Genomic DNA, 72,089 nt, shown 5'->3' with positions numbered 1-72,089 from the left:
GGGGTTGGGGGGGGGTTTGGCAGCCTAGTTTTAAAGGGAATTTTTGGGGCACTTTCAGTCATTGCAATGTTGCAAGCACCATGAATGTGAACTCCAATAACTATGAAGTTGTAAGTCTGGTTTATGAAATAATACATACTGAGCAGGGTGCCAGGCACTATCATCTTCTTCTTTTTTTAGATACAAGGGATAAGTTCTTATGATGTCTGGAGGATTATCTGGAATATCTGGAGGATTAATGGAATAAAAACATATTTGATCAACTAAAAGAATATGCCTGATTAATTTAACGAAGATGTGGTTAAAAAAGAAGATTGTATGTTTCAGAACACTGCCATCCTAAGAGTGAAAGGAACAATGGGGGTGGATTGGAAAATGCCTCTTGTGTCCATGAGAGATTGTGAAAATGCCTCTGGAACTGAGCCAATAACACGTGTACAACTAATCTAAAACCTGTGACTATGCTTTTTCTTTACGGGCAAATGTATCCAGATTTAAGAAACAATTACACACACACATGCACAGACTCCTGCAGTCAATGAAAAAAATTTCAGTCAGGTGTCAACTCTAGTTTTTCACCAAGATAAGCTTAATTTAATCATTTAAAACATGCAAATCAAGCAAAACTGCATCCTTTCTTTCTTCTTGCAAAATTTACTCCACCTCTGCTATTTTAAGGTGCATGGAAGAAGCACTGAAGATGGTAATAAGTAGGACATCCCATTTATAAACATTTCTTGCCTTTCAGAGATTTCACTGGGCAGTGCCCTTACATTTTCAAGAACATTTTCACGTCCAATGTATATGAAAGTCATGTATCTTTTTTTAAAAGTCAACAGAAACTGCCTTCAGTGGTGTAAGCCACCTTGGTTAACAATGGGAGAAACACCAGGTATAAACCTAATAACTAACTAACCAACCAACTAACTAACTACATTTATCCTATACATTTTCCACTCATGTGTAGAACTGTGGAAAACACATAACTCTGGTAACTGAATTCTATAATTGTTTATTGTAAAACGACAATGACAAAAATTTGGCTTCAAAATGTTAGGTCCAAAGGGGCTCCTCAGATTCAGAAGGTAACTTTATCAGTGGTTGTAACTACTAGGACTAATAGTAGAGTTCTGCAATGTAGGTTATTGTCTTTAAAGACTCAAACTTGCATTCTCTAGCCTGGTATTCTCCAGATATCATAGAACCATAGAGTTGGAAGGGACCACAAGGGCCATCCAGTCCAACCCCCTGCCATGAAAGAATTTACAATTAAAGCACTCTTTGCCTGGAGGTCTGCTGACTGTAATAAAGGCTTTGATTGATTGAATTAAAGCACTCCCAACAGATAGCCATCCAGCCTCTGTTTAAATACCTCCAAAGACGAACTACAACTTCCAGTATTTTGGAGAGTTATAACCCAACACATCAGAGTGAAGAAAGAGCATCTCCAACTGTCACCTAACTCATAGCCATTCTATCTGGCAACCAGAACTGTTTCTAACTCAGCTGGCTGTGATAGGAACTATAAATCCCAAAAGCAGGTGCCTGTGATTGCATTGCTGCTTCTCCTTCCCAAGAACCTATTCCCTGGGTGTCATGTCTTTAAGATTGTGAGCTCAAGGTTGGTGACTGCCATACTACTGAAGTTTGAAAACCCTCTGGGGCCTTTTTGAGTGGGGTAAAATGCTATGAATTTATAAATAAAGCTTATTGCTTTGAATCAAAGGAAGAACCTTCTGTTAGTCAAGTGCTTCATTGAGAAACAATGTAAACTTTATGAATTTCAGTAGGTGGCAACATTGCACTAGGCTCGCATTCCACACCTAGCAAGGCATTGTGTTAATTTTCAGCAGCTTTTGCAACGGTGATCCTTTCCTCTTGGAAAATAGCAATAAAATTAAGCAGAGCACAATTAAAGGTTTTGAGGCATGAGAACAGCATTTGTATTTTAGAGGTTATTGAGCTAGATTTGCAGTGACCTGTAGTAATTAGCTCCCAGCCCTATTATGCTGGTGTGTAGAGAGAGCTGAAAGATCTGAAGGGCAGAGTGTTTCACAATATGCTATGCAATGCAGAAGGGGCATATTTTATGAACAAGTGCATGAGTTGTGTTTTATGCCATGTTTACCTTTTAATAATGTAACCTTTTTAACTGTTTAACTGTTTTTTTAAACTTGTATTTTGTATGTTTTATAGTGTTTTAACTTGGACTGTTTTAGATTTGTAAGCTGCCTTGAGTCTCTGTACGGGGAGGAAGGTGGAACATAAATAAACATAATGATAATTATAATAATTCAGTCTAGTGTGCACACACATACATGTTCAGTATCACATGTTTCAGTATCTGATAATGATTCCCTTATGTAATAAATGAATGTGAGGGTCCAAAATAAGGAGTCAAAAATGGAGACAAATTGGACAAAGAGAAGATATATTATACAAGACTGGAATCTGAAGAGATAAGTAAGGCTGAAGTTTTCCTGTTTACTGAAAATAATCAGCCCAAACCTGGGTTGCAAGCTCTAATAACTGGCCTCCTGTGGTTCAGTTACATAAGCTAGATATGTTGTTGTTCTTGCTGTGTGTCTTCAAGCCATTTATGGCTTTTTCTTGGCAAGTGTTGTTCAGAGGAGGTTTGCCTTCTTCTGAGGCTGAGAATGTGTGACATGCCCAAGGTCATCCAATGGGTTTCCATGGCTGAGCAAGGATTTGAACTCCAGAGTCATAGTCCAACATCCAAACTGGCTCTACAAGCTAGATTTGCACATTCATAAATGTTTGGTATTCATGTTTATAACTGTGGCACTAATGTTACAATTGCAAATGTTGCCACCCTTCTTAACAGCCAGTAATAGCACCAAGTGAGGGAGATCTGTCCTGGTGGCAATCAGAGCACTTCAAGATGACCTTTTCACCACCAGTGATCTGTGATGTGACAATCAGAAGCAGGACCCATGTCACAATTTCTTGTTGCACTACAGATCACTACTCTGCCAAATTGCAAGCAGAACATCAACTGCTTGATGTGGCTGGTTGTTAAGGTAGATCTGGAAAGTTAGGTCTGAGAATGATACATAGGCCCAGTACAGACCACCGGTTTGCAGTGGCCTGGGGCCAATTCTAGGATTCCGGAGCATGCAGCATTCGTACTCTCCAGAACTCTAGCACGTGATGGTGGCACTATCTTTATGCACTACTGTCCACATGACGTGTGTGTCAGTGACATCACATGCATGCCATGTGCAAACAGCGCAGCACATGTTGCAACACTCCAGGGCACAAATGGTGTCTTGGTGGTGTTGTCGGAAGGAGCTCCATTGGGGAGGATCGTTGCCGCAGCCATGCAGTTGCCACAGCAACAATTCAGTGGATCCTCTCGCAGCTCCTTTCTTCCAATCTGTACCGGGACAAAGTTAGACATTCATAAGGTCTTGGCTAATATTTCCTGTATTCTAATTTATTAATTAGTTATGGTTATATTCTTCCTTGTCTCCAAAGAACTCAAAATACCATGCCTAGTTCTTCCTCCCAGATTCTTCCTCACAGTAAACTTCCCCAATGATACCAAGTTTCATACCTAAGGAAGGATCTGCACTTGGATTGACCAAATCCCAATCCAACACAATCCAGTTCTCATTTTTTTTAACACAGTTGTATCATCTATTTTGATGTTATTCTTGCATGTATGAATGCCATCTTCATTGGCTGACCTTCTCTTTTCTTGTTTCCTAACTTTTCCACAGGTTGAGATTAGAACTGAATCCTCTTCTTCAATAAGCAAGTTGAAAATCTATGTTGGAGTTCTGAGTGTTTTTAGAGACTGAAATAATCCTTCCCTCCCCACAGTCATGACACTGAAAGATCAAGTACATTTGGGAAGTGGAAAAAGAATGAGTGGAAAGTCTAGTTACTATAAGAGGTACACAATATTGTAGATCCTTGAAATCAATGCAATTAAAATATACGCAGACAGAAAATCAATATGAACCACTCAATCTGATAATGTCAGAGTAGCTATTGATAAAAAAAATTGGCTGCCTCCATATAAAAATGGGGAGACCTATTTCCGTAGCACTCAGTCACTGTGTATACGGTATTCTAAGTAGAAGTGTCATTTAATACATCAGTCTGAAATTAAGAGCGAGATGGAGAGCAGCAGCATGTCACAGTGAAGGAAGAGAGAAACATTCACACTCGGAAACACCACTATTGAGTGAATTCAGTCTTTTAATGAAACCCATCCACTGGTTTAGGTTTATGCCTTAATTTTTTCAAAGTTATATCAGGCCCTGCCACATACCTCATTAACCTCATCACAGGATGCAACCAGAATACTTACTTTGGATAGGGAAAAGAAAATGTACTATGCTAAGCATAGATTTGAAGTGTATAAATAGACTTTATTCAATATTGATGGGTAAATAGCAGAATGTTAAATCTCATGCATGGATGGAAATGTATGGCTCTTGCAATGTTGCTGGATTTCGACCACCATTAACTGTAGCCAGCCTAGGCAATAGTGAGGAATTAGGGAAGTTATAGACCAACAACATCTGCTGGGCAACAATATCCCTATCCCTGGTATAGAAATGCATGTTTCTTACAGGGGAATTTTTACATTAAAGTTAATGGAACTCACTTCTGTAAACATAGGTAGGATTGTATCATGAAGGGAAAGGAACTGGGGTCCACATCCATAAGCTAAATTCTTAACCATTTTTAAGCTTAAAGGAATGGTAAGTCAATGGTAAAACAGTCAACATAGGCTACCCCACATTTTTCAATTTACTTCCAAATGGATTAAGTGTCAGTTTGTTCACTTCCATTGTCTGTTACTGATATCAGACACAGGTTTAGAACTTTAGCAGCTTCCTTCAAGTTAGATGGAAAGCAGAGATTGCTTGCCATCAGCAAACCCCATGATATCTGCCTATCGCATGTGGGTGATTTCCTTCTGATTTGAACAAGTGATGGCCTTCATACTTGAGCATCAGAAACAAGGACGAAGGGTCTTCCACATGTGCGTTGATATCCTGGACACTATTGTACACGTGTTGAAAATGTTAAGCTGCTTGTGTGACACAATGGGATCCTGGTACTAGTGTATGAATATATATAATAAGGAAGGTCAGTCACATCTCCCTAAAAGGAACATTCCACAGAGAGTACATTTCACCTAATTTTATCAGAAGGTATACAAAAAGGAATCACATTGCTATTTGCTATCAAGCCAATCTCGAATTATGGTTACCCTGTGAATAAGAGTCCTCCAAGACCCCTGTCATCAGTTGTTCTGCTTAGGTCTTGCAGAACTGTGGCTTCTTTCGTTGAATCAATTCGCCTGTAATGTGAATTTCATCTTTTCCTTCCACCTTATTGAACATTATTGTCTTTTCCAGTGTGCCACATCATCTCATATTGTGATTTCAATATAATCGCTCTTTTTATAAATAAAATGCATGCAGTCATATGTGGTTGAAGAAAGGGCTTCAGGAAAAGTCTTGGATGCCAGTTTTAATGGGTAATGAAGATACATCCTTAGGGGCTGCTTGGCATTGCCATCTGACTACAGCCCCCATGATGTATTGCCTGGATGTGTGCAAGATGTTGGATGTCTGCAAGATGTAGAAGGTCATATAGCCTCTGCCTTTTGATTCTGTCCAAATGCTAGAACTTAATAGGAAGGAAAAGCTTTTCTTGACTTTTCTTAATTCCATAGGTTGATGATCCAGATACCTTGTTATATTATTGATTCCAATACTTTATAGCCCATCTCTTCACAAGTAAGGAGTAGTTACAGAATAAATCTAGGTAACTGTTCTGTCTTCATGACTGCTACTTAGTCATGATTGTGATACTATTGCCACAAATCACAACTCCCTGTTCATACCCCACCTTCTTTACTGGGTATCAGCTGCATGCAGAGAAAGAGGTCCATTCTGATGGTCAATGGCATTTCCAACAGGCTTTTTTTTTCGGGGCGGGGGGAGTCAGACCAGGCGAGGTTACGTAAGCCTGTTACAGACAGCCAAAATAAAGCTGCTTTGAGTCACAGTGGAGGTATGGTGTTTCAATGATGCATGCGTCCTAAGAGTCCAAAAGCCACGCTCCAGTCCTTAGGGCTGGAGTGTGGCTTTGGTGTGACTTCTGGACTCTTAGGACGCATGCATCATTGAAACACCATGTCTCCATTATGACTCGAAGCAGCTTTATTTTGGCTGTCTGTAACAGGCCTTAGTTAACTATACTAAACCAACTAGCTGGTAGAGAATACTACCCTACAAGTTCTACCTGCACAAATAATATCATACCTGGTGAGAAGCATTTACCTTAAGAGCTATTAACAATAGCTTTGGGAACTGGAAGAATTTATATCAAGGAAACAGCATGACCAAAAGGTTAATAAACACTCTAAACATTGATCATTCTGTTTTTTTCTTTTTAAAAAAACCTGCTAGTGATTTTTAAAAAAATCTTTAAATTGCTGCTGATTTCTTGATTTCTCCTTTGGCTCTATTCTGTTTATATGTTGCATCTTCTAGGTATTTATCTTGTTTAATTATATTTTTTATTCTACATATTTTTTCCTTTTGTTTCATAATCCAATTAGAGACCTTTGGCTTTTAGGGCATACAGAAATGTAAGAAAATGAAGTAAATGCTGCTGTCCTGATCCAACCCATCTCTACTACATCTCCTTAAAACTTAAAAATGGTTAGGAAGTTAGCTTAAGGATCCCTGCCTTGATCCATCTTCCTTTATAATACCATCTGATCAATGCCTATAGGACAGCATTCCACCAACACCAAAGGAATATTCTTCCAGACCAATGTGGCTAACAGCATCATTTGTCCCTTCGTTTGATCCAGAATTCAGGCCAGTTTTATATGCTGCCTTCTCTTTTATTCTCACCCACTGAAATATCAGTAATCATTTTCTCTGGCATCTTCCACTTATTTACAAATAGCTGCTTGCCTGGAAAGTGGTTCTTAAATCAGGGACTGAGTAACTGAAACCTCCTAAAATCTAATTGTTGTACTTTAGCTTTCCATCAGACTGGATGTATTTATTCCCAGCTGTATCCTGTCTTCTCGACAGACAGTCAAAACTCCAAAATCAGGGGGGCTGCATTATGGCTTCCACAGTGTAGGCAACAAACTGTGATGCCTATTTGCCGCTTCTGTGGGATTCACAGATGTTTGATATACAGGAAAGATTTTCAATAATCGCTAAAAGCTCCTGTAGGTGTAGAGATGGCTTTTATCACAGCCGTAGAGCAACGTCTGCTGCTTTGGTAAAAGGTTTTTAAGGTTTTTAAGTACTCCTTAAAAACCAATAAATCACTTCCTTTCATTATTACACTTTTCAAGATGGCACGCCAATTTGCATAAACACTTTTGCCAAATTTGCCTTATTTAGTCATTGACACGGTAAATAAGATTCCCAAGCCTTTTGCGTTTGATCTCCTCTGCAGTTTTTACACCCCCTTCTAGCATCTGAAATGTGAGGTTCAGTTTAAGCCAGTCTATCAGAGCTAAATCAGAAGAGAATCATTCACCTGTTTCTGATGTTCAAGCACTAGTGCCTTTGTCTGTTCAAATCAGAAGGAAACCACCCATGTACAAGAGGCAGAAATCATGGGGTGCAACTCTATTTCTGCTTCCCATCAAACTTCAAGGAAGCTGTCAAAGTTCTAAAACTGTGTCTGACATCAGTAATGGACTTGATGAGGGCGAGGAAACTGACACTTAATGCAGACAAGACATTGAGGTCTTCTTGGTCATTTGGAAGGTAGATTAGAAAATATGGGTCAACATATATTGGTTGTTTGGATATTGAATTATCACTCTGTTTTTCTTCTTAAAATGGTTCGGAATATGGCTTACGAATCCCTGCCCTGATTCATTCCCCTTCATGATACAATCTTACTTAAGAAGAGCCAGTATGCAAGCATCAATTAGATGCACTCCCTGGCAAAAAATATGTGCTTCTGTACCAGGGATGAACTTTCACCATTAGCCCAAGTGAATAAACTGAGACCATTGTACTTTGGACAAGATAATTGGAAAAGACAGTAAGATCTGGCAAATTTGAAGACAGTAGGAAAAGAAGAAGACCACGGTACTGCTGGATTCATTCAATAAAGAAAGCCACAGGGCTGAGTTTAGAAGTTCTCAGTAGGACTGTTGATAATTGGGTTCTAGGAGGTCTCTCATTCATACGTTGAAGCTGACTTGATGGCACATAACAAGAATAAGAACAAGAACTGTGTCTTGATGAGGGATGGGACTCATGTGGCCCTGTAGATGTTTTTGGATTGCAACTTGCAATGGCTTTAGTCAATATAGCCAATATCAAAAACAGAAATTTTTGACATTTTGGGGAGCTGTATGTTTCCATCTCTTCTGTCCACTGACTGACTGGTATTTGCCCAGTTGGGTGATATATAAATGCAACAATATGAAATTATTGTTGTTGTTTGCTATCAAGTTGGCTCTGAGTTATGAATAAGAACCCTCCGTGAGCCAAGCTGCACTGAATGAATTGAATCAATTTGTAATGTAGCCTTCCTCTTTTCCTACTGCTTTCAGCTTTACTGAGCATTTATGAAGCATTGTTGTTGTTGGCTGAATACCTTCTAACCTGGGAGTCTCATTTTCCGGCACTATTTCTTACTTTACTTTGAATTGTCATAGGGTTTTTGAAGTAAAAATAATTAAGACATTTCTTATCATTGCTTTCTATCCAGTATGGATAAGAATTTGCTAAAGTGCCAATGTCTGTCCTGTAGAAATCCTCCACTAGTGCCATCCCTCACTACTGCTGCTGCCTAGTAGCTGTTTGGTACAGGTAGTATGAATGCTTAGAAAATGCCTGTTTGATTTGGGATAATCTATCAGTAGCAATTCTACCGTCAGCATAGAAACTTACTTCAAGGGAGTATATAGTCCCATCACTGTGGAAAGGTAGTGACCATTTGGGTCAATAATAATAATAATAATAATAATAATAAATGACCTGGCTTTCACTGCTTAATGTTTGCCAAAATTATGGGCACTATGATACATCTCTATGGCTGGTAAGTGTGAAAAATAATAAACTTCATAGCCTGCTGGGTTAGTCCCAATTAGAAAATACCCATGGAATCAATTGTAAATAAATCATATTGATACAGTGGGTCTACTTTAGTTAAAATTAACAGGAACATTCAGGCCCATGTGTGTTGATCTAAACAAACTGAGGGATGGTTAGTCCATGGCCTTTCAGCCCAGCTCACAAGCATCACCTTTCACATGTATCTGTTGCTGAGCTGGGAAAAGGTTTTGGTGATTTTTGGGATTCAGACCAAAATTATTCCTTTTGAACTTCTTGAGATTCATTGTGAGACAAAATGCACTTTTGTCACAGAAATGCATACATTTGTAAGACATGTTGGATCCTTCAGAGAAATAACATGCCCATAAACCAGCATATGTTTTTCCCAAACCATATGTATGTCTGAATATGTGTACAGTTCAAAAATGTACAATAGTTTGGTCAATGGAAGAAATGAGTATGTTAGGAAAAATACATAAATTAATCAGGACATGATAGACAAAATGTAGAGAAAATGGTATGACTATCCACAAGGGAAGAGCAAAAATATATATTGTGCCAAGGAATTTGGGTGGTATAGCTAGTTCTTTCCCCATGAATCCTCACAATGGCCCTGCAAGGCAGATTAGGCTGAGGAAGAGCACCCATGTAGTTTACAGCTGAGTGAAGGGTTAAACTCTAACTTCCCAGTTCTAATATAATACTCTAAGTTCCACATTGCCTCTTCTGTTTTAGGAAAATTTCACCCCCTAATTTTGTGGATGGGAGGGCATGAATATGTAGGAGTTTTGCAAATGATTTCATCAGCAACTTCTCAAAAGGAGCATCATTATAAGAGGCGAAACTTTTTTTTAGTCTACTATGCTGAATTTTGTCCTCCAAGTTTCAAACTTGCATTATGCAGCACAGTCTGCTGACAACTGGTGGCTTTGTATTAACCACGGCCTCCTGGGTGGCCAAGATGAAATGAGCAAACCAAAAGGAAACTGTTTCTGTAGGGAAAGTTTAAATGGCGGGCGGGGTATGTGGTTAAAAGGAAAATTTAAGATTAAAAGGATTTGGAAGCAGAGCACATGTGAAGCTTTATGATGAATGGCCTGTTAGTTAATATTTGGTGGGGTGGGGTGGAGAGAACAGTTTGACAACAGGGGTTTTTTTTTTTGTGGGTGTAGGGGGAGTGGTGGTAGATTTCAAAGCTTGTCGATGATATATCTTTGTCTTGGTTGCCAACATCAGTGCCTGAGACAAGGAGTCCCTTGGTGGGATCCCTCTCCGGTTGTGTTAATTAACTCTGCAGCTTAGGTTGTTTGAATCCATGGCTCTTCTGGCACTAATGCAAATGAATTTGCCAATTATAATGCTACTTGGGGTATGGGGGAGCAGTGTTGAAAGATTGTTGTGGTATGTAGGTGTGGAATATGTCACAAAACTGGGAATACAAATCATAACATGGGCCGTAAGCAAAAGAATGGTAAAAAACAAATAAACTTTCTTTCCTTCCCATCCCTCCAAATTCTTCCCTTTCTCTAGATTATATTAATCTGCGGTGAGGTCTCAAACATCTTATAATGACACAAGCTTAAATTCCTTTTATTTAAAAAGCAGATGATCGCCATGGTTTGGGGAATTCTCTGTCATTGTAATCTGATAAACAAACCAACATGTAAGTTATGTCAATATTCCCGTTCCAAACAGTGAGCTTTGTTTGTGATTGGTCATGAAAGAAATGTTGCCATACAGTATTGAGTGGAAGAGTGTCTACAAGGAAACACCTTTACCTAAAGAGCCTCAAAGTGATTATTATTTTATTCTATAATGTGTAGTAGAGTTTCTTTGCTATCAACATTTTTGATGGCAGGTGACTACTAGCTACAGACATTATGATACATCACACTTTTTTGGGGGGGAGGGGGATGACAAAAAGGATTTTGGAAATTTGTACACAACAGTGCAGTGGTATACCCACTTTCCCTCTGAATCTGTGGACTACAGAAAATGGCAGCACCTGAGGGGGGTGCCATTGCCATGCTCTACACATATCCAGTGTTGGCCAAGGGTCAGTTGATGTCACAGTTGTAGTCAGTGGGGGTAAGGCTGGGAGGGGCAGATAAAGAATGGAAGATGTAAAGTGAGAGAAGAGATGGGGGAAGAAGGGAGATGAAAGAGGAGAGGCTGAGACAAAGGAGGAAGAAAGCTTAAAGAGCAGAAGCAAGGCAGTTAAACGTAGGAGGGAGAACAAGATGGAGAGAAAAGACAGAGGTGCCTTGGAAGCAATGCAGAAGGATGAGAAGTTGGGGAAGGTGAGAGAAGAAAGCTGTTGGACAGGAGATAAAGGAAAAAGAGGCAACAGAGAAGTGAAAAGGTGGTGCTGGAGAAAAGGTTTGAGAGGGAGACCTACCAGGAAACACCAGGAAGAGAGAAGAGCCATGAAGTGACAGAAGCAGTACAGCTCAGATCCTCTCAGGGGAAGACTGTTAACGGCAAGCTGAGAGGGAAAGAAAGAAGTCTCTTCTGGTAATGGCAGCTCCATCAATGCCTTCCCCCGCAGCTGTCCAGACTGCCATTACCAGCTCAATAGTACAGGTCTGGGATTACAGGACAACTCTAGGCATAGGAAGATTTGGGAAATGACTGAGGAAGAAGATGATTGCTATATCTGATGGAAGACAAGACTGCAGAAGACTCCTCACCAGAAAGACAATTAACAAAAGGGACTGTGAAGGATGTATGTGTTTAATTGTATATTACCATTCCCCAGGTCAACAAGGAGGGAACTGCTATAGACCAGGCTTATCCATTTGTCAACTTCTCAGCCTGCTAATACAGTGGTCCCCCCACATTTCCTAGAGTTAAGGGTGAAGGACCCCTGTGAATGTGGAAAAACCACAAAAAAAACCACACCACTATTCTTTTAATCTAAGAGAACACCTCTCTAGGAATCTCCAGGTCCTCTCGTGCAACTCAATGGGCAACATCTGCTAGCAGTGATGGCGAACCTATGGCACGCGTGCCAGAGGTGGCACTTAGAGCCCTCTCTGTGGGCACATGTGCCATCAACCCAGCACAGAGTTTGTTACTAGAAGGCCAGAGGGACATGGCACTTTGCAATAAATAAGTGGGTTTTGGGTTGCGGGTTGGGCACTCGGCCTCTAAAAGGTTCACCATCACTGTGCTAGAGGTTGATTATAGAATCATGCTAGAGAACCTACAAATGCCTAGAGAAGTATTTTCTCTAGGAACTTCTAGGTTCTCCAGCACACCTTTATGGTCAGCAACTGGTAGAGTTGTGTTAGAGCACCGAGAGATAACTAGATAACATATTAATCAAAATTGCAAATCATCAAATCTGTAAAAGTCAAAGATGTAATGTGGAGGGTCAGCTATGTAACATTAACATGGCAGCATCTACAGACTAGAATATGGAGCATAAAATCTGTGACAGTGTATGCCTACTTTCTGTCTTGTAACAAAAGGAAAAAGCTTGTCTCTGGCGCGATACAGACCGTCCTGGAGGCCCTGATCTGCTGCTTTTTCAGGCTGTGGGGAAGTGGAAAAATGCTGCCTCTCCGCAGCCTAAAAAGGGGTGTCCTTGGGGCTTCATGCCCCAAGGACACCCCGACAGTGGCGGGGAAAGAGATAAAGAGGCCGCTCGGCCCCTTTCTCTTTTGTGTCGCTGGCGCAGCTGTGTAAAGGCTGTGCCAGCGACACAAACAGTGGAAGGAGCTCCGTTTTGGAGCTCCTTCTGGCACCGCTGAAAGGGTGCCACAAGTGTCCTGAAGCGGCGCCAAGACGTAATGGCCATGCCACGCCGTTTGGACACAACGCGGCCATTACGTCAAAATGGCAGCACCCATGTAGACAGGGCACTGCCATTTTGACATCCTGGCGATATACTAGGGTTGTGGGTCGTATATAAGCAACGCCCCGAGGCAACCCTAGTACATTGCCAGGATGTACTTAAAGGCCTGTCTGTACAGGCCTTTATGTATAGTTTCAGTCTGGGAAGATGGTTCAGATGGTCCATTCACAAATTTAAGCAAAGAAATAGAGACTGACGGGAGGTAACCCTGTGAGTTTGTATGTTGAAATGAAATGAAATTTATTACAGTCGATAACTAGCATAAAACAATATAAAAAGTACAATATTTTACAATGCCCAATAGAAAAAACCCCCCAATGTAAATGGTATAGTACAAATACAACTAGATAAAATCAACAGAGTAAAAATTAAAAATTAAGACACCATTTTTCATTTACAAGCTATTGCAGCAACACAAAAACTTGCCACTTTGGTTGTAATCCCTGGCTGCTGATCAGCCAGAAGGTAATCAATGTAAAATGCATCAGGTTTACCTGGTATTTTTTGTAAAATTTGTATGTTTTTATGTTAGATGACACCTGGAAAGAATATTAAAAGCACTTTGATTATTAAAGACCTCTGGTGTACCAGACATAAAGATAAGATCTAGGCCTTGCCATTCAACAACAGATCAACACAGAGATTAACATGTAAATTACTTCCTTTCAGCCAAGGATCACATATATACCCCATTCACTTCCATGCCAACATTCTCTGAAGATGTCAGAGATCAGGAATAAACTCTTCTGGGACATAGCCTGAAAACCCCTCCAAAAACTATCTAGGGCTTCTGTTTATATAACTGATGCACTAAGTGGGCATCTGGAGAGAATAATAGAGCTAAGTCAGGGCCCTTAAAGCAGGCTGCTATTCAGCATATCTCCATTGCCTTCCAGATATGCTGTTCCCAATAGCCCTGACAGGTTGTCCTATGATGCTGATTTATGATGTCATTGTTAGGATAGCCATCTAGGGTATATAAGGTAAGTATATACAAGTAGGCTGAAGAGTAGGCTTAAGAAGTTACAATTCATAAATGTCTAATAAAGATGAATATAAGATGCCTTACATGCACTAAAATAGAATGGAATATAATGGAATGATGCCTTACAGGTAAAACCATGGAATATAACAGAGATGAAGTGTCCAGACATCGCTATGCCTGTGTTTCTCCCTGAGGGGACTGTATACAGTATGTACATACAAATCTATGCATACATATAATAAATAGCCCAAAAAAGTACCAAAAGAGCCTTCTCATTCCCATGTGCATATCTTAAAACTCACATACTTCAAAATGTTTAGGTGGATTGTTGATGTTAACCTGTTTTAACCACTGTTGTGAACTGGAAACTTTGCTGATCAGAAGTTGATAAAGGTGATCCAAGACAGAAACCAGAATCAGCTGACAAGTAACAAAGACCCTTAATCCAAGAGACAGGGGCGGGGAACCATGCCTGTTTCACGTCTCCCTTAGTTCTTCACGACAGCAACATGCACAACATTTTCTCTCCTGCCACCACTGCTTGCTACAGAAGAGTTACACTGGTGTAATGCATCCATAGGATTCCAGCCGAGGTCATTCTTCAGGTGCAGAGGGCAACAGAGAGTAAGGTACCTGGGTAGGTGGGGTTAATATGCCCTATCTCCTCTTCTGTTTATTGAACACATTTTGCCAGTGTCTGAATGGAACTGGTTTCCCTCTATGTTGGAAGAACAAAAAAGGAGACAAGGATGTCCTTTGACCATCACCAAGAAAATAACTAAATATTTCAAAATTGAATGTCCCTTATCTTCCCACTCAAGGGGAAAGAGCTTATCCGCAGTGAAAGATAAGCGTTTTTTTGCATTTAAAAAAAGGCACCAGATGTAATTCCCAAAGGTATTTCTTTACTGAGAAAAGATATTTGGTGATCATCTGTGTGCTCCAGGGGTTCCTACCTTAGTCATAATGGGACATCTTTACCATCTTTATTTACCATTTTTATTGACGTATAAAAATATATCAGTGCTGATACTATGCCACTGCTCCCTCCTGCGTGCAGTAGCTCAAGTCAATTATAATGACAGATAGCATCCTCCTGGCTTATCTGATTACCTCTGACCTTTTAACGGCTGCAGAAAGCCAAAACAAGCCTGAAAGGAGAAGTCAGGCATAGATGACACAAAGCTGGAATTTCATATCTCAGCCACAGTCAGGAGCACCCTGAATGTCAGCAGATTTCTGACAAAGCCGCTAGCAAATAATTTCTTGGATGGTTTGGCTCTACTGCAGCTTGTCATCTATTACGACTGGCCATTGACAGAAGGCATAAACTTGACTTATCTTATATTGATATGCTATATAGCAGTGATTACAGTGTATCACTCATTTGGCAGAGTTTGGGAATGTCCTGTCTATAACATCCACTTTCTCTATGTAAAAGACAGAAATAAACAAATATTTTTTTCAAATGCAGTTTTACTTAATAGGATTTGGGACATTTGCAGTATTTGCTGTATGCTTCATCAAAGGAATATAAAAACAAATGATTAGAAATCAGTAAGAGGTAACTGACAACCACATGGAGTTTAGTCTTTGAGGGAAGTTGTTTCTGTCCTAAGGGCCTTATAACTGAGATATTGCCAGAGGAGACCGAAAATAGAAGTAAAATGAACAGGTCTGGAGTAAGATGGTTGCATCAGACAGTATGCACTGTCAACAAGGAGTTGGTGAATGAAGCTGCATCCCTTCAGGTATACAGGGAGATGTTTTCTCATAGCTGTGTAGGGGGAAGATTTATGGTCCAGTTTTGTTAGCTTTTGTACATGGAAAGGTAGAGGATATAATCTTGTTTTTGCCATGGGCAGCAAGGTATTGGGCCAGCCCTGAAACAGAGGAGGGAATAAATGTGTCTGTGCATCTTTAAGAGCAACTATTTTCCACCATTAAGAGTTATTCATGGATGTCCCCTTAGATCTTTTCAGTTCTATACTGCGCAAGAGATGCTGCCAGTGCAATACTACTGGATGGAGAGATAACATGATTTGGTATAATATGGCTTTCTATGTTCCTGTTGGGACAAGCTACAGCACATGCTTTCCATGCACAAAATATTAGGTTTAGTCACCAGCATTTGCAGATTGTGCTTAGATAGACTCCTGTCTTAAATGCTGGAGACTCAGTATGCAATAGTGTTCCAGACAAGAAGAAGGCTACGTCCTGTGAAAGCAACCATAGCTCATTGCTAGAAAGCAAATTTTGCAGGTAGTTTCAGTCTATGGGAAGGTTAGGTAATATGTTTGGCATGTATTTAGACAGATTGTTGAGTTAAGTAGCTGAAGACATCTGTTTATCCTAGCACATGCTTTCCCTTATCTCAGTATTTTGCCAAGATAAGCGTTTTGTGTTATGATTGTCATTGGAAGGCAAAGATGGATGTAATTTGCATGTCTGATTGCTGAGGTTACAACTCAGAGGGAACAGCAAGGAATTCCTTGCTGTGCTAACAGCAAGGAATACATATTACACATTTCCCTTAATGTCTAGTTTGACCAATGGTTTGACTAGATATGAGACTACTTCCTATTTATTTTCACCACATGAGGCATGCAAATGTATGAAACATAGTTGTATGGAAGTTAATTTAGTTGTTCTGATAAGAGGACAGAGGGTGCAATAAATTAAAATGCTGAATAGTGTTTAGATTCCTTTTATTCAAAATTTGTAATAACCAAAAATTATTTTTACATATAAATGTAGAATATATTGATAATTACCTAAAACAAGCCTTTTTACAGGGATTTTTGTGTGTGTGTGTGTGTGTGTGTGGGGGGGTGTCTCATGCTGTTCCTTGCTGAGACCTTTGACCTCTGTACACTTTTCAGAGTGAGGAAAAATTGTGGGCAAGAGCCGATATAATTGTTAGGAAGCCCTTTCAAGCAGTTTGGTGATAATTTAAGACAAGTGGACTTTATTTTATGCTCAATTAAAATTTAATTGCTCACTGACACTGCTCATATTCCTCACACTAAATCACTCCATATGAAGAGAGAGTCTGTGATGTTTATAAGAACTTACTAAGGCAATCACCAATTTGACAAAATTGCCTGCCCTGCTATTTTGAAAAGCTTCAGGTGGAATTAAAAGGCATCACATTTGACAGCTCATTTGACATATTTAGGATTATGTTGATCTTTTTATTACATTTCAGTCTACTTTTTTTGCTGTGGAAAATAAACTAATTCCTGCTTATGTGGATTGCACAGTGGTCTGCTACACAGACATCATGAGGTCATGATCTCCTTAGCTCTCCAGAAGTGCAAGAACACTGAATGGCCATTTATGTTTGCTGATTCTGACTCCACCTTTGCACATAATCATTGCCAAATCTAGAAGTGGCATGATAAAGTAGGCACCAGAGGCCTAGATTGGTTGCCCAGACTGATGGAAGTTTATCACTCTGTCATTTCCCAGTTAAACAAAACCATCTGGATCATCTAGCCAATTTGCTAGGCTAGCCCAGGCCAAAATCCCCGCAGCTAGTCAGTAATCATAAATTCAACATTCATATTCACCAACAGTATCACTTCCCCATTAAGTTGGGGATTTACAGAATGAGCTGGATCTCAATGTCAGGTTCAGTTTTATGAGTCTCTTGTAGGTACTTGGGGCATTCCTTATTTGCAGACAGAATGCTGAGCTAGATTACGCTGACCCAATATACTCATTTTTATATTAGTCAAAACTTTCTGATCTTCTCTGATCAATGTCATTTTATCAGTTTTATTAGATGCAGAATACAGGCCATCTGAAAGTAAGGGAGTAATAAATTAAGAAAAGCATCTGCAATGGGCAAATGGAAGGGAAACAGCTTGTGGATTGATGATAGAAGCAATGGATGACAGAACATGCTGCAAATGGATGATGAGAGTTCCTACTATAGTTGGGCGGGAAAGCACATCCTAAATGACATATTTTTAAATACGTTTGTCCTCTCAACATGTGTACTTATATGCATGCTCCCCTAAAGCCTGCATTTTTGTAAGTATGTCTAAGCAGCCAGCTGCATCACAAAATTTAGACAGGTGCACTGCCTGACAGATAACCACATTGAGATCCACATATCCAACTGAGAAATGTGAATGAGGTTGGATTGAAAGAAATTCTCTAGCATCTCTAAACTGAACATCTGCAAAGTGGCTTGAGTGCCTTTGTAACGAACTTGGTGAAGAAGTCATCATATTCATCTTCCACATTCTCTGTCAACTGTTTCAGCATGAGTCTGATAGAGGACACATATTTTGCCCCAAACAAAACCTCCACGTACACTGGTTACAGTGTAAAGTTCATGCATGGATTCCTTATGCAATATATCTAAGCAATGAGCAAAATATGATGAATATAACCAGAACTGGAATCAACATGGCTGTGCACCTGTTGAGGCCTATGATCTCCCATGAGCCTTTGGATGTTGCTGCTCCTTTCCCACTATTGCTGTCTGGCCATTTATCTCTCCCTAGTCCTAGCCCAGTGGGCTAGGGAAGGACTGCAGCTGGAAAAATGAGTGATGGCAGTAGCAGCTGACTATATAATCCTATGCATTTCAAATCCTGTTTATTCGTAGAGTGAAATTGACTGGTTCAAAAGTAGATCTAATTAAAGAGGGCCCCTCAAACATAACTCCCACATTGCTGTTGTGTAGCATGGCCATCTGTGTGTGGAGTTGCATGCAGATTTGGTTACATGGCCCTTGTATTGAATGGCAATGGTGGGCAACCAAATGTGCAAAGTCAATGCATTTCCAGCTCATTCTGTGACCTTAAACTGAATTTAGATGTTTTGGCTAAAGGCCAAACTCATATGAAAACATAATCTCATCATTATGGACTGAACCAATATATCATATGAACTTTAGAAGTCCTGTTCATTCTGGTGTTTGTGTTTGTAATAATGGTTCTGCTTATTAAAGTTAAGCTTTTGTAATCTGGCAGTTGAATGGCCAGCTGCAAAGTCACAGTAAGAGGCCCAATATATTGCCTTCCCATCGAAAGTTTTATTACCTTTGATACAGGAATCCTTCAACAAGTAACTAAATCATCTGGAAGACATTTTAAAATATGTATTAATTAATATAACTGCAACACAGCTTTACATGTGCATGCATGTACACAGTTTTACTACATCATTGCTATGAATTATTTGATGCATACCATCTTTTCTACTGTACCTTCAGCCCAAGCTATTTTTCTGATGAAGCAACCATTGGCAAACAAAGCTGATCAAGAATAACAGCTCAACAGCAACATGATATGACTGTGGACAGTTTGAAGAAGCAGTTTTGTACTACTCTTTCCAAGTGAAGCCACATGTAAGATGCATATGCACTGCAGAAATAATCCAGTTCCATACCAGATAAACTGCCATGCTTTGGAATTCTGGGAATTGCAGTTTTGTGAGACATTTAGCTGCCTATGTCAGAGAGGTCTGGTGCCACTACAAACTACAATTATCAGGATTCCATAACATGGAGCCATGGCAGTTAAAGTGGTGTCAAACTGGATTATTTCTGCAGTGCAGAGAGACACAGTATGGCTTGGACATGTTTATTTTTTACAGTGAAACTGAGTGGACTGGAAAGCAGATTGGCATAATTGATTTCACATACTGAAAATCTTGAAGAGGTTTGGAGGCATTCTTTAGCTCTATGTGAGTGCAAACTGATGACCAGGATATTTCTGAATCAAGGGATGCTTGCATATTATTATTATTATTATTATTATTATTATTATTATTATTATTATTATTATTATTTATTGCATATCATGCAAACCCATGTACATTTACTCAGGAATACATACTGTTGAACTCAACATAACTTTCTTCATGTCACCACAGGATAAGTCTGTTGTTTTCCAAGACGCTTGGACAAAAAATTCATCTGAAGTAGTGGTGCAACAGAATCAAGGCTGCAAAAAATCTCTTACACCCCCAGACATTTGAGCCACTATACAATACAATGACAAAATTAATTCAGACACATACGTAATACACAGAACATTTACTGAAAAAGCCAGAATAACTAACAGCGATACAGACTCACTGGCATTTGTACCAGATATTCATTTTAGTAATATTCTCTTGAATATTCTCCTGATTTAGGTTGTGTGACAATAGAAGAGCTTAAAGAGCAGACAAAATCTTACATTTAGGGCTAGATATGCATATAAGATTGGAAGACTATTGTTTTTTTCCTATCCCAACTCTGCATGACATTTCTGTGAACCCCAAATTTGGTGTTGATGTTGGGCTGAATTTAGGTGAGGTGGGACAGAATAATCTTAAAAGGCAACACTTTACCACCTAGAGTCATTTGTGGCCAAGAAGTATGATCTCTAACATTTATCTACTTTCTCCTCTTGCTTGTACAGTTGCTGTTGCTTCTGTCTCACTTCTGGAAATGAATCAGAAGGCAGTTGATATGGCTATTTTTTCAAATATTTGGCACTGAGGGGGAGTCAGAGTCAGCTAGTGTTGGGGGGATACCAAGGAGATTGTTTGTGCTATGTGGCAGAGCAAATCTCCTAGGACTGACAACCCACAGTATCATGCTCTGGCGAGTCCTTGATGCATTACATTTGGAAAACAGTCAGTGCAGGAAACTTACACAAACCAGTTTGTCCAAGTGGTGGGAACCTTCTCAAGGTGTGGAGCCATGAAAGCAGTGCTTCTGGTGGGCTGCTGCACCACATTCCCTAAAAGGCCTACTGACCCTGCAGAAAACACAACTTGCTTCCTAGGAGTGCAGACTAGAAATATACAGTTCTATAAAACTTACAATTTGTAACATAGGTAAATCTGAACATTGTCTCTCATTTTCAGATTTAGGTGTCACCTTGTCCTGTTTATGAAGGATGCAATCCACACTCCTTAAAAAAACAACACACACACACACACACATTTCTCAGGGTACATCTACACTCTAGAAAGAATGCAGTTTGACACCACTGTAAGTGCTGTACCACCATTCTATGGAATCTTGGGATTTGTAGTTTTATGGGGTCTTAGCCTTTTCTGTCAAAGCATGCTGGTGCTTTGCAAGACTATAAATCCCATGATTCTGTGGAATGGAATCATGGCAGTCAAAGTGGTGTGAAACTGCATTATTTCCACCGTGTAGATGGCAGGTGATATTTTTTCTATTTCAACAGATTTTTAGGAATGGAATGCAATAGACTTTTAATGGTACACTGTCTTGTTAATTTTTATCTTCTATCTTTCAATGGATTTTAAAATGGTTTTAATTCTATACATTGTTTGCTGTATTGAAATACCTTCTACATATATTTTACTGATATTTCTGTATGTGTTTTCGTCTGTGCTGGTGTTAATATTTGGTCAGTTGCCTTGACACCCAGTGTTTGGGTAAAGGCAGAATATAAATGAGCAAGCAACAACAACAACTGCACACATGTTTTAAACTGCATGCTGCAAGTGAAGTCTCCCCAGGGAACCCACCAGAACTGACTCCATGCACATCCTTACTTTGGGGAAAACACTCAGTGGCAGACAACACAGGCATAGCTGGCTTATATCAGATTTTACAAATATGTTTCCTCTTCTTTGGAAGCATGCACATGATGCTAACCTCTAGATGGCACTGGAGTAATTCCAAAAATGCTTTCAAAATCCTCAAGCCCAACATGAAAATCAAAACGTCCAGCAAATATATCCAGGAGACATTGTGGCTATTTCATAGACTGCGTTGGAACTTTAACATTTTGCTTAATTAGAAAGAAATATCAGTGGAACAAACATTCTAAAAGCGATGGGTATGTCTATGGCCATTTACCATGTGCAGCTTTAAAAGGCTAATCAATATAAGTTACACAGTATATCGCTTGTGTATGTCTAGACATTAAATGATTGCAGGCCATTGGAACATCAACGGCATGGTTATTTACTCTTTCCAATGGATTTAGATGCTGAAAAAGGACACACTGCAGTTCAATGCATCGCTAAATCTAACTACCTTAATTAAGTTGCATTGGCTTTCATTATACAGGTTCCACAATGCCAAAGGATGGCAAGAGCCATACACTACAGCCTCACATTAATGTCTTTCTTAAGCACCTCTTTAAATAGCGGATGAAGGAGAAGAAACATATTATGCTCACTTTATTCACCTTTGGGTATCTGCCCAGGCTATTTCCTAAAATAGCACCAGAAGCTTCCTTTTTAAAAGTGTATTTTTGAGTTCACAATTAAGTTCATAATTCAAGTTCATAACCATAAGGCCAGCAATCTGTTCCAGGCTGGAGAGCTCTGATGCACAGTAATGGTTGGGCTGATATCAGGGATTGGCATTCTTCAGTATTCCCCAAGGTTCCCCAATCCAGCAGGGCACTACTCTCCTCCACCATGCCAACACTGGCTAGCATCTGTTGATGTCATACACATGAATGCTGTACTATGAATTCAGATGTAGTGAGGTAGAGCCCGATGCTGGGAGAGTTGGGAGGAGTGAGGGTGACCAGGTGGAAGAAATCAGGAAGGAGGCCCCAGGGGAGGGGGCAAAGGAAAGAGAGACGGAGCCCCAAAGGAGTATAAGTAAGCAGGAGAGGAGTTGCGTGGGGAGAGGGTTAAAACGCGGAAGAGGAGGACGCAGAGAGGCAGTCGAGTTGGGAAGAGGAAAGGTAACTCACAGCCCCCAGAGGGTTGGGAGACCAGTGTCCCTGCAAGGAAGGGCAAGCCCTCGGTGGCCCGGTCCCCATGAGGTCTTAAGGCTAAGAGACCCCCAGGAGGAAGGCGAATTCCTGTACCCGGGAGAGGGCGACTGGAGACGGAGAGACCTGGGAAGCCTGGAGGGCGAGTGGTGGGACGCCAAGGGGAGCCGCTGGGAACAAGGCCCCAAGCCACAGGACTGGAAGAAGTCAGAGAGGGAGGCTTCGGAGAAGTATTCTGGCGGACGGCTGAGCATTGACAAAGGCCCTGACAGGAACGCCGGTGAAGCTGCACCTTTGTAAGGCCTGCAACGCGAGTACTGTTTGGTTAGGGTTGAACTGGGTTTGTGTTATGTTGCTGCACTGTTGAGTTACTTGTTGCCATTAAAGGCGCCACTGTTGCTGCACTTCTGGCCCTAGAAAGTTTGTTTCCTGCATGTTGAGTGCTTAATAGGGAAGGGCCACACCCACCATGCAAACGGCCCCGCCGGCCCCGCCCACATCAGAGTAGTTTTTTTGGACAATGCCCTATGGCCATATCTAGCTGATGACAGTATAAGTAGTTTCACATGTAGGACCATTACACATTAAAGTACACAAATCAGAGTGTGGCCATGGATTGCCCTGGGTTCATTTGCTCATGGAAATTGCACAATGAGTTGCCAGCTATATGCATTGACCATCGATCCTTATATGTTGCACTATGTTGGTATTCAGTATAGGGGTTGCATAACTCTACCAGCTAATATTTATGGTGTGCTGAAGCAAAGTAGGATCTCAGCCACAGTCTACTTGTTCTCTTTAAACTAGTGACTATTGACAGGAGCAAAAAAAAAGACTAGTAGCCATGCTTTCTCCTTTTGAGTGACGCTGTAAATTAGATACACAGGGAAAGGGAGAACAAATGAGCAATCAAAAATGCTGATATTTTACCCTTAAAATTGTTTTAGGGTGTCATACCATTGCATAAGGAGGTATCTAGTGCCTCCTTACACAATTGTTTTTTCTCAGGCTGCACAATGGCTGCCAGATGGCATGCAGGCACAGTACCACTGCAGCCTCAATGGCCGGTGATTGGTTGTAGGGGTGCACTATGAAAACCCACTGCCCAGCTTGTTGATTTTACTCACCCAAGTTCTCTGCAGTTATGCTGGTGGATCTTTATACTCCAATAGCCTCAAATAGTTTCTCAAGTAACATTAAGCCCTAGACTGACCACAATGGTGCCCTTATTCACTGGGCTGAATCTGATGCAACAACACATCAATGTGCACATGGGTCCACATTGGCTCCACTTGCCTGTCCCCCTTGGTGCTACCACCAGTGACACTGCCACCACTGCTGCAGCCTCACCAGCTAAGCAGCTCCCTACGAGAGCTTGCCTATTGCCATCGCTTCTGCTCAGATCGGAACACCCTACAATGTAATTAACAAGAAGCAGATTGTTCTACCCCATCCTTATTGATTGCATAGTGCCCCATTCTGACCTCAGCAGAAGAGATGGCACACTGTACAGAATTTATACAGATGACCATAATGAAGTGACAGTGGTGTTTCCGAAAACAAGCATCCCCTTTCCCTGCACTGCTCAGCATTGAGAAGGGGGATAGTGTGGCTCTTGAAATGTGGACATCTGCATTGGGCCAAATCAGACATGATCCAGTTGTTCACATGCCCAACAAACCCAAGGTTACTCCAGGTTTTCTATGAAACACTGGAGTTTTCCTTGACTTTGCTTAACTTAGGACAAAATCAAAATAAGGGCCAAGGACCATGGTATCTCCCTAGAAGTAGTTGCACATTGTGAGGACTGCCAGCATTGGCGTTGGAGTGAGTATAATATTTTTTGTCAGACTAGACAAGCCCTAAGACCTGAAGCTGAAACTGTCCTATTTGTGCATATAGAATTTTCCCTGGAAGGAAATGAACTCAGTAATAATTGTAATTGTAGATTACTATAAAGAGGATGGGGAGTTTTAGATTTTGTTGGACTCCAACACCCATCAACACAATCATTTATTATACTGGCTTGGGATGATGAGAGTTGAAATCCACAACAAGTAAGACCAAGAGGCAAGGGCATCCAAGGCCAGTCAATGACCTGCTTAGACACCTGCAGATTTGAATCTAGGTTCCTCCACTCTTAGCTAATACTCTAAATACTTGTTAGACTGCTTGTTAGACAAGGAAAATAAAATTGCTAACCTTAAGCTACTTTAAGACAATAACAGTGGTTGTCTGGAGTGGGTAGAAGATGGGGACTATTTACCCAATTCAATAAATAGTTCTTTAGCCCCAGTTTATTGTCCAGACTTGTTTTCAAGCTTCAAATGAAGATTAATTTGTGTATCTGCTCATCATGAATCAACCGTTTTTATAGATCAATTAACTAAATAGCTTTAGAGGCAATCTTAGTGCATTTATATGGATGAAAATCTTCATTGCTAATTGTCCCTAATATCTTTCCCCACTCATCCCTCCCAAATGAAATTAATAACTAACGTGCCTCTAGGACTTTGATACTTCCCAACACTTGATAGGTTTGGTTTTTTTTTTGCCATTTATAACAAAGGAAAGGATAAGTTAAACAATGACATTCATAGGTCTTTGCTTCTCCATCTCTTCAATATAAATTTATTGAATCTGTGCATAATATTTTGCATGAAATTGATCATAAAGCTACAGATGATGAATGTCTCTGTTTCACATTTCATAATGTTCACTTTTTTAAAACACAAGTTCATTCCACCTTGGTTCCACAGCAATTTACAATTTTTTTTAGAGGAGAGAGGGGAACAAAAATCCATAGGCATTTTCATGAACCTTTTTATAGGCTTGAAAATTTGTACACAGATTTGCATACTGTTTTCCAGTCTATTTTCCTCAAACATCATTTTTTTTCAGTTATTCTGCCATAATATGCACATTTTTGTAAATAATTTCCCTTAATGCATATGCTTTTGTATGCAGTATCTGTAACATGTACATTTTAATAGGTATTTGTTTTACTGAAATACTGCAGTGCACAATTTCAAGATGTATAAGAATCAAAGGATAATTGCATACTAATTTGTATGTTTCTTTGGGATTACGTCAGTTCATCTAAAAATATGAAACAAACATGCTTTCTCTCCACTATTATATAAAACTTGCCTATTCTGCCTCCATTTCCAATCCATAGATCTGTATGTAAAAGTTGTCTATTGTTATCTATTCTATTGTATTACATTATTCTGTATTACACTTCATTGCATTTCTTTTTAAAAACATCCCATCTTCCTCCCAAATATGAGGTTTTGCAGCTGAAGAAGGCATAGAACTGCATTTGCACCACAATGCTCATGTGAGCTCTTGGTGTGCAAGAAATGCATATGTAATGCATATGTTCACATAGAAAACAAACTAGCCCAATTGAGGTTTCTTTGCAATTTTACATTTCAAGGAAAAAAAATCATTTAAATTCTTGATCTTTTAATCTGACACTACAAATCAACACAGCAAAAACAGAATGGCCTTTTATGGCTTTTTTTTGGGGGGGGGGGGAATCCAGATGATTCCTGTTTTTTGCCTCTGAAATTTGTGGTGTATTACTAACTCTCAGATATTGAGAGCTAGTGTGGGTAGTGATTTGAATGTTGGACATTCATACACCAGGGGCCTGGATACATGGAAACTTACTTTCAGTCTAAGAGGAAGACATAGATGTCCATATTGCACCTGTCCATGGGAGCCAGTATGGTGTAGTGGTTTGAGTGTTGGGCTAGGATTCTGGAGTTTGAGTGTTGAGGCAGGTTTTGAATCCTGGCTTGGCCATGGAAAGCCACTGTGTGATCTTGGACAAGTCATACTCTCTCAGCCTCAGAGGATGGCAATGGCACAGTGGCATCACTATGGGGCTGCAGCATGTGTGGAACACACCAGGTGACAACCTAAGGAGGGGTGACACCACTGCTCCTCAAACATCTGCATTTTGCCTGCACCCCCAGAAGGTTTTGGAGAGCTGACAATCTCCACCATGCTCTCATTTCCAAAATTTAAAACATTTTTGGCCAAATTAGCCCCTATATGGCAAAAATGGGCTTTGGCATTCATATGTATCTCTTTAAAATTCTGAAAAGATGATGTGAGTAGGCTGAGACTCAGTGGGAGGAGAAAGGAGAGGCCCCAGGTTTGTTTTAATTAAAAAGTTCAATTTTTATTTATTTATTATTATTTTAATTTTTAAAAATATTCTTTAAAAACACCACTTTTTACCAAATTTTCACTTTAACCACATGAAACCATTTATATGTAAACACATTTATCTGTTATGACTTCATAATTTAAAGGTATAAATTTAATTTTGCTAGTTGTTTGTGTCACAACTATTACCATTATATTCAAAGATATATGGGAATTACGATTTATGAATAAATTAGTACAAAAAAATTACTAAGGACTCCATATGGAGTGGTTTGGGAGGAGGTCGATGAGGGGTGTGTGACACCATGAGTTACTGTACCGGGTGACACCAGTCCTAGTGACACCACTGCAATGGCACATTTCTTCTGAACAAATTATGTCAAGAAAACTCTGTGATAGGTTTGCCTTAGGACACCATAATCAGAAATGATTTGAAGGTGCATAATAACAATAACCATCAATATTAAATCCAATTGGCCAAACAGTAGCTTCCACCTGCTAATTGGACTTGGACATTTTAAATGTCTTTCCTTCTCCTACAGGGACATAGCTTTGCATTCACATTGGCAGGTTACAGACTGCCCGTTTGGGGCGGTCTGCACCTGCCCCGTTCCCCGGTGTATCGGGGCCTCAGTGGTTAGACTGGCAGCCGCTGAGGCCCCGATCCGCCGCTTTCTGGGCTGTGGGGAAGTGGCAAAAGGCCGCTTCCCCGCAGCCTGGAAAGTGGTGTCCTTGGGGCTTCAAGCCCCAAGGACACCCCGCGGCGGCGGGGAGGAGGAGAAAGGGGACGCTTGGCCCCTTTCTCCTTTGCGCCGCTGGGCGCAGCCGTGTGAAGGCTGCGCCCAGCGGCGCAAACCAGGAAGGAGCTCCGAAACGGAGCTCCTTCCTGCTCCGCGCTAAGGGTGCACTAAGCACCCTGGCGCGGAGCGACGACGTCACGTCCACGCTGCCCCGTATAGAGGCGGCGTGGTCGTGATGTCGTCATGGCCACGGCCGTGTGGAATGGCTGCTGCCATTTTGTGCGCGCAGAGTGCACACTAGGGTTAGGGGGTGCGGAAGCACCGCTCCTTCCTAACCCTAGTACGCGCTCTGCGCGTACTATATGGCCCATCTGTAACGGGCCTTAGATTTTTATTCCTTCCAACTCAGTACTGTATACAACAGAAATGCGCAGCAGACAAGAACTGGGAAAGTGCATTGCCCACACCCTCAGAAGGTTTTGGAGAGCTGACAATCCCCACCATGCCCTCATTTCCAAAATTTAAAACATTTTTGGCCAAATTAGCCCCTATATCCCCTAGGGAGTGTGATCACGTTTTTGTCCTTAGTTGGATCATTTTAGGCCCAGGAGATAATATTTCAAACCAGTAAGTAAAATGAGAAGTTAATCCCCTGGTTACACAAAGACCTCTATGGATCGGATGGATGGGATGGCCAGCAAAGCTATGGCAAAATTCAAGAGGCATGGGGAAGAATGGGGGCATTTTTAGCAAAGTATGTTAAAAAAAATCAGGTGATGCCAGGGAACTGGGACTCCCCAAAAACAGTCTTGGGCACAAACACTACTGGGGTACATTCCCCCCTTTGTTTACATTATTGAATAGTGGCTTTCTGAGGTTTTTGAGAAGGTCTTTCCTAGCTCACTTTACAGGCGGGATACCAATAATAATAATAATAATAATAATAATAATAATATACAGTTAGAAATTTTTTGATGGACCTAAACCAAAATCTCTTATTGAGATTTTGTCTCCTATTAAACCTACTTGGTTCATGCTAGTACAAATTTCCAATCTGTTAAATAAGATAGCTGGAACAGAGAAACCTATGAGAACTCTAATCCCATGTGAACATCTTCGTGTATCTTCAGATAAATTCCCAAAGGGAACTGTTGGGCTCATTGGACTAGTGGAAGAGTCAAATAATAATGGGTTAGCAGTAAAATTGAACTAGGAAAAACTCCTCTCCTTTTTGTTGCAGATGTTGTTCAGATAGAGGAACGTACCTCCATATGTGATTTTATTGTACTTGAATATTTATAACTTTTGGGAACAGGCTCTCTCTATAATCTTCCAGATTACTAATCAAAAAATTATTTGTGCCCTGTTTCCATACTTTTGTCAACTTTTATTGATCGTTACAAAAACCTTAAATATAAACATTTAATACTATTTATTGCTGTTACAAGAGTAGGGATTGCTTAGAAGTGGAAAACTGGCCAATGAACTCTGAAGGGTTGGTGGTGAAGAATATGGGACTCCCTTTTAATGGAAAAACCTTCTGACAAAATGGAATCCCTGTTGATGTGGTATATCATTTAAAAAAATGGCCTCCCTTTATGAATTTTTGTCATCAAACCAAATAAACAAGCTTCATTTATATACCTCTTCATACTGCCTAAGCAGTGTCTAAGCAATTTACAACTGTAAGCTATTTTGCCCCAAACAATCTGGATACTCATTTTAGCAACCTCCCCGGAAGGATGCAAGCCTGAGTTAAGATTGAGCCCTTTTGCAGGCCTTGAACTCACATCCTTATGGTTTTGAATGAGTGGCTGCAGTACAGGCATTTGACCACTGCACCACCAGGGCTTATAAATGCCATATTTAAATCTGTTACCAGGAAACCATGTACACCTCTGGGAGGATGTGTTAGAGGAAAGATACATTTGTAGGATTCTTGTAATCTGTTTACAGACTGTTCTTGGGGTGATCTTATTGTTTGGTTTTAATCTTAATCCTTTTATGTATATTTTTAAATAAATTATTTAAGAAACCAACAATAAAAAAACAAACTTCCCTCCATCCTTCCCAGTAAAGTGATGCAGCCACCTTAGATGGTGAAGTTCCAGGAGACATTTTGCCACACCTCTTGTTGAAGGGCTACTCTTCTGGCCAGCGTCCAAATGCCTGTCTTATTGTGAGTAGCATTGCCTAGAATATCACCTGCGTTATCTGAACATTCTCCCCACATTCTCACTTTTAGGGAAGACCAACAAGGTCAGGCTTTGTGCCTAGCCATCTGGGTGGAGGGTCATACCTGCTGCTTTGTTCAGATGCCACTGTTTTGACAGAGTCAGTCTGTTCCAGGTTTAAGAAAGAAGTGTGAGTAGTAGCAAAGGTATAGCAGAAAGGCAAGTGTAGATGGCAAATATAGCAACCATGGTGGATTTCTCTGTGTGTCCAACCTCAGGTAGTGACAATGCTTGGGATCCTGCTATGTTCCCATTAATATGCACAGAAGAATATTCAAGTCAAGTTCTTTGTCCATCTAATTGCCTGCTAGAAAGTGCCAGACTCAAAGTCTTCCTTTGCTCTGTGACCATTTAAGCGGGAGATGCCAAGGATTGAACTGCCAATCTCCTGAGGACACAACTGAGTTCTCTTCCACAAGAAAGACTGACATTTGCTTGATCCTTATTTTATCTCTCCTTTGTCAATGGAACAAGAATTTATTGAGGAGAGCTAGGGATTTCCAAGACAGCAACCTCATAAAAGTACAAATCCCAGAATCCTTTGAGGGGAGTAATGATGATAGCACTGTCAATTTTATTTATGGCTTGTATATTAGCAATATTTATATGCCACCTTTCCTCCACCATGAGCTGAAGATAGTATACATGCATCTCTTTCCACCTACTTTATCACCATAGCAATGCCATGAGATATATCAAGTGAATGGGACAGTTACTCAGTGTGTTTCCTGACAAGGTGTGGACTTGGACTTGGATCTCTAAAATCCCAGGCCATTACTCTAACCAGTAGTCTGTGCTGGTGAGTCAGAAGCTAATATGGATTTGCTGACTTTCCTGAGTTTTTCTTTACTTCTAAAACTTAATACTGTCACTCAAAAGCAATCCAAAGCAGGCCACGGTGTAGATTAGACTGTTTTCATTGTTTTATCTTCACCGGAGTACAGTCCAGCATTTCTGCACCAGTCAATCTTAATACGCTAGTCAAGGTCAGTTACTATTACCACAGTAATATCTGCAGATAAGAAAGGAGTGTATTTTAGAACAGTTAATCATTTCCGCTACTTCCTGAAAACATAAACAATGGCAGAGACAAGATATCAGAAACATGCATGACTGTTTAGAGCAAAAATAGAATGACAAAGGAGGCAACAATGGCTTTCAATGGACTAATGCAGATTGGAAAGTTCAACGGCATTTTGTAAACTTTCCAGTTAGCTCTGGGGCAAATCTGCCAAAGGAAGATAAAAGAATAGTGATTATTATCTCTCCCCCCTGATGAGTACTGGACATCGTGCAGATGTCAAACAGCTTATGTGCAGGCTTAGGGTGTTCCAACATATGCGTATCAAGATTGGCAAAAGAATGTTTATTGGTTTGTTTTAGATGAGGTTTTACAATCTTATCTGAGGCACTGACTTTTGAACTCCGTCTGATCTTCAAATCCGATACGATGGCATTTTATTTAGGGCACCCTCAGGAGTATTTGATAGGAGCTCAGCTATTTAATGAGTGTTAGTCTTGGGCTGAAGTATTTGGTATAGACATTTTAGCACTGTAAACTGGCAGGATCATATGGGCAAAAAAGACAATAGAAGATTTTTTTTTGTGAGAAGAACAAAATGACTTATATTTGTGTGTGCATATGCTACCGAATGCAGACATAGACGCTGAGTGCTGAATCTGGTTTTTCTAAACATTAAATTAGCTTTATTGATGCTTCAAGCAGAAACGAATGTCCAGTAAGTGTGATATAGCAGTTACAGTGATGAATTGGGGCTTGGCACATTCAGATTCCCATGGTCAGCAAGCCATGAAACTTCCAAAGTGAACTTGTGGTGTAGGTCAGCTGGCCAACTCAGCATCACCCAATGCATTTTTCATGGCTCTGATATCACACTAATTCTCCATGTCATTAACAACAAGTCTTTGAAATTGTGCTTTCTTCTTTTTTGTTTAGTTGACCTCAGTGGGTTTTCCCCCTGTTACTTTCCCATTAATCTAATATTTGTCCTGACCCAGGCAGATTCTGGACCAATTTTATTGTTTTGGGCTTTTTAGTCAATCTTAGTCAAGCGTTATGAAAACATTTAAGGAGTTGGGTGGACAGGGGTCAGGAGAAGGCCTGGAGCTCTTTGTAACTCATCCCTAAAACAATAAATCATTGCTTATAATTGCATACAAATGTAGTCCATCTACCTCAGTCTTGTCTGAGAATTAACAATTTTCATGCAAAGGCCTTTCCCTTCAGTTCCCACCTCATCCTTTTCAGCAGCCCCATTTGATACATGTTAGATGAAGTTTGAAAAGTGGGTAGAATTTTAGAGGTTTAGAACAAACTCCCCCAAAATGGCATGCTCCAGATGTTTCAGGATTGCAACTCTCATCCCTTCATCCCCAGGCTGTCTGTCCTATGATCATTCTGCCTGCCTTTAATGGAAACATGTAGTTCAATGTCTCTTCAAGGCACAATGATGAAGAAAGGTGGTTTAGAAGGAATGTCCCTGAGCATAATCTGGATTCCTCACCCAGCACAGCCATTTGGAGAGGGAAGTGTATTTTGCTGGCCTCTTGGAAAGGAGAATTCAATGTTGAAATTTGTATTGTGGTATGCACACCATGCAAGAAAAGTAGGGGTGGGGCCAGAGGCTAGTTAAGACCCTGATGCCCCTTGCCTCTTCCTCTTGCATTGAAACTCTTGAAAGAGTCAGGCTTCAAGTGGAACCAAGTGACTACCAATGACCGGGACTTCCAAGTGGACGCTACTGATCTTCAGAGGGCTGAGTTCGCCAGGCAGTAGTGTGGGGCAAGGTCTACTGGCTGAAACATCTTTTTTTTTTTTGCCTTGCAGGCAATCCCTTGTGACTGGAGTTTGGGCTAAGGTGATCTCTTGTGTGCCATTCTTGGGGTGACTGATCTGGGGGCCCTGAGTCCCCCCATTTATCTTTGCTTTTGTTAAAGGTAAATTGATGTTGAACCTGGGACAACAGGGTGGTGACCCTTGCCCTGAGCGGTCATGTAGTGGGGGGATATTTTGGATTTCAGGGAAGCACCTACAGCTTATCTTTTTCATAGAATCATAGAGTTGAAAGAGACCACAAGGGCCATCCACTCCAACCCCCTGCCATGCAGGAACTCTCAATCAAAGCATCCTCGACAGATGGCCATCCAGCCTCTGTTTAAAGACCTCCAAGGAAGGAGACTCCACCACACTTCAAGGGTGTGTATTCCACAGTCGAACAGCCCTTACTGTCAGGAGGTTCCTCCTAATGTTGAGGTGGAATCTCTTTTCCTGTAGCTTGCATCCATTGTTTCGGGTCCTGTTCTCTGGAGCAGCAGAAAACAAGCTTGCTCCCTCCTCAATATGACATCCCTTTAAATATTTAAACAGGACTATCATATCATCTCTTAACCTTCTCTTCTCCAGGCTAAACATCCCCAGTTCCTTAAGTCGTTTCTCATAGGGCATGATTTCCACACCTTTCACCATTTTAGTTGCCCTCCTTTGGACACGCTCCAGTTTCTCAATGTCTTTTTTGAATTGTGATGCCCAGAACTGGACATGGTATTCCAGGTGGGGCCTGACCAAATGAAGGGGAGCTCTCTGGAACTGCCTCTTCAGGGCCAGTGATGAGAGAGATGGTGAACTTCCCTTGAGGCTAGCCTGAGGGATCAACCTTCACTTTAAGCTTCATGGCTTGGGAAAGTGATTTTCAAGTTCATCTTTCAAATGTGGGCCAGCTGGGGAGTAACCCCACTTCTGAGTTATCCTTGGGGCTCAGGTAATTTCATCTAAAGGGACCTGTGGAGGATGTCTGAAAAATAAACCCACCTGCTGCATTTGCTCCTACACTAGGCTATTCAGCCCTTTGTTGCAGCTCTCAAGGAGAAATAATTAATAATAAATAATAATAAATAAATAATAAAAATTTTATTTATATACCGCCCTTCCAACAGATCAGGGCGGTTAACAGCAAGTTAAAAACAATAATAAAAACATCAATACGTACAAATACAACATCAAAAATTCAATAAAAAACAGAAAAGCCCCGAATTAGCCAATCCCTTGCCAGTGAAGAGGAAGGAGGCCTATTGGACTTTAGTTGGGGAATGCAATACAGAAAAGGAAGGTCTTTAGATCCCTTCTAAATTGGGCCAGGGAGGTGGCCGAGCGGAGCTCTATGGGCAGCGTATTCCAGAGGGCCGGGGCGGCGATGGAGAATGTCTTCCTAGTAGTGGAGACAAGCCTAGCCCCGGGAACCCTAAGTAATTGCTGCCCAGATGTTCTGAGGGTGCGGGACGGAATGTATGGGGAGAGGCATTTAGGGCTTTATAGGTCATCACCAACACCTTATATTGTGCCCGGAAGCGAATCGGCAGCCAATGCAGATCTTTTAACACCGGTGTAATGTGGCTGGCCCTGGAGGTACCAGTGACCAGCCTGGCTGCCATGTTTTGTACCATTTCTAGCTTCCGGGTTTGGTATAAGGGTTGCCCCATGTAGAGTACATTGCAGAAATCCAGTCTCGAGGTTACCAGAGCATGTACCACAGTTTCAAGGTCCCTCTGGGCCAGGTATGGGCGCAGCTGGCGAATAAGCCAAAGCTGATGACAGGTGCTCTTGACCGCCACATTCACCTGAGCAGTCAGGTGAAGGGACGAGTCAAGAAGCACCCCCAGACTGCGCATGGAGTCCTTCACAGGGAGCGTGACCCCGGTCAGGACAGGTGGAACCACCGCCATTCCTGGACCAGGGGAACCTATCACGAGTACCTCCGTTTTCTCTGGATTCAGCTTGAGTCGGTTTTCCCTCATCCAGCCCATTACTGACTCTAGACAGGCCGCGAGAGGAGAGACGCCATCCTCAGTCACTGCATCAGTTGGAGACATAGAGAAGATTATTTGGGTGTCATCAGCGTACTGATAACCCCGCGCCCCATGTCTCCGGATGATCTCTCCCAGCGGTTTCATGTAAATGTTAAATAGCATGGGAGACAGAATGGCTCCTTGAGGGACCCCAGTTTTAAGGGCCCTCTCATCGGAGCACACGTCTCCCAGCTGCACCATCTGGGACCTCCCAGAGAGGTAGGACCGGAACCACTGGAGCGCAGTGCCCCCGATTCCCACCTCTGCCAGGCGCCCCAGAAGGATACCATGGACTATGGTATCGAAAGCCGCTGAGATGTCCAAGAGCACCAACAGGGACACGCTTCCCCTGTCGATGCCCAGACGGAGATCATCGACCAAGGCGACCATGGCCGTCTCAACCCCGTAACCCACCCGAAAGCCAGTTTGAAATGGGTCCAGATAATCCGTTTCATCCAAGACCACCTGAAGCTGGATTGCAACCATTAATACAATAATGAAGTGGCACAGTTTTCAACCCAATATCTTGTGTCTGCTGTCATTATTTCATGGATTAGTCAGCAAAGCATTGAGAGTGTTCCCAACCATTTATATTTTAATGTTCCTTTATGAGACCAAGCACAGCAACCTTAGGTAGGCATTATATATCCATGTCCTCTCTGAATTAAACAGGTTGTTCAACCTCATCAGCAGTTACGTGATATCAGATAACCTGCAGTTTTATTGTCAGTCACCTACAGGTTTTCCTCCTCTTGTAGGTCTCTCAGCTTTGACACTGATAAATATCAGAGAATAAACTGTTTCTATATTTAAATCTATAAACACTACATAGCTTGCAATAACTGTTACAAGTATTGATTTTACCTTCCTTAGTTCAAGACTATAATTCCAATCTCAGAAAGCAACTTTGTTCTAATATTAAATTAGCTGCAAAGTGTGTGTGTGTGTGTGTGTATTTATGTGTGTTTGTGGAAAGAGGGAGAAAATGCCGTATTAAAAAAATCAACCAGACTCAATAGACAAACCTTTTCACTAGAGTATTGGAAGTAGGTATCCAGATGAGAGCCTGCAGCACAGACTCTGAGTGTAATATTTTATGCTCACAAATGCGGACCTCTCTTTTTACCTCTGGCAACTGCCTGGTCCAGGGGACACTGTTACAGCCGTTAAAGCTCTAAGCAGCTGTTGAATGGGAGGGGTGACAGAGAGAAATGACGAAGGACTATACTTTTCCCATGACATTTCTTGAGAAAGAAAGGTGAGAACAACAAGGGCTGTAACTACACTGTAGAAATAATGCTGTTTGACACTACTTTAACTGCCATGGCTCAGTCCTACAGAATCCTGGGGTTTGTAGTTTTGTGAGGTGCCAGGCCCCTTTGGCACAGGAGGCTAAAGACCCTGTGAAACTACACATCCCAGGTTTCAATAGGATGGAGCTATAGCACTTAAAATGGTGTCAAACTGCATTATTTCTACAGTTTAGATCAGTGGTTCTCAACCTTCCTAATTCTGTGACCCTTTAAGACAGTTCCTCATGTTGTGGTGACCCCCAACCATAAAATTATTTTCATTGCTACATGCAAATATGTGTTTTCCGATGGTCTTAGGTGACCCCCATGAAAGGGTCGTTCGACCCCCAAAGCGGTCCCGACCCACAGGTTGGGAACCACTGGTTTAGATGTATCCAAGGTCATCATAACTATAGTTTTTTTTTGTGGGTTTTTTGGGCTATGTGGCCACATTCTAGAAGAGTTTCTTCCTGACGTTTCACCAGCATCTCTGGCTGGCATCTTCAGAGTAATCATAACTCTTTCTCTCTTTCTAACAAATTGTATCAGGGAAAGAAGGCAGTCCCTGGTCTAATCTGCACTGCAGAAACAATGCAATTTGGCACCACTTTAACTGGCATGACTTGATGCTATGGAATCCTGGGATTTGTCATTTATTGTTGGGTTCTAGAACAGATCAGGTCTCAAGTCTCCTTGGAGGTTAAGATGATCAAATTGAGGCTATCATATTTTGGTCACATCATGAGAAGCCAACACTCATTAGAAAAGACAATAATGCTATGAAGGGTAGGAAAGCTGAAAGATAGGAAGACCACACTCCAGATGGATAGACTCAGTCAAGGAGGTCACAGGCCTGCAGAGCATTTACAGAGCAGAGCAGTGGAGGACAGGGGTCTTGGAGATGTTCCATCCACAGGTGAGGTCAGCTCAAAGGCAGTTAACAACAAGTGGCACCAGAGCTCTCTGATAAAGAAGTCTAAATTTCTCACAACACTACAAATCCCAGAATTTTAATTGAGCCATGTCAGTTAAAGCGACATCTAACTGCATTATTTCTGTTCCTTGTTCACTTTTGTCTCTCCCACCTCTCCCTTCATAGCCATTTAACATGCTCAGGGGAAGAGATTTGAGTGGAGTGCAAAAGATTCATGAATCCCTTACATCTCAGCCAAAACAAGACCCTATATGCACATAACCTTGAGTTATGCACAGACACGTGACTAGCAGGATTCCTGTCACCATGTTCTTTTCCTCCCCAAAATCACCTTCTAATGTTCCCCACTCGGTAGTACATTTGAAGTCTTTATTCATACTTAATGTTTTCACAAACAAGGATAATCCCTGCCCTTGCACATTCCTGGGTTGGTGACTTCTTTCACGACAACCACTCATTTTAAAATAAATAAATAAATAAATAAATAAATAAATAAATAAATAAATAAAATGCACATGTTTTATTTCAGGTTGCCTCTGTAACCATGACTAGTACGTGACTATTTATTTATTTATTTATTTAAAAATGACAGCTTGCTTTCTTGAGATGTTTTCAGCTGCTGCATCTTACTAGAAATGATACTCTGCCAACTGCAGGAAATTCCTGACCATACAGCATCTATATCTCTCCCACTAATAAGGTTAGTCTGGGAACCTTTATGGTAATCCAGAGCATGTTTGTTATTAAGGAAGTAGATACGGGAAACTGTATTATGTTACACTGGTACAATAAAGTCATATTTGAAGCATGCCCAGAGCAAAATTGTAGTGAGGCCTTTTCATCTTTGTCATAATATCATTTTGACATGCTTGACCTTATAAATAATATTGATGTTGGTGCAATTTTAAATATTATTGAATGTCACACTGCTAATGGGAAGCTAATAGGGAGTCACTCAGAATATAAATGTGCAAATGCATCTGTTTTACTGTCAGTTCTTCTCTCTTTCTCTGTCTCATTCTTTAAAAAAAAAAGAATCAAGATAGCATACCAGCAAATGAAGGAACTCATTTCCTTGACGCAGACATTGCCAATTAATAACATGCTTTATTGCCCAAACTGTGGGTCATATAAAAAAGAAGCATGCACACACACACATACATGTTCAATAAAGGTTACTGTTAACCTATCCCTCAATTCCCAGGCTAATAGGAACTGCAGATGGAAAATACTATGCATCCTTGTAATCCTTTTTAGGCTTATCTGGGTGTAAATCCCATACTACTTAATGCACACATCCCTCTTCTATAGGGTGTCCATGTGTCCTGCTGTACAGAAGGCACTGTTGATTGAAGGAAGGAAGGGATCTCTAGGGATGGTGAGATGGTGCTAGGATCCTGTGATCATCATAATAAGCAGGGGGAAGTGGGGAGGAGAGAGAAATGAATTCCTTCCCTTTGATTTTCTAAAACTCAGATAGTCACATTGGGTGCATCTGCATCTCATTCTAAGAGCTTTAAAAAGTATTTACCCGGTTTTTTTAAAAAAACATTCTCTGTGATAGCTTATGCATCCCTCAAGCAAAGGCAGTCTGGTCTTCATTCGCTGCTTTGTTGCAAAGAATAATCATCTAACAATCAATGCCCATTCATCTATTTTATAACCCTATTAGAAAGGGTTACAATGTCATTTGTTCCGCTTTTAAAACCTAGTATACAAATGGTATTTCAGGATTGGCTTGTTTGGCACAAATCTCTTGGCATTTGACAGAAGAAATAGGTACCTTAGTTTTAAATCAAGTGGGAAAGGGGTTTGCTATATGCAGTAGCAACATCAGACTATATATACGGAGGCCAGAATTCTGTTAGTGGCATCCACATGCACAACGCAAGGTTACTCATGTGTCTGTCTTGCTTTGGATGGGATGCGAGGCACTATTCAAGGGAAATGTGTGCGTATACATCCAGAAAGGGAAGCCTGAATTTCTAGAGGATCGGATGAACTCACATATAAGGTTTCAGAAAGAAATTAGAATATATTAAGGAAGAGAAGAAAGGATGTCTTGTGGGTAGGTAGTGCCTTGTTCTTCTAGTACAGTTGCCCCTTCTTATACACAGATTTCTTATACATGGATTCAAGCATCCATGGTTTGAAAATGTTCAAAACAAGTATAAATTTCAAATATCAAACTCTGATTTTCCATTTTTTATAAGGGACACAATTTTGCTATGTCATTATATTTAATGAGAATTGAGCATCCACAGATTTTGTTATCCACAGGGGATCTTGGAACCAAATCCCAGTGTATAACAAGGGTCCACTGTAATGTATATAATCACATTGCAATATGCCTAATAAATATTCTTGGTCTAGGACAGGATTGGAAAGTATAAGCCATCCAGATGTTGTTAGACTGCAACTCTCAGCATTCCTTGCCATTGTTTCTATTCCCTGGGGATGATCAGAACCACAGTCCAACAACATCTGGAGAGCCACACAACTCTCACCTCTGCTCTAAAAGGGTTAGACTCAGGGTGGGGCATCCATTGGTCTGAACCAACCAAGTATTTTCTAAAACAATGGTTCACATTTTTTTGTTGCACATTTCCATCAACACAAGCCACATTTTCAGATGTAGGCATCACAAATAGGCACATTATTTAGTTTATAAATTGCATTTTGTCTCCAAACATCATTTGTATTGGGGGGAACCTTGAAGCATAAGAACTGTAACCCGTCTTTCTTGTGACAGACAGGCACTCATCTCTGGGGAGTACATGCACTGCAGTCTCCAAAGGGTGCACAGAGGGTGAACACATTCTGCATTTCCATATCTCACAGCAGAGAAACTGACAGCTCTAGCATGCTAAGGTTAACATAAAATAAAATAGTACATCAGAACACACATTTCCTTATTTCTATAAAACATGTGTACAATAAGAACAAAGAACCAAATATACAATCGAACTCCTGAACAAGTGTAAGCTAGGAGGATTGAACGAAAATGTCTGGAAAAGCCTAGAAGCATGGAAACTGGCTATACAGTCAGGAATTCTTGTGTATTCAAGGCCAGGCCCACCATTGGCCAGAGTGAAGCAGTTGCCTCAAGCTGCACATCTGGAGGAGGCAGTGATGGAGTTGTATGCTGGAGGACAGAACTGTGTGTTCCATGCAACCTGTGCCCCTTAAGCTATTTCATTCCCCCAGGTAGAGGCTTTCTATTCAGTAGTGTTGAAATAAAACCCAACCATCATTTCAGTTGGATTCTCTAGGCAGAATGGGAGATGAGTCATGTTCTTTGCTGCAGGAAACAATGTGTCTTGGACTGCCCCTGCCCTGAACCTAACTGAGCTGTATTTACTTATTTTATACAGAGGGTTGTATGATTTTGCAGCAATCATGTTCCTGAGAACTGCTAAAAACAGTTTTTATCACAACATAACATTCCAAATTCCAAATTCTTGTCAAGAGGCTTAGTCAAGAACTTCTGACACTTTGGGAACTGTGAGAAATGCCTTTTTTTACTGGAACACAGACACACAGACTCACACATGCATCGTACATAAATCTATTTCGTTTTATCAAAGCCTCAAGATGTCACAGTTAGAAGTTATTAGCAGTTGACACAATTGTTATATTAACTACAAAGATCTGAGTGACTTGCTTAGGAATGTGCCTAAGCAGGGATCTCCAGAATTCTCAAACCACTACACCATTCTGGCTCTCATCTACATTGCACCCAGCTCTGGGAAACATGCTTTAACATGATATAGGAAAATAAGATGGATTCAGAGAGGAAAAAGGAAATAGTTGTTGGTATTTACTGAATTTCTTTGTAACATTTTCTCAAGTGAGATGAAGGCGATGTACATGACTCTGTGTAAAGCACTGTGCAAACTTTACAGCACCCTATAGATAAATGTTAATAATAATATTAATGGCTGTCCATCTTCAAAACAACCCTGCGATGTAGGTCAATTTAAATGTACTGTCCAAGGTCACCTCATGGGTTCTGTGGCTCAGTGGGGATCTCTTAAGCCCCACACCACATTGATACTTCTACTTCATGTTATCTTCACTGATATTGAAGGAACTGGGCATGTTTACCTTCTAGGAGAGAAGATGAATGTCAGAAGGCACATGATGGAATGTTTCCTATTCCATTGTAATTTCCATTACCAGCAAGAGGTGAGGAACCAAGGAAGATGGACATTGGTAGGTTTAGAGGTCCAGTGTTGGTTGGCTTGTAAGACAAGATCAGAACTTTGGGCAAGTCTCCCTGTGTTGTTTTGTGTTGTGCTGTTCAGAAACATGGTCAGTGATCTTTCAACTGAGATAGAAGGACAAACATGTCTCAGTACCAGCTAAGGGTGTATCTACACTATAGAAATAGTACCGTTTGACACCACTTTAACTACCATGGCCCCACTCTACAGAATCCTGGGATTTGTAGATTTGTGAAGTACCACTACTCTTTGATAGAGAAGGCTAAAGACCTTGCAAAACAAATCCCATGATTCCATAGGACAGAGCTTCAACACTTAAAGTAGTGTCAAACTGCACTATTTCTACATTGTAGATTCACCCCTGGAGCAACATGAAGACTTCTTTCTTTAGAAGACTTCCTTTGTCAAAGGTTGAGTTTCAGTCCAATCATTTTGTCTCTGGTATATTTTCCATCTGTTTCTTTTTTATTTCCAGGTTGGTTTCTGTTGTGCTCATGCTTTCCCCTTTATTCTTTCAGAGCCAACAAACATTGAGCTAATTTGATAATTTCCAATTGTCTGCATTTCTGTACCATGTTGACATCTTTCTATAAAGAAGGAAAAGGAAAGAAAGACCCAATAAAGTTTTGTTTCTCTTTTAAACTGATGATTTATTCAAGAGGTAAATATTCAGTGGCATTTACAAATGATATGCTTGACTTGAATTCGTAATACTGTCTTCTCAATTGGAGTTAAAATATTTGGACCTTTCATGAACTGTAATACAATGATCAATAGCCTTGTATCTGGTCAAAAATGTCAACCTGCCTTGGGGGTATACCAGTGAAATTCCTTCACCCATGAAACAAATGCACCGGCAAAAAACAAAACATCCTATTTTTGTCTTGCGTGGCTTTCCTGTCATTCTTCCAGTGGCGCTAATTAGGTCAGCGGGTTTTCCCCCTGCAAAACCAATGTTGCATGCAGCACTGAATACAAGTGGATTTCTATTTTTTAAAAGTCTTACTTTATATAATCCAGATATATAGTGAAAACTTCACAGATTCTTTTCATTTGTTTCCCCCCCCCCCCATAACCCTTAACCTTTGTCTTAGCAAGCAACCTGCAGTACCAGTTCTGTATGTCATGGTATCGCAAACTCTGGAATCAAGTGCAAACCACACTTTAATTATTTGAATGTGTATGTTTAGTCTTTTTTCTTTCTTTCAGTGTGGCAGTGGAGGTGGTGGCGATGATGATAGTTTTAATATAATGATTAGGACTGTGCAAGGGGCCCCTGATTCAGTTCAGAGCCTCATTCTGTGATTCTGCTCCAGCATTGTTTTGAGCAGAATTTTCCTTGATATAGACATGAATGATCCTGATGTAATCCAATTTGATCTGGACAGTACATTTAAATTGATATTTGGAAATCAGAATTACTCTTCTTTCCCCATTCAGCAGCATTGGGAAAGCAAAAAGTCTACAACTCCATTTCCCCCGGCTGCATAACCTCTCCTTCCTCTCTACACAAAGTACACAACCCAACCAAATTTCAGATGACTAATTGCATGGGGGAGTTTGGGTATTAGACCAAATAAAGTTTTCTGTTTTTCAAGAAGCCAAAACAATTCTTCAGAGCTCTTGAGTGCTTTATCTTTTTCATGCTTCCTTTTGACCCTGTAGTGTCCTTCTGGTTTTTGAGCATGCTTTTTTTCAGTACAGTACTTCCAATTCTAGAGTTGAAGAATTGCAGTTGGTGATTAGACATGCATCCAGCAACACTTGGTGGAAGGGAAGAGGCAGAAACATCAGTCTTAAGTAAGAACATTAGATGCTTCCGTCTTCTTGAATCAGGTTGCAAGTATAGAACACCTCACAGCTTACCAGATTAAACTATAGGTAATGATCAGATGAGAGCCAGTGTGGTGTGGTGGTTTGAGTGTTAGCGTTTAGAGGAGGATGACCAAAATGGTGAAAGGTCTGGGAACCATGTCCTATGAGTGGCTTAGGGAGCTGGGTAAGTTTAACCTGGAGAAGAGAAGATTAAGAGGCAACATGATAGTGACATTTAAATATTTGAAAGGATGTCATACTGAAGATGGAACAAGTTTGTTTTCTGCACTCCATGGAATAGGACCTGAAGCATTGGATTCAAACTACAAGAAAAGAGATTCCACCTCAATGTTGGGAAGAATTTCTTAACATTAAGAGTTGTTGGACAGTGGAATATTCTGCCTTGGAGTATAGTGGTGTCTTCAGAGGTTTATAAACAGAGGCTGGATGGCCATGTCTTGGGGGTGCTTTGATTGTGTATTTCTGCATGGCAGGGGGTTGGACCTGATGGCCCTTGATTCTATAACTCTAGGACACTGGGAGGCCAGGGTTTGAATCCCCAATCAACTATGGAAATGTATTGGGGGATCATGTGGAAACCATACTCTCTAAGCCTCAGAGGAAGACAAGGGCAAACCCCATCTGAACAGATTCTGACAAGAAAATACTGTGATAGGTTCGCCTTTGGATCACAATAAATCAGAAATGATTTGAAGGCATACAACAACATGATCAGATACAATGATAATGAAATGGCAGGTTTCTTGAAGAGATGATTTTTTGCTGTATTGTACCAGTAGTCTGACAGGTAAAATTCAATGATGCTGCATATGGTAGTAGGGGGATATTTCCAGAGCATGCCTAGTAGATTGGATACCTTCTAGTGTGCCTTCTACTAGAGGTTGTTGTACTGGCTTAGCTGGCTGACACTAGCATGTTTTGCACATAATGAACATGTGCATACATCCACTAACAACATGCAAAGAGCTCCTTTTATGACTTGAGGGAAGTGTACTGAAACAAAAACAAGCAAAGAAGCAAAGATGTATCTGTAGGTGTGTGTGTGCATGCGTATGTGTATGTATCTATATATCTATACATATCTGCTACTGTAGACAGTCAAGGTTAGGTGCTCTGAATTTAGAATCCTTCTCATTCAAGTTTGGAAACTAAGAGTCTGGAGGTGTCATGATATCCTTGAAATACAAGTTATGTGTTGCTATTCCAAGGATTTCCAAAGGTAATAAGCTTTTGTTTTGTTTTCTTGCGCTAATGGCGTTTTTTATGACCAAGTTCAGAAAATAGTAGTTCTTCCTCCCTTGAAATTGGTAGATACCCCCTACAGTGATATCATGTCTTCACAGTATGCTTGCTTTCCTGTGCTTTTCAAACCAAAACAACTTGAAGGCTTTGGGGACTCTTGCTCTCCAATGAGCAGTAGAATATTAGATCTTTTTCATTTGAAAAGTAAAGGGGAAACAATCACATTTAATAATCCCTACAGCTCCCTACAGGTGTCTGATAAAGAGGAGTTCACCAAGAGTGTAAAGAGCAAATCGTCCATGCTCTCAGGAAAAGAGACATTGTCAGTTGCTGTTGCATTTAGAATATTATGCTTAAGTCATTGGTTGTTTGATTGATTAAAGATGTCTAGAATGGAAACAAAATTCTCCAGCATATCTGAAATTTTATGCAGTGTCTCAGGTTGCCTTTTAGGATTTGAATGTCGAATTCAAGCATGAAATCTAAAATTTAACATTTCTGATTCAGCATTAGGATATGGAGTATAAATTTCTCACCTGCCTCCCCTCCCTTAAAATGCATTAATATCTTGCTGCTCCCTAGCTTCATCAAATAATGGCAGGTGATGAGTGAGAGTCAGCTGAGACACCAGGCACATAATGACTATTGGCTTGTCTGCACTGGTGAAAATCACCATACTTATACTGAAGCTGGTGTTGGCAGTCCTGAGGATGTAGTGCTACTCCCAGGTAGGATCCATCTTTCTCTGCCCTTAACCCAATTTTGTTCTGAACTAAGCAAAGTTGAGGAAAATCCCAGTGTTTCTTGGCAACTCCAGAATGGCATCGAGTTCTTTTGGTATGTGGACAACTGGATCAATTCTGATTCATCCTGATCCAGTTATTCACATGCCAAGAGCCACGAAAGCAAAATGGGGAAGGATGGCCCTTTTTTTGGGGTGGGGACCTGTCCTACCACATCACCACAGGTAGGAGCTGGTGTGCTGCCACTTCTTCTTCTGGCGCCCAGACTCCTTGTTACACACATGTCCAAGCTCCAAAAGCATGCGATGAGCCAGCGGGACCAATGTGGTGTCTGCCTGGCTGGCCTATATACACAATGATGCAGTGTCACACCAAATTTGGCTCGGTGCATGTGGTCACCATCATGGTCAATTTGGGGCCTGTCCAGGGCATAATGCTCCAGCCCGGATTAATTGCCCAATGTCATTCTCCAGGATCCCTTCTGGAGGATCCCTGATAGGTGCCAGAGGATAACTTCATCATTGTGTATCTGATTATTGGGAGACAAATGATATGCTTGTTGACCCAACTCTCCCTCTCCACCAGTCATACATGGCTGTGTTGGGGGTGCAGCCAGAGACAGGTGTATTTCAAGGGGGTAGGGATCAATGTGTGAAGGTGGTAGTGAATTCCTCCCTCTACAATTACCCCCACAAAAAGAGAGAGAGAGAGGATTTTTATCATCTCTCAATTATTTTGATTTGTTCAGGTATGAAATCTCATGATGCATTGACTAAATTTTTATGTGTTAGTCATATTGTGCATGACATTCAAGGAAACTATCAGAGAGGCACAAGAAGTCCAAAGTAAGATATAGCCATTAAAAATGATATAAGCTCTTTAGAAGGCCACATTTTAAGTTAAACATATAAGGTATTCTGACCAACATCCTGAAACATCCTGATGCATTCTGTTGATACCAGCTGGAACACGACTGTGTGATACAATGAACATGTCTGAGCTGCATATTTCTGGGAATAGTGCTTACTCATTATTGCTGAGTTTGGATGATTCTCAGCCTGTTGTTGCTGAGCTGCTGCCACTGCATGGTTTTATAAAATTCCTGTGAGTGTGTATGCCAGACTCTGCTTGGCACTGCATCTATCTAAATAAACTTCTCTGTTCTATCTGCTACAGATTCCACTCTTAATCTTAAAGGAGCTTTCACTTTCCCTTCTGTAATTTGGCACAGTCAATTTCCCCCCTTACTATACTTTTAAAAGTACACGAGGACAGACTAAATGCCTATTGGAAGCTACAGTTTACCATACTATTTTGTCAGTCAGTCATAATTTTATTTTAACTAACAAAGAACTATTATACAGATATATTACAAACCTTTTTTGCATGCAAGCATAAGGCCAAGCTCAAGAATTTAGGACTTGTAAAAGTTATATATTTGTTACAATCACCCAATAAAACACTCAGTTTCTCCAGAGGTGACCATATGCCACCCTAGTCAACAATAGGGAGATCAAAAGCAGACTCCAGCTCCTTTAGGAGTACCTTGGATGTGCCCTGTCAAATCTGCCAGGAGAAGGAGAAGGACACCTAGCTTTGCCTATGAAAAGCCAATCTCATTTAATAAGAGAGTAGATCAATCAGATATTTTGGAAGATTAAAGGAGGAGGGAGCAAAATGCACATGCAATTTGTTTGATAAACAGCTTGCTATATCAGACATTTGGAACTGCAATTCAATATCTTTAAGGTGTTGTAGCAAGGTTATCTTTGCTCTATCATAATGCAAGGTCAATAAGAAAGGGACTGAAAACCCCATGTTTGCAGCAGTCTTTTGTTTCAAAGAGGTAGGGCTCATTTCCTCCGCTGCAGGCAATATAAATGCTGATGTCTGCTTAAATATTTAGCCAATAGAACAGAGCAAGCTTCAGTTTTTACCAACATTAGTCCCTGATCAATGTGAATTGTTGACATTTTACTGGTAACTGAGACAGAAAGTATATTTGGGCTCTCTTTCTAGTAGATCCAATTTGGCCACAGCCCATACTGGGGGCCAATATAACAATTATAGTAACATCCTAATGTCATATAATTCTAAAGCCAATTGCACAAGCTTGCCCCCATTGTACAATGAAAGCACAGCAAACCATTTAGATTCTTATCAACCAGTAAAACATTACTGTGCACTTGGAGAGACCAAGTCCCTCTTTGTTGGAATATAACCCAAGGCTCTTAAAATGGAGAGATTTGTTCTAAATTGTTTTCATTCATATTCCAGTTAGATTTACTAAATACCACATCCTTAGTTTTGGTAGAATTTACAGAAAACTGTTAATTTTGTCAGTAATTACTAAATTGCCTTAACAATCAACATAGTCCTACCTGAGCAATAGATATTAGAATGGCATCATCAGCATAAAAGAGGACTGAGATTATATTTTATCCCTCTTTGACTTGGAAATAACAATTGCCCTTTAGGAATGCTACAGTTTCATTCAATAGAAGTTTAAAAAGAAATGGAGCCTTGCTTAACACCATTTGTCACAGGGACCATGCTGCCTTCCCAACTTACCCTGATTTTAAGATATGTCTGAGAAGTCATGATATGTCTGAGATGTCATGAGTGTGGCATAGTGTTCTGAGTGTTGGACTATGACTCTGGAGATCAGGGTTCAAATCTTGACTAGGCCATGTAAACTCACTAGGTGACCTTGGCATGTCATACTCTTTCAGCTTCAGAGGAAGGCAATGGCAAAGTACCTCTGAAGAAACTTGCCAAGTAAACCCCTTAATGTCTTGGAAGCACACAAGAACAAGAACAACTCTGAGAACAGGCTCATAATAGAATTCAACAGTTGTGAATCAATCAGTATTTTAGTACTGATTGAATACAAGCAGATGCTAAATTCCATTGCAAGTCATACACAGAATGCCATATATCTCTGCAGGTCTATCCTCAAGTTTTCATCCTAAGCATTATTGCATATCCAACTGTCAAAAAGCAATCCCCTATAAAAACAAAAACAAAAACATCATATGGTGTGAAACTCAGATATCTCAATATCTGGGAGAAATATTCAGGAGATATTGTTTCCTTGATCACACTTGCTATTTGAAATAACTTGCAGAGGAGAGTTTTTTGCAGGCATTTTAGGTTTGATCCTAGAAGACATATTATTTCTGGTAACAGTATTTCAGATCTCTTATCCCTGATCCTCTGCAAGCACGCTATGCTGACAACACTTCAACACAGTTTACATACATGCTGGATGTTTCAAGGTTTACTGACTAAAATGTTGGAAGAAATGGCAAACATTTCCCTAGCAGGTTCCTGACAGTTCCCTTTTTCCTCTGTCTCTGTTAATTTTTCATAACTAGCCTATTCTCTCGTAACAAAAAGGTCTTCTTTCTCACAGCTGCTCAGACACAAAGAGTTCAATATTTCAGAAACATACTGTGCTATTTGGGCATTCAAGGGAAAATACTGAACAACAATCCACTTCATTCTTTACTGTGTTGCTGAACCAATTTTCAAGAAGTTACATGAAACTGGAAGGAATTGTGATTGTGTCTTATATTTCCCATCAGAAAAGTCTGGTAGAAAACATGAGAGACGACCTTCTTGGTAGCTGCCTCTAGTCTTTGGATCTCCCTGCAGAGGACTCCTTGTTGTCCTTCCTTTGGCAAACTAATACTTTTTTTTATTCAGATAGGCTTTTAAAACCAAAAGTTAAAAATTGCACTGTTTTCATTTGCTTTTGTCTTTTAAATTGCATTTTATTCTTTTAACGAGTGATGCCCCTTTAATTCTATAATAGTTTAATTCTATTTTAGTGCTCACTTTTTGTATGCTTTAAACTGTATTGTTCTTTGTATTGTATATTGTTGAATAGCATTGTCCTTTGAAATTGTTAGCCACTTTGAGTCCCAATTTTGGGGGTGAAGTGGGATATAAATAAATATAAATATAACAACAACAACAAGTGGAAAGAGTTTGAGAGCAATCTTCAGGCCCTGACAGCATGGAATTTAAAGTGAACTTGGAAGAGGAAGGTTCATCTTTATCTGTTCCTGGCATAAAAGAAAGACCCTACGTTTTGTGCTGGCTATGACTGGTTTAGATATTGGTTTTCACACTCCCCTGAAGAAAATGCTTTTTTAAAGCATATTTTCCAACTGTGCAGTATTACACCAATCATCCCACACTAAAAACAAACAAACAAACAAACAAGGACAACAAATGGAACACAAAGCCTGTTTTTTCCTCATGATTACACCAATCACCAGTGGCTCCTTACCATAAGAGTCAGTGGTTTTGCTGAGTTTCTTATCTACTAATTTTGTCAAGTTTCTCATCTAATAATCAGTGATGATTCCTGCATGAATCTCCCTTAGTTCACTAAAAAAATATTGATCTGTTCTTGCTACCTCATCATACCTTTGCTGACAAAATGACTAGCTCTGGCTTTTTTCTCCCTACAAAGAAAATAAAAACCAGAGATGGGTAATACATGTTATTGGGGACACTGAAGCGTTACAAAGCCTGTGCACACTTTTGAGTTCTCCAGAACTCTTCTTTGGGCATGATGATACAAAATTAGGAGATAAGGAAAGAAGCAAAAATTCCAAAAATCTAGCCTAGTGGATTGCTCACTAATGGACTGGGGTTTTTGTTGCAGATGAAAAGGTGTTAAAAGTATTCATTTTCAGCATGCTGGGATGCATGCTTAATGGTTTCTCTCCATCACCACCTCTTAGATTGCTGGCTGATACCCTGCTAATTGTCTTTATCAAAGATCACAGTCTCCTGCAATGTCTGATAGAAGAGGAATGGAGCACTATGACAATGTCTATACCAGTAAAGCTGGTGACTGAAATTTACTTGGTACACTAAAGGGAGGAAAGTCACCAGAAGCCACATTATGAGGATTACCTAATAGTTTACGATATCTGGGGCTATATCCATACTGCAGAAATAATTTAGCTTGACAGAACTTTAACTGCTTTGGCTCAGTGCTATGGAATTCTGGCTATTGTAGTTTTGTGACACATTTAGCCTTCTCTGTCAGAGAGCTGAAATCCCAGGACTCCATCACACTGAACCATGGTAGTTATAGGAGCTTATAGTTTGGGCAAATAAGCCGGCTTACCTCTTCTGGCTTCAGTTCTGGATCTGGGATGCTCCCAGATGTTATCACCACCAATCAAGGTGAGATGCCACTACCTGGATACATCCTGGGTCAAAGCCTCACTCAGCTAGCACTTTTTCAAAGCTTCCGACTTAAAATATTGGCCAGCTGAGCAAGGCTTCAGCCTGGGATGCATCTGAGTGGTAGCATCCCTCCTAGATCAGTGGTGATTTAGCTATGAGAACATCTGGGGGCATCCCAGATTCAGAACTGAAACTGAAAGAGGTAGAATGGCTTATTTGCCCGAGCGGCAAGCTCCATAGTTGTATCAAACTAGATAGTTTCTTTAGTGTGAATGCAGCCCGGATGTCTCACTGTGGTGCACTTTTTCAGATGCAGAAGGTCTTTATCCTTTGATAGTAAATTCCACCATGAGCAACCAGTTGTATTTTCCATTCAATATAAAATCCTAATTAACCATGTAATGTCTAAATAACCAAATAACAGCAACCTCATTTATTCATCATTGGTATCTTAATGTGGTTTGAGTGTTGGGCTATGGTTCTGGAGATTAGAGTTCAATTTCCATCTCAGCCATGAAACCCATTTGGTGCCCTTGGCAAGTCACATCTCTCAGCCTCAGGGGAACACAATAGCAAACCTGCTCTGAACAGCTCTTGCCAAGAAAATCCCAGGATAGGTTCCTCTTAGGGTTGGCATAAGTCAGAAATGACATGAAGGCACACAACAACAAACTTCTTACTCCATGTCACTCTTCCAAATTTAATATTGCACTACCTTCAGGTTGTTGGGTGGGCTGCAGCAATCTTGTTTCCTATAGCCACCTGTGGCTTGATTGCCTTCCAGTTGAAAAATGATAGAAAGAAGGGCAAGAATTTATATCTAGAATGACAAATCAACAAATACATATTTGTGGGAGTATTCCTGCTCTCCATTTTCATGGAAAGGAATATAAAGTGACAGCATAAAGGCTCAATATCAATTTCACCGATAGCGGCACGTCTAGAGATTGCTGTTATTTGGTTATAGACATTAGACATTAGATGGAATTTATCTCTCAAAATGACTTGATAGAGGAAGGACAATTGCACTCATGGAGAAATTAACCTGCCAAATTCAAGCCTCCAAAGGATTATTAACAACAGATGAGATTGCCAATATTTGGAATGTGTTCATTATGTATGCCTACAAAGATTTCTCCCACATTGGACCCACACCTGCCCATCAGAAATATTGGAAGAATTTTTCTTGATGATAGCTCTAAAAGTATTTACCTATATAATTATGTGTAAAGGGGGGGGGGGGGGAGACATTGGTCACACTCTGGGACCAGATTAAAATTTGGTTCTTCACCAAACCTATAGAGACCCAGGGTCTATTAGTTTTGTTTTAAAATGCAAATGTAGATTGCTCTGTATTGTTTGTAGGTAGATTTTAAATTTTGTAAAGTTGTTCTGTTGCCCTGCAATCTTTGGTTATTGGACCACATCCAGATATTCTAATAAGCAAACAAGTGATGAATCAAATGTCTGAAAATCAGGTGCATGCTTTAGCTGTTTCATATATTCACAATTCCTACTAATATATTTTTTAAAAAAGCAATGAGTAATACCTATAACACATCCTTTTTTCCTAGTTTCATAAATGCATTTAGAACTTCTGTGAGTGTTTCTCGTGCCTGTGTTGTTATACATTTCCCCTCAAGTTTCCTGTCTCCAATGCATAACATATATCTAATACAAATCACCATACATGCATATAAATTGAACTGTGGAAGTAATAACTCCAGTCAGGTCAGGACAAGGTTATGTTTACAAGTTCCCTACCAAATAGCAGAAGAATACCTATGACATCCCACCAGCTCTCTCTCTCCAAGGTATCTATGATGTCCCCCCTACCTCTTTTAAAGGTCCTGGGCAAGCAACTCAAATGAGTGATGAGAAATCTTAAGGGATCTATGATGTTCCTTCCTCAAAAGGGATCTATGCTATTCCTCCCCCCCCCCCAGCATGCAAAGATGATTCCAGAGAATGCTCACCAGATTAAGCAGCATGCATAAAACATGAAACAAGACCAGAGGGTATGTACGATGCCCCTCCACCCATGGCCAAAGCAGCTGCAGAAGATCCTGGACAAAAATGTTTTAGCAACCTACCCACCTCCTCAGGCCTAACACCACACCAACAAGGCCCATATGATGTCCCAGTGAGCCACCCAACTCAATTTGTAGGACAGCTGATTGCTCCCCAGCGTGATGTCTATGACACCCCACGATGAGTCCCATCCCCAGGACAGCACTTGGAAATTGCATACAGTTTAAATCCTGAAGGAAATGAAGGTGTATATGATGTGCCTCCACAAGTCAGCCAGGGCACTAAAAATTGCAGGATGTCACTGATGGGATGAACAGGTTGTGTTTTTCCAGTACAGGGAGCACAAGGAGCAACATGTCCACATCTCCCACAACATCAAAGGAATCTTCTTTTTCATCAACTCCTTCTTGGGACAAATGATTAGCACTGGATCCTGACACTGTCATAGAGAGATTTTACTGGCATCAGAACACAATGGAGACACACAGTAGCACAGTAGGGGTAGAAATGCTGTTGGTGGTGTGATGAAAGGAAGATGGTAGTAACAGCCACCTCTCTCAAGGGAAAGCTGCTGTGCCAGCTCCTAAATGATTCATGAGGTGCAGGGCAATTGTCTCTTGTGACCGAGACAGTTTTTCCTTCCACTTTGCTGCTGCTGCTTCTGGGTATTTCCCCCAAAGTATCTTACTTTGGCATAAATGGAACATTATACTGATGTAAGTGACAAAAATAATTTCAGCCAAAATGTCATCCCTACACCACTCCTGGTGGGATTTATATTAAAAAGAAGACAGGTTCCAGCAGCTCAGCTTCATTTATTCAATAGGCAATTGTTCTAAAATTCTCAATAGATGCTTTATCCTTCTTTCTGGCAAATCCTAAAACATGTAAGACTCTGCCCATAATATATTTCTTTTACATGGGCACCTTGCAGATCATGCGCAGTGACAAATGGAGCTTGCCAACTTAAGAATTGATAACCTCCTCTAAGCCAGTGGCACTCTGACAAGTTATGCATCACTATGGTTTGCTGTGACCGTTAAATCCATAGACGTTTGTCTCTTTTACAACCAGGAATGTTTATAACTTATTGAAAGCTAATTCCAAAAAGACCTTCCCTCTGGCCTGATCATCTTTGGCATGTGCTGAGGCTCTAGTTCTCCTGAGAAAATGAAGTTGCTGATTCACTCCAATATTCTCCACACAAAAAAGCATGGATGAATAGCTTGGGCATATTGTGTATGTGAGTGTGTGTGTGTGTGTGGGGGGGGGGGGGTCATAAGCAAATGCTTGAGCTTTTTAAAATAATATTTATGTCCATAAGAAGCTCTTTATATAACACAACAACCTAAAACATTCAATTCAAATGCTGGATTATTTAAAGTTTGCATCAAATGAATGAGCATATTTACTATCTCTGGGTGGGCATTTATGGTGTCAGAAAGGGATCTTCAAGGGTAAGAGGAGGAACGTTAATCAGATATTACATTTTTTAATATTTGTTCACCAGCTCATTGCTCCTATACAGCTACATCAGGTTCCTTTTCCCCTCCCCTGTTCTTCCTAACAAAAGGCTTCCAGCCTATAAAGGATCACATTCTGATCCCTTCTATTAGAATTCACTCAGCCCTCCACATTTGCAGCTTCAACTTTTGCAGATGTGCCTATTCACACCTCCTCTGCTGCCCTAATGCCATTTTTAATAGGGACTGCAAGCTTCATGGGACTGAGAGACTGTGAACATGTGGCGAGGCTTGTAAGTTTCTATTAAAAGTAGTATAGGGCAGCAGAGAGGATGGCGGTAAATCCCACCAATTGCCTGCTTCTGCTTTGCATAGGAACCTCGCTGCCTCGCAGGCATCCATGGTGGGTTGAATCTGCAGATCATACTTTTTGGAGGGTTAATTATGGTTTTGGGGGCCCTAGAGTTATTCACAGTTTCCCCATTTTTATGGGGGTCCTGTGCCCCTAACTCCAACAAAAGTGGAGAGCTGACTGTATGTCTAATTCTAGCATTCTGATATAATTATGCGTCTGTGTCAAACAACCTACCCAATGTGGCACTGTCATGACCAAGTGCAAATATAGCCAAAACAGATTGAGAAATACTTCCTGACCCATGTTGTCTTTAGTCAGCAGGCTGAGAGAATACTTATTGGATATTGAGTGGGGGAATAAAAGGAGTGTGGGTGGTGTTGCATTCATTACAATCTAAAACATCACACCTCTGTTTGCAAATTCCTGAAGTGAAAGGAGATTTTTCAGTGCCTGAAAACAGAACCTGGCATTTTGACTTCAGTTTGCACGCTACATTGGGTCAGGACTATTTTAAAATAGTGGCTTCACATTCAGAATCAATTCCATCAGAAAGCCAAAAAAGAGTAATGTGCTGTTGTCTTACTTCTATAAAGGTATACACTTTGTGATATTTAAAAATGATATTTTCTCACTTTGTTTTTGCCATCAAGATTTCTAAATTTCTGCATTTCAGTTTCATAAAGTGATTTGTTATAATTCTAATGACAACATCTGTTCATAGTGTTCACAATCCAGGGCACCCATGCTGCCAACTCCCATTGGTTTCTTGAGATCTCAGGCCAATTTACCTGTCCATTGGGCAGCAGCCAACATTTATAGCACTGGAAACACTGCTAAGGTGGCATTCAAAGGGTTTTACAAAGGCATCAAGCATAAATGACAATCTTTTCTTGGCAGGGTCAGGATGGTAGATATAATGCCCATCCTGAAATCTTCCTGCCCATCTCATCCGAGTTAGAAATACTGAAAGTACAATATGCTACAGTATTGTTTCTATATTTTCAGAGGTAGTAAACTGCTGTATCAGTTCTATACAGGCAGGATGAAGCAACTGTCTCAGCAGCTGACTTGAAATGTCAAAATATTATATTTCTTTACACCTAGGAATAAGAGCATAGTACCTAAGGCCACTTGCTTTTTCACTTATAGCAACATAATACCTTGAAGATGCACTCATAATACACAAGGAGGATCTTCATCTCCTCCCTCTTACTTCAAATATGCCTAACCTGGTCTGGCCAACAAATAAGTTATATATTTACGGGGGGGGGGGGGGGGGAGAGATTACTTTTGAATAACTCCTCCTTTAGTTTTAGAACACGGCCGTAAATGTCTGACCACCCTGCTGTTCAACAAAAACACATAAAACACAATAATGCAAAATGTAGGGGAATTAAGATCCTCAATTCTAAACTATAGCTTTGTTAAATTATTAGTTTAAAGTTGTGGGTTTTTTTTAAGCCCTGCACTTTAATGCCCTATAAGAGCAATTAGAATCAGTATTAACATTAGCCCTGGCAGAAGGAATTTCAGAATTATTTCTCATCCACATTAATGAGGCTTATTATAGAAAACCCTGAGGTATTTTATATCTCACACGGAAGAATATAATTAGACACAAATTGATGGGCTTGTGCCTGATGCAAAATTAGGAGTTTATAGCGGGTGATTCAGAATCCAGCGTATATTGTCCTGAGAAAAGCACCTCCAAAAGGTGTAACTAATCCTGTGAAATAATCTGTAACCAATCTGCCTGACGCTTCCCATTTTCTGATACACAAACCATTATAGAAGCATCCAGGTGCATTCCTTTTTACAGCTTTTTACTCAAGACTATTGAATATGTAATGACCTTGACAGAGGAAAGTTATCTCCATTAGAGCCTGGAGTGCTAATGGCTTGGTGGCCTGGTGGGTATTAACAGTGGCTGATCTGTAAAATAATCTGCCATGTCAGAAAAAGTGATTTTACCCAGGATCCTGTGTTTGTCATCTGCAAACACTGTCTGCCAGGGATAAGAAAGCTGCTCTGCTGAAGAGGGAATGTGGTAGAATGGTTAGTGTTAGGAACTTGAGAAATCTGGGTTCTAGTCCTCACTGAGCCTCAAGACTGGGCAACTTTGGGCCAATCACTGTTTTACAGCTTGATCTACCTCACAGAGTCATTGTGAAACAGAAGTAAAGCCATGTATGCTGCCTCAGACTCATTGGAAGAAAAGTGGGGTACATATATAACTCACAATCTGATCCTACGCTGCATTGTTAAGAGTGTAGATCAAGGGAAGGAATAGTACCATTCTATTCTGCTTTGGTCAGACCTCACCTGGAATACTGTGGCCCAATACAGACGGGCAAAAAGTGCCATCCTGGGGCCAATTTAAGGGCTTGGGAGAGCAGAGCGTCCCCATGCTCCCAAGCCCTACCGTGCTCTCCCGGAGCCATTTTTGCATGCACATCTTCAGATGGCGCACACGCTGATGATGTGCATTGTGCACCATGTCCAAATGGCATGATGCACAACAGATGTCACTGCGCCGCTCCAGGGTGCTAATGGCACCTTGTCAGTGGCAGAAAAAGGAGCCGTGTTTCGCAGCTCCTTTTTCTGAGTGCATCATTGCCGCAATGTGTGGTCGCCACAGCAATGATTCAGGGGATAAAGGGGCAGCCTTTGTCCGCCCCTTTCCCCCTATCTGTCCAGCCCTTGTGTCCAGTTTTGGGCACCTCAATTCAAGAAGGACGTTGATAAACTGGAGCACGTTCAGAGGAGGGTGACCAAAATAGTGAAAAGTCTGGAAACCATGCCCTATGAGGAGACATTTAGGGAGTTTAGCCTGGGGAAAGGATAGTTTAAAGGTACAGCCATGCTTAAATATATGAAAGGATCAAGTTTGTTTTCTGCTGCTCCAGAGACTAGGACATGGAGTGATGGATTCAGATTACAAGAAAACAGATTTCACCTAAACATTAGGAAGAACTTTCTGACAATAAGAGCTGTTTGACAGTGGAATACAATACCTCAGAGAGTGTGAAGTCTTCTATTTGGAGGTTTTTAAACAAATACTGGTGTTTTGAGTGTGTATTCTTGCATGGCAGGGGGATTGGATTGGATGGCTGTTGAGGTCTCTTCCAACTCTTTGGTTCTGTGATTTTATGATTCTATAAAGAAAAAGAAAACTGTTGGTATTTCTCCAGGTACCTACTGCAGCCACTCACTCACAGCCAAAGGCTGAGGGTTGACTTAGCCTGGCATCCTTCTGATGTTGTTGAAATGAATACCCAGCTTGTTGGGGACATTTAGCTTACATTGTAAACCACTTAGGGAGTGCTTAAGTGCACTGATAAGCGGTATAGAAATTTACTTGCTATTGCTAACTGGTAATAGATTGGCAAGGATTTCTGATACCTACTTGTTTAACAGCAACAGCAATTCCCACACCCAACAGTCCAGGCATGGACAGTTACCAGGCATGTGTGTACATATGTGTGGCTGTGTGTAAAGTCTGTGAGCTCTACTCAGTCCTGGCTTTATTCCTAAAGGGTTTTTGTTTTCTATTTCTCCAGTCCTTGTGTTCTGCAACCCTGCTGCTACATCTCTCTTGGGTGTTAAGGATGACATTTTGCCTACATCCACAATCTAGCAAAGATTCACAGTGTAGGATTTAATTTTCTGTTAGCATATATGATCACTACCACACTCATATCTCCCAGTCATTTTACTGGGGCTCCTGGCAAGAGAGCACATCTTGCTAAATTGTACCCTGGAGTCATGACAATGACCTATCCTTTGCTGATTTCTTTTTCTTTTTCTGAGAGAATAACTTAACAAAGACCTTGAGAAGGGGACTAAACTCCTGAAGGAAAGTGGGAAATGTACTAGGTATTATCTCACATAGTTCCTAGAGCCAGCAGATGGCTGACAGCCTCTTTCTTGCAGCAAAAAAACACTAGATAGTAAGAAAGGTCACCTTATCTTGCTGGAGAGCTGCATTTGCTTGACGCTAAAAAAGTTATGAGCTACCATTCTCAGGGCTAGAACAGTGGTAGGGAACTGTGGCCATTCAGATATTTTTGGAGTGAAGCTCCCATAATCCCTCATCATTGATCATGTGGATAGGACTTCTGGGAGCTGTAGGCCAAAAACATCAGAAAGTCTACAATTGCCCATTCCTGTGCTACAACCTGGGTAACTGTAAATGAATGCCTAGAGAAAAAGGCCACATTTCATCTGAGAGTGGTGTATTAAAATCTGGATGGCAAAGAGGAATAGGCTACAGAGATGGCAGAAGTAAATCCTGCTTAGGTTCATTCTCACATATTTTGTGGAAGAAACAAGGAGGGAAAAATCCCTTGCCCTGACATGCAAGATTTGCTGATTTATTTTTTTCCTTGGAGGGGGGGGGGGGGGAATGCACATTACATGGATTGTTTTTGCTTATTTAGAAGCATAGACAGCATTAGAAAATGGGATAATTGGATAGTGTTGAATGTATATTATATACACAAAGGTCCAAACACACTGCAGAAATAATCCAGTTTGAGACCACTTTGAAAACTCAAAGCACAGGTTCTGGATAGATGAATCTCCCATTTTGGTTTCTCCCACATTTACATTCTTTTCATCATGAAGATAAAGAAATTTACAGATTTTGGTTGATTTTTATCAAAGGCATAATGGAAAAAAAAATACTCTCATCCATGTCATCCATATGTTTGAGTGGACTTCATTCCAGGAGTGAAAAGAATACTTCACAGATGAAATGTGTTCCCCCACTGACATGAAAGGCTATCTTGACATGCGTGAAACACCTTGTCAAGTCAATGATCAACTAGTACAAGATTTTTCACATTTGGTGTTTATTGCAATAATTTCAAAGAACAACAATATTTCAACAAAATTTTTACACAGAAAAGTATTCTTAATCACAACGTGGCCTAAATTGCATTGTTAGCCCCACATAAAGTAGACCTGTTCAATCAATAGGATTTACCTATGTTTTGCTTCACTATTCAACAGTTGATTCAAAGGTTTTACTCTAGCTGGCAATAACCAACAAGATCCAGGCCACTGTTGTTTGAGTAAACTTTTTTGGTGTACGCACACAAATCAATTGTTTTGCAGAAAAGTCCCAAAATATGAGTAATCCTCAAAAATATAGTAAAATGCCTTTGAGCTTATCCAACAAAAAGAAATTCTTTTGAAAAGCTTTGTTCTTTCTAGTATGCAAGAATAATTTTTTTAAAAGCAAAGAATTACATCCCTACTATGTTTGCCCCATGAAATTGAGGAGCAAGTGATCCCAAACATACCAAGGAAAGAAGTTTTCTTTGCAAACCATCATTAACACAATTCTGTGACAAAACATGTGATGATGGCCAGAGGCTTAGATGCAAATGATGGCCATACCAATTCATGGAGGAGGACAGGTCTATCAAAAGCTATTAACCATAATGTCTGAATGAGATCCCCTTGGCAAGAGGGTGTATGCCTTTGAACATGACTTGCAGAGTGTGCATGTGTAGGTATTGTGAAGAATTTACAAGGAAGGAGAGCTGAAAGCATTTGAGGTGACCACTGTTGAAGATCACATGGAAAACTATGGGCCCAAACAGACAGGCCAAAACAGGGGCGGGTTATAGACCACCGCTTTGAGGCGGTCTGCCACCGCCGCCGCTGTTTGCCCCGTAAGGGAGCCGTCGCAGCCACACCGCGCGGCTCCCTTGCGGAGCAAAAAAGAAGCTCCAAAATGGAGCTTCTTTCTGCGGTGCCTTAATGACGTCGCGAGGCGCCGCTGGTGCACTCGCGACGTCATTAGCACCGCAACACGTTCGGACGCACAGCGTCCGATACGCAAAGATGGCGCCAGCCGTGTGGAACGGCCGGCGCCATATTGTACGGACAGAGTCCGTACTAGAGCCAGGGGCGTCTAGAAGAGATGGCCCTTTTTGAAAATGGGACGTCCTGTGGACGTCCCAAGTGGCGGTCTATAACCCGCCAAAGCTGCCTTTGGAGGTATGCTGTTTAAATGACACACACATCTTAAGAGGCCAGAAGCTATGCCAAAGCTGGACTCCAGTCCTTAGGACTGAAGCATGGCTTTGACACAGCTTCTGGCCTCTTAGGGCGCATGCATCATTTAAACAGCATACTTCAAAAGTGACTCAAAGCAGCTTTAATGTGGCCTGTTTGTTCGGGCCCAATATGAACACTTGGTCTGGTCCAGAAAGTCTTCTCTTCTTGATTGAAAATAACTATATCTTAGACTATAGGTCTCTGAAAATGTTTATTTTTTCCTGTGTTTGACACCTAAGTCTAGTTTAGTATTGACTCGCAATTCAACATGGAGACATCTGATTTACATTTGTTTTTCCTACTGTTTCCTGAAAAATAATATTAATTATTGTTCCTGTAAAAGAAAAGATAATAATGCAATTTGAAAAAGAGACAGAAAGTCAGGCAGGCAGGCAGGCAAGCAAGTGTATAATGGTTAGGAGAGAAAGGAAAATCTATCCACTACTCATTTAGATTTTAATTTTCCACACCAGATTCAGATCATGAAGTCTGTGCATCAGATCTGATTGCCAAATAGTCAGCTCTAATGCAGTTCTGATATTTAATCTTCCCTGACGTATAATCATAAAATTACCTTTCAAAAGTTTTGGATTCTAGTCAGTGCCCAAAGGAGGAGTAAGAAAGGGATAAGATCATTTGGAAGGAAGTGGGATGATTTCAAACGGGGAGAAAAAAAGGAAGTGGGCTGTTTGCTAGGCCAAACTCCATTATTTCCACCTGAAAAGAAGTGGCATGTCATCCAACTCCACTTCAGGCATGGATTACAGCTGTTGTTTTCCTATTGGGAGGAAAATGTCTGGTTGCTAAACTTTCAAGTTAAGTGGAATAGAAATTCTACACTTGATTTAACTGAGTTTTAACCAAGAGGGAAATGGCCGAGAAATACATGGTAGCTAAGCAACATATAACATAACTTTTTGTTTGACAAGGAATCACAAGATATAGTTGGCTAGGTTCTTGAGAGAGAGAGAGAGAGAGAGAGAGAGAGAGCTCTGTCTCCCCAATCCAATAATGATAATTTGAATGTATGTTCTTGAAAGATTTTTCTGTGGTTCTTTTTCTTTTCTTTTCTTTTGGAACAGCAGACAGGGGCTGTAATTTCACATAGCCAGTCAAACTGAGAGCAACAGCTGAGAATGGGAGTAAAACCTCAAATTAACTAGGAAGGGTGTCTGGCAACACACAGAGATACCAAGATAGCTGGAGTGACAAGACCTGTCTATCAGCTGAATGTGGAAATGTCACATGGAGATTTTGGCTTAAAATGGATACACTCTCCATTCTTCCCCAGCATGCAACTGCCTATCTTTTTTTTTTTAACACTTGCAAAGATTAAAATGACTGATTTGGCAAAATACACCTGCAGGTAACTGCAATTTAATGTCTTAAAATAATCCTGGGAACCTTAAAAGAAGTAGCTAAAGACAAACTTACTCTGGGTAGGCCAAAGCTCAATGTGTGCACTATAGCACCAGAAGTCTACTAGTCCTGAACCTATGGTGGGCTTCCATAATATTTGCAAGAAAACAGAGATAAAAGCCACAACTACACTCTAATGTTTCCTATGATCTTTTCAGATCTGTCCTTTTGTTTTTACCTTCTCTTTCCCTGCTCACCCTACCTTAGCTAGCTTCAATCCTAGAAGAAGAATGTAGGTCTAACTCCTCCTCCTCCTCCGCATGGATTACATGTAAATCCATGAGGTGGGATGAAGCTAGAGGAAGGCTGGAACATGCACAGGTGAGGAGCAGTGCCTCTCTTGCCAGAAATTGAATGGATCTTAATGGAGGCCTTTTGAAATTAAGCCACATGAAAGTAGTGTGAAGGCTGCCTGGAGATCTAAGGCTTCAGGTTGACCAGCTCGTTTTAAGGCTGTACAGTTGGAGCCCTGAGTGATTTCCAATAGGTGAAAAAGGGGTTTTGGACACCTTGTTTCTTAAAATATAGTAATACCAAAAGTGGAATTAAAAAATTAGTCTGGTGACACCAAGAAAGCTTGAAGCAGAGTGGAGTGAAGCCAGCAGTGGAAGCTTATGTGAGGCCAGTATGTTCCTGAGAGCAATTCTTGAACCCCAGTTGATAGTATTTTCAATACAGATTGAGTTCTTTAACATATGTATATGTAGCTTATCCCAGTGGGTGGTTTTTGTGATGCAGTTTGTAATGGGATCCACATCAGACTGCCTTTCCCCACCTTGTTCTGTTAATGGATCTCAGGATTCCAGTAAAATAACCTTTAAAAAACCCCACCAAAGTGGATTTCCCCAATGGTGTAAGACATGGTTTAAGACTGGCAGTGCCAAACTGCATGTGGTGCTGTGCGGTTCTTAAATGGTCAGGGGAATGTAGGAAGAACAACAATGGGGTGACATGGGGAGGCAACTGAGTAGAATTTTCACAACTGCAGTTCTCCAAACAGAGGGAAGACATATGAGATCACTCTCATCCAGGAGACCAACCCCATTTTTCTTCTCTCTGTGTAGAAAACGTCAGCCAGGAGAGGACATAGGAAATTATCGCACTAGCGTCCATAATGTTCTGATCGTGTCCCAGAAATGCTCTATAAAGAAACAATATGGGAACGGGTGTTACCACATTTGACCCATAATTGAGCAATGTTAACCTGATGACAACAAATACTACCCCACACCCTTTTCTGTTCTAGTTGTAATGGCACTCAGGTTGTTTGTAATGCCTCCCTTTTTTGAGCATGCATACTTTTGCAGTGGGGTTTGTAGTGCTATGCTTGTACGTGACATCATTGTTCTATGGTCCTATTACCATGTACTACTTCCTTCCCATGAGGTTTGATTTGGGCTGAGAAAAAAATAAAATTACCTGTGTCACCCATGCGTAGCATCTGGCCTCTTAGGACGCATGCATCATTTAAACAGCACACCTCCAAAGTGCCCTGAAGTGGCTTTATTTTGGCCTGTCTGTTTGGACCATCACTCGTTTGCTCAGTTAAACAGTTTTTGCTGATAGGGGAAGAATATGTAGCTTCCATTCTGTGTTTAGTCTGAATTTTAAAGGAATGATCCAGGGTGTTGAACCTTATCTTGAATAGGTTCAGCATCCTGGATAACTCCTTTACAATTTGGACTAAAAGCTGGAATGCAATCACTGTCCCGCTGACATGGATACTAGCAGTCATTTGTGTTGCTAATATGGGTCTACTCACAGAGCTATTAAAATTTGTCCACTGTCTTCCAGAAACACTGCATATCTGCTTTGAGTTCATGTTGATGCTGTTCATATTGCTAAACTTGTTTGTCTATAGTTCTTCAGTTACATCTTTTGCAATGGCATGCTATTACCCTTGGAATCCCACTCTATCAGGCTGTCTTTCCTTCCTTTATCAGTACTGTCAGTATCAGCCCAAATATCCTCTCCCTTGAATCGGCTTTTCTCATTAGCTCTTGACTACCTTCTATTCTGTGTTTGCTACTTCTTTTCTCTTCTTGGCCACTTGTTCATATCGTTATCACTAATCTAATGCAATTTTCAAGGGCCTGTTATAGTAATAAGGTCTGCTCATAAAGCTCTGACTGGAACCAAAGAACAATCCTACTCTGAGCTACAGTTAGAGCACAAAGTGGAGCACTCCAGTGTGTTTTTTTATGGGAAGATTGGTAAGGAATGTTGGCTTCTAGGAATGGATGTATCAGTGCTTTGATTTATAAATCTATTCTATCCATTTCCCCCCATCAAACTCAACATAGAATCATAGAACCATAGAATTATAGAGTTGGAAGAGACTGCAAGGGCCATCCAGTATTTTTTATGATGAAATACATGCTGTTGTTTGTATTTTACTCTGTGACGTATATGTTTATTTGGCATTTCAGCTAGGGGGGTTATTTCAACATGTAAAATTCAAAAACTAGAGAATAACTGTATGTGGATCTGCATATTAGCCTGGAATGTGTTTAGTAGTGTTCACTAAAAAAATCAGAGGAATAAAATTCTATAGCTTTTGGATTGGATCCACTTATGCTCACCCACAGCTCTGCTTTCACTGCTAAAAAAATAGTGGCGGAATTTTGATGGCTTCTCCTACTGAATCCCAGACACAAATGTTACACATTGCAATTGAACAAACAGATGTTACTCTTTTCTGAGTGTTTCTCTAAGTGAGCTGTCTGATAGACAAGAATGATATATGCCTCGAAATCTTTGAAAGAGTAGAAACAAATTAATCACATTTATGCCTTGCACTTGTTCTAACAATGATGAATGACAGATTACTTGGGGAGTGTTGCTGAATCATACAATAAAATGTTTACTGTTAACTGTGGGTCTCAGCCACAGATGTGCTGACCTTCAAGATGTCTCTGAAAGGCTCAGTTATCAAATCCCAGCATTCTGCTATAGAGTGTACAATTCAGATACCATGCGTTTCTTTATGTTCAGTGCTGATAATTTTGTCTGTTGATAATAGTGGCTTTCTTTCTTTCTCACCCTCAAATAGCCTGTCGCCAAAACAGAGGGATTATTCTAAAGATCATATCTAGCAGTATGATTAGCCCATTCCTCTATACTGTAAATACCTTCATTTCTATCTAAAAATGATTTGAATCTTTGTCTACAGGCAAAAAGATGCTATAGAACAACCTTCACCAATGTGGTGCCTTCTATATGTTTTTGACTATAAATTCCATTATCCTCACCCACTGGCCATGCTGACAAGGGACACTGGAAGTTATAAACAATCATGTCTGCAACTGTGTTGTTGTTGTTGTTGTTGTGTACCTTCCAGTCATTTCCAACTTATGGCGAGCCTAAGGCAACCCTATCACGGGGATTTCTTGGCAAGTTTCTTCACAGGGGGTTTGCCTTTGCCACCCTCTGATGCTGAGAGAGTATGACTTGCCCAAATTCATTGAGAAAGTGTATTTTGCCAGACACTTCTGCTGCTTTTCTAACTAAGCCATTGCCTGAGCTGTGGTGATGTCATAGAATGTTTAGAAACATTTCAGCATCAGACAGATGAATGCTCAGCAACCAAATGTTGATACACTGTATTTTCTGTGAAGGGATTGTTAGATCTAGACTTGGTACAGATGAGCGGGAAGCGCCATAAACTAGGGTTCAGGAACGCGCAGCAACCACACGCTCCTGAACCCTAGTGCATGGCGGCTGTGCCATCATGGCAGCCTCCGGTCCAAACGGGAGCTGCCATAATGGCACAGCATCTGCACATCACAGACAGGAAGTGGCATCATGGTGGCACCCTTTCCTGTTTGCGGCACTGCAAAAAAGAAGCCACTCTAGGCAGCTTCTTTTTGGCAATGTGTCGGTGCTGCAGCATGCTTGGCTCTTGGGACAAAGATGGCAACATGGAGCTGCCCATCTGTCGAGTCCTCTAGAGTCTGTAGAGGAAGGTCCATCAGGCATTTGACTAGATCCTGAGATGCTGCCACCACTGCAATGAGGCGCCTAATAAGGACAAAGGTTCAGAAGCCTATAATTGCTTCATTAGGGTTTAAAAGTAACACATCACAATAATAATGTTACTCTGGGGTGCTCAAATGCATAAGAACAATAATCTTAACAAAGTAATACAAGGACCTGTGTGCTACCTTTGGCAATGTAAGAAATAACAATTATTGTTGTTGTTATTATTATTTGGAAGAATGACATGGCTTGTTTTCATTTTTAAATATGCTTCCTTAAAAATAAAAAGTGAAATGTTCCTAAAAAGTGTAACTTTTCCCATTAAGTAATATGTAACATGCAATGTGTTTTAAAGATAATGTTCAAAATTTCTGGTCATCACAGCCAAAAATCTTTTAATCCGGAGGCCTGAAGCTGGTAGTGTGATAAGATGTCTTGCTGACAGGAGGGGAGTGAATGTGAAAGAATCATGAAGGCAGGCTGCAAACTGTTGATTTTAAATGAAGTAATTTAGCACGTCAAGAAAGGCCAGGACATAATGTTTCAGTGCTCACAGAAATGTGTTGTGGGTGGATGTACCTGTTGGTTTTTCTTTCTGGAACAATCAATTTTTTATATAAATCTTTAATTCTTCCTATCAGATTAATGGTGACATTTCTGAGTTTTGGTAGGTTCTTATCAAAAACAATCAGAAATTAAAATTTGTCCCTACTTGGACCAGCCAAATTTTACCACTCCAACTATTCCCAGGATACAGAATATAATGTTGTATCTGCTTGCCATGTATTTACTAAATTCCAGAAGCCTATCAGGAATGCAAAAGTGGATATCTTTTTTCAGTTCCACAAATATGTTGTGAATGCTCAAAAATTCAAAGCCATACATTTAAGAGTTAAGGGCTGAGATCCCTGGACTAAATGGGCAAATGTATTAGTTTTGTTCTTCCACACTTTCGTTATATTTATTTATTTATCTGTTTATTTTTTTCCTGGTTGTTTCTATCACATTTTTGAACAAATGTATGGTTTGGGAAGAGAAAAATTCATCACATAAATGACTCTAGAAAAAATTAACAAAGATTGGTTTTTGGTTTTTGTTTATATGAAGGAGCAATGGAGTGATTGACTATAGTAAGCTAGATATGATAAAATTGCTAACTGGTGATAATTGAGAATTGAGCAGTAGTTAAGAGAAATTAGAATAAGTAGAATAGTGAAACTTGATCTAATAATTACAAACAAAAATCCATCAGTGATACCTTTATTGGACAACCAAAATGCACAATATACTTGTTGCAAGCTTTAGAAGCTCCGTGGGCTTCTTCATCAGGCAAGATGTTACAAACCAAACAGGAGGGGAAAAAACCCCAGATGTAGAGGTAAAATACACCAATTCAGTCCAAAGTTAAGAAGAAAAAACAACATACAGGCATCTATCTAACATCTCCAATTGTCCCCCCCCCCTCTCCTGTTTGGTTTGTAACATCTTTGTGATGAAGAAGCTCATGGAGCTTTGAAATCTTGCAATAAGTATATTGTGCCTTTCTGTTTGCCAATAAAGGTATCACTGACGGGTTTTTGTTTGCATTTGTTAAATGGCCAACACAGCTACCGCTGAATGTTTTCTGTATTGTAAGATACTATATTGTAGCTGTAATAGGAGAACCATGAAGAATAGCCTGTGGAGTGAGACTTCAATGAAGGTAAAACATTTTTTACTCTTAAATTTGGACTAAATTCACATGTTTTACATCTACATCCCCAAAATGTTCCAGATGCAAAAACATAGAGACTTCTTGAGAAGTCCATTGTTCTTGGCCTAGAAAGAGGCCTGTGACCTCAATGGAGTGGAGGCATATTGGATTTCAAAAGAGGGGTTCCTGTTAGATGCAAATGGACTTTAAATTTCCTGGACTTAGAAAATCTCCCCATTGCCACATGGCCAGTCAATTTATGAATGGTTTGGTAGGAGAAGATGAGAGGGTAGTATAGTAAGGTTTTAAAAAGGGTAAGTAAGTAGAAGAGGGTGAGAGTAAGTGAAGAAGGTAGGAGGAGAGGAAGGAGGAGGGAAGATGAGGAGATAGAAATAGGGGAGAGATAAAGGGAAGAGGGGCAGAGTGGGGAAGAAGGGTAAAGAAAAGAGTTAAGGAATGGGGGGAGATGATGGGAGGGACAGATGAGGAGGAAAGGGAGAGTTGAGTGAATATAGATAGAGGAGAAGAAAATATAGAGAAGGAAGAAATTGAAGGAAGAAAGGGAAGTAGAGATAGGATAGATAGAGAGATGTATATAGAAAGAGAAATTAGAGTAGGAGGATGAAATATTCAGAGGTGGAGTACAGCGATTAAAATTAAGAATAATAGAATTATGGGAAAGAAATGATGATGTGTTATTTTAAAAATATTAATTTTTAAAACAAATCATCAAAGAATATATCTGTGTCCCATAGCTGGTCAGAGAAATCTGCTCTACAAAAGGCATTCCCTGGGTCTGCACCAACTGCTGTCCCTGAGTTTACAAAGGGATGCACACACAATACCTGTTGAGACAATCTACTTTGTCACCTCCTCACTGTATCAAGGACTGTTCGTGATAAATTGTATGAAAATGCCTGGATTCTGAGTTTCTATTAATTTCTAAATTGCAGATACACCAAGTTAAAAAAAAACGACTATGTGAAAATTACAGCCTTTAGGATGGTAAACACTGCTTTGGTAAGAATAGCAAAATTACTGTACTTATCTTTGCAGTCCTCCATTAGAGTAATGCACAACAGTGTAAATGCAAAATTTCCTATTACTTAATATCGGAGTGGCAACAAGTAAATTTACAGCTCTATGTGTGTTTTTGTGCGTGCATGCGTGTGTGTGTGTGTGTGTGTGTGTGTGTGTGTATATATATATATATATATATAATTACATTCTTACACTGTGGCCAATGTATCCCTTTGAGTAATATATCAGTGAGCTCATGTTTTCAATAATCTAGAAGCTTCTGGAACAAAAGCATGAGTTGTTTGATGCCAACATTTTCCCATGCATAAATATGTTTGAGTATTTCATAATGATAGAGGTTTAAAAAACTGTCAATGCTGTAGAAAAAGGGGGCAGAGTTTCTAGCATCTTCATCCTCACACGATTCCTCTATTGCTTCCAGATTAGAAGAGATGGGGATCCTTTGGCTCACCAGGGTCAGGATTCTGCTCGTGATTCAGCATTACATGTCTTGTTATTGGTGAGGGGCAATGGACTATACACTAGTACCAGTCTATTCTGTTTTGGTCAGGCTACACCTGGAATATTGTGTCCAGTTCTGGGCACCACAATTCAAGTACAGTGGAACCTCGCCATACGCAGGGGATCCGTTCCGGATCCCGCCGCGTATGGCGATTTCCGCCTATGCTTGAGCCCCATTGTAAACAATGGGGCTTGTGCGTGGCAGCGCGTCGGCGCAGGTGCGCGCGGGGCGCAATGGGCGCGCGTGCCCATTCAATTGAATGGGACACGCCGCCCCTTCCTCCCCGCGTGCGCACCGCGGCTTAAGCGCGTATGCTCAAGGCCGCGTATGGCGAGTGTGCGTATGGCAAGGTTCCACTGTATGTTGACAAGCTGGAGTGTTGGGTTTTTTTGGTGGCTTTTTCAGGCTATGTGGCCATGTTCTAGAAGAGTTTATTTTTGCTTCCAGCTCTTTTCTATACCAACATTCTCTGAAGATGCCAGCCACAGATGCTAGTGAAGCATCAGGAATAAACTCATCTAGAACACGGCCATATAGCCTGAAAAACCCACAAAGAACTATGGATGCCTGCCATGAAAGCTTTCAACTTCACAAGCTGGAGTGTATCAAGAGGAGGGCGACCAAAATGGTGAAAGGTCTAAAAACCATGCCCTGTGAGGAGGAGCTTAGGGAACTGAAGGGATATCATATTGAGGGTGAAGCAAGTTTGTTTTCTGCAGCCCCAGAGAATATAGCCCGGAGCAATGGATTCAAATTAAAGGAGAAGAGACTCCACCTAAAGATTAAGAAAAACTGTTTGATGGTAAGAGCTGTTCAACAGTGGAGCATGGTGGAGTCTTCTTCTTGGGAGGTTTTTAAACAGATGTTAGCTGGCCATCAGTCATGGGTGCTTTGAATGTGCATTCCTGCATGGCAAAGGGTTGGACTGGATGGCCCTTTTGTTCTCTCCCATCTCTATCATTGTAGTGCTCCATCTAAACCTCCTTCACCAGAAGTTGCAGAGCCCTGGGAGGGTGCTGATATGGCCATTTAATGGCCATGGAGCGGGTGAAGTGGGGAACTGAGCAGCAGACACTGTCTTTCATTCTCACTGCATTGCAAGAGAGAGAGAGAGATCTTGTTCTCTTCCTCCTCTCTTTCGAAGAATGCATAGGGATGGCATAGTAACCTGCCTCTGCCTCCTCCAATTCCACAGCCATTCAACAGCGGAAGTAAGTCCCTCCCGGCAGAAACTTAGCAGCTGTTGAGGGGAGAGAGATGCAGATGGTTCATATCTGTTGTTTGACAAACACACATGTCTAATAAATCATATCTTTCTGGTTGGCTATGGAAAAGAAGCCCTTTGTTAATGATGGGGGATATGCACTGTTAAGGACTGCTGAGGTCCTTTGCTCAGTCTAATCAGTGATTCCTTGGTAAATGTATGTTTGTATCTGCCTTCAAGTCACCTGTTGGTTTACAGGAGCTCCATGAATATCGTATGGTAGGCAAAGCCAAACACTTGAACCCATTCAAAGGAAGAAAGACTGGGAAATCCCTAACAGTACAACAAAGTTTCTAAAGCAGAGCTTCCTGTTCTAAGTATCTCCTACTTGCATATAATGAAGTTAAAAAATGCAGAGGTCACACATGATGAGTATCCCCCCTCCCCCCCAAAAAGCTGCATGTCTCGTTCTCTTTCCTGGAACAAAAGATATCTCTGCAGCCCTGGTTTAGCAACATATGCTGCTGTGTTTTTGAAAAGACCTGCTTGCCTATATCTGCTGCCAGTGCATCATCTTGTTCACTTCAAAGGTGACAAAAACAATAAATGTGATCATGGTATTTTACAACTGAAGGATTTATGATAAAGCCAAGAGAGCATACCTAGTCAACAGTTCTCAAGAGGCTATCTCTAATGAACACACATTTTATCTGCAGAGAATGAAAAATGGAACACATCCTATAGGAACAAGCATTGATTTTTGAAACAGCTGTCATTAACAAATTCATTAAGAATGCATGCTTCTTAATTACAGCTGACTCAAATGCAAAGCAGCTTTCTTGATGGGGGAAAAATCAATCAATCAACCTAAATGAACAATGATTGCACTAAGAAAACCAGACCTTCATTGATTCTTTAGGTTATCTATACATGGGATAAAGAGGAACTGATTTAGTTAAGATACATGCTGTCGTTTTAAGGCACATTGCAACCCTTGCAGGTGACACAAGTGAGGCTTTCTTATTGATTTTTTTTTTCCTGGGGGAAGGGAATTTTTCCCAATGAAAACGGAATCATCAGAAGTTATTTTTGTTGACTTCAGCAGGAGAAGAGTTAAACCCATTCAGTCTGCTTTTTTTTTTTTGCTCCTGATAATTATGATTCCCCACAACCACCCTAGGCTGAGATGTGCATTTTATGAAAGACAAAGACAATTTTAATAGCATGTCTAGGTTTTGTTTGTCCTTTCCTGAGAGAAAGGCATGCTGCCAACTTCTTTGTTTCAGGTAGGGGAAAAATAGATGGGCAGAAGGGGTGGCTTGAAGCTTCCACTTCTGAAGACAGATTGGGACTTTGGCAAACACATGCTGCAGCCCCAATCCGCCTTTTCCCCAGCCAAAAAAAGGAGCATCAAAGATCCGCTGCTTTTTAATCCAGCAAAAAGCCAGCTTTCAATGCCCTGCAACAGCTTGAAACCAGCTGCAAGGTGCTCCGGTGGGGTGTAGCATATAAACGCCATGCCCCATGAAGCCAGCTCTTAAAGCCAGTCTGTTTCTGCTCTTAGTCACAAAGGTGCTACAAGATCTCTCTACATACTGACTCTACATGCCTATATCTTTGAATTCCTTTAGAGTTAGTTAAAGTGCCAGTGCTCTTATCTGTGATAGATCCTCTAGCAGCGTGACCTCCCCCATTACTGGTGCTGTGCAGTAGCTGTTTAGCATATTTAGTTTATCTCCTCAGCTAAGGTCTTTCTGACATGTGAGATCCAACCAGCCGCATTGCTACCATCAGGATAGCCTCTTGCCTCATAGGAAAACACCACAATCCTACCACCATGAAAAGGTAGCACCACAGTAGGAAGAGGGGAAATTCTGCAGGCAATGCTGTGTGTGGTGGTTAAGCTGCAAAAGATAAGATTTGTGTCCCTTTGTAGTTTTAGAAGTGAATGTTTTATAATAGATTATCAGAATCAATTGTCAGATGGCATATTGCAGAACCTTGCAGCAAATCAAGATGAATTATAACAGCAACCAGCTGGATTCAGATCCATTTCTTTCAGAAACAAATGAAAAACCTGCCTACAACTGCAAAATTAAAATCAACACATATTGCCAGGGTCTAAAAAATCCCATAACAAACTCTAAGCCTTAGCACATTAAAATACTTCTAAGA

General features: G+C 40.7%; 1 pseudogene; it reads left to right on the top strand.

Moving 5' to 3' along the window:
* Positions 1–44,809: 44,809 nt before the first annotated feature.
* Positions 44,810–52,374, top strand: LOC149308925 (enhancer of filamentation 1-like; annotated as a pseudogene).
* Positions 52,375–72,089: the final 19,715 nt, after the last annotated feature.

Source organism: Sceloporus occidentalis, unplaced genomic scaffold (assembly GCF_023333645.1).
Source record: "Sceloporus occidentalis isolate IW3139 unplaced genomic scaffold, rSceOcc1.0.p SCAF_8, whole genome shotgun sequence".
In the NCBI taxonomy this organism is placed as follows: domain Eukaryota; kingdom Metazoa; phylum Chordata; class Lepidosauria; order Squamata; family Phrynosomatidae; genus Sceloporus; species Sceloporus occidentalis.
This window is presented reverse-complemented; position numbering and strand designations above follow the sequence as displayed.